At 36.6% G+C, this 68382-nt stretch overlaps 1 protein-coding gene and 1 non-coding gene across 2 annotated transcripts; one reads left to right on the top strand and one right to left on the bottom strand.

Annotated features, from left to right (window-relative positions):
* Positions 1-26145: 26145 nt before the first annotated feature.
* Positions 26146-27427, top strand: LOC130951647 (MLP-like protein 34). The gene is made up of 2 exons (XM_057880343.1): positions 26146-26456; positions 26966-27427. Exons 1-2 carry the CDS (start codon positions 26264-26266, stop codon positions 27241-27243), a joined length of 471 nt encoding a protein of 156 aa, XP_057736326.1. The 5' UTR covers positions 26146-26263; the 3' UTR covers positions 27244-27427.
* A 17752-nt stretch (positions 27428-45179) lies between these two features.
* LOC130952880 (small nucleolar RNA R71) lies at positions 45180-45287 on the bottom strand. The gene has a single exon (XR_009075055.1). It is a non-coding gene; the product is annotated as a small nucleolar RNA R71 (small nucleolar RNA).
* Positions 45288-68382: the final 23095 nt, after the last annotated feature.

Consider the following 68382-nt stretch of genomic DNA (forward strand, 5'->3'; position numbering starts at 1 on the left):
TGAAGTTGAACTTCAACTTGGAAAGAAAATTAAAGCTGCCAAATCTGATCATGGTGGTGAATACTACGGAAGATATGACGGTTCAGGTGAGCAACGTCCCGAGCTTTTTGCTCTTTTTCTAGAGGAGTGTGGTATTGTTCCATAATACACCATGCCAGACAAACCTAGTATGAATGGCGAAGGAACCGAACTCTTAAGGACATAGTGAGAAGTATGATTATTCATTCTTCCTTGCCTGAATCACTCTGGAGAGAAGCCTTAAGGACCGTAGTATACATCTTTAATAAGGTGCCAAGCAAAGCAGTTAACAAAATTCCATATAAAATTTGGACTGAAAAAAAGTCCAGTATAAAGCATCTGCATATTTGGGGATGTCCAGCTGAGGCACGACCTTATAGGCCGCATGAAAGAAAATTGGACTCAAGAACAATTAGTTGCTACTTTGCTGGTTACGCTGAGCACTCACGGGGGTACAAGTTTTACAATCCTACATTAAGGTCTATTTTGAAACAGGAAATGCGATATTTCTTGAGGATGTTGAGTTTAGGGGGAAGAAAATATTAGGAATGTAGCTTTTGATGAGGATTCTATAACTGACAATGATCAGGTCTTTGTGCCTATTATTGTTCAAGATACAGTTATAGTACAAGAACACAATGAGAATCCTACTATAGTTCCAGTTGCAATACAAGAGAACAATGAGAATATTGTTATTTCTCAAGATGCTGCTACAGTACAGAAAAATAATGAGAATCCTCCTCAATCCTAACCTATACAGCAAGCTCAACAACCTCAAGAAGTGTCATTAGGGAGATCCAACAGAGAAAGGAGAAAATCCATCTATGGTCTCAAATAAGCTTCCCGTCAATGGTATCACAAGTTTAATCAAGTCATTATCTCATATGGTTTTGAGGTAAATATTATAGATGACTGTGTATACCGCAAGTTCAGTGGGAGTAAATACCTTTTGGTCTTATATGTTGATTCTACTTGCCAGTAACGATATAGGCTTGTCACATGAAACTAAGAAAATTCTATTGAACAAATTCGAAATGAAAGATCTTGGTGATGCCTCTTTTGTATTAGGAATCGAGATACTAAGAGATTGCTCTCAAGGTATTCTTGGATTATCACAAAAGAACTATATCAAAAAGATTTTAAGTAGATATGTCATGAAAAGTTGTAGATCAATGGACACACCCGTAATTAAAGGAGACAAGTTCAGTCTCAAGCGATGCCCTAAAAATGATCTTGAGAAGACAGCAATGCATGATAAACCTTATGTATCAGCACTAGAAAATTTAATGTATGCTCAAGTCTGCACACATTCTAATATATCATTTATAGTGGGAGTGTTGGGTAGATACTTGAGCAATCCGGGCATAGATCATTGGATAGCTGTTAAACGCATAATGCGTTATCTAAAGAGAACAAAGGATTACATGCTTACTTATCAGAGATCAGAAAATTTGGAGATCATTGGGTACCCTTATTCTGATTTCATAGCATATGGTTGCGAAACTTTGTCACTGAGCTTCGTATAGTAGATGACATTGAAAGGTCATTAAAGATATTTTGTGACAATAAATCAACAGTACTATACTCCAATAACAATAAGAGCTTGACAAAATCGAAGCATACAGACATTAAGTTCTTAGTTGTCAAGGAGAAAGTTTAAGAAAAACAGATTTTCATAGGACATATAGGAACAGAGTATATGCTAGCAGACCCATTAACCAAGGGATTGATCCCTAAAGTCTTTTCTGAGCACACTGCTCGGATGGGTGTCAATATTTGTGATGCCTTGATTTAGTGGGAGTTTATTTTATGCTATATGTTTTATGATAGATATTGAATTATTTTTCTGTAGAATTAAGTTGATGGTTTATTTTATATTATGTGAAATGTTCATTTTACAATATTTGTTGTGTTTGATCTCAATAAAGTTTTAAAGTTGGACCAACTGAAAATAGACATGCATGAGATCACTTGGCATGTAATTTTCATATTACTCATTCAAATTTGATCTATGTTGTTAAGTATATTAGGATGGTGATTGTTGTGATTTAGTCACGACATTAATGTGATAAAAGCTGCGATAGTTTCATATCTAATGTATGAGTTAGACCAGATTGTTAAAGTAATGAGAGAAATAGCATTCAGATGTGCACATAAAGTTTATAAAATGTGATTATGTCAAGAAAGAATATATGTATAGCCCAAGTGGGAGATTGTTAGGAAATTATTTTAATTTCCTAATTTATTTGTGGGCAATACATATACACTACAAGGAAAATTAATTTTAGCGACAATTTTTTAGTGGCCATAATATAATAGCCACTATTTCTTTTGTTTAAACTATGTTATTGTGGCAATTATATAATTGCCGTTATTACTATATATTATACTGGCCATTATTACTATTGCCACTAATTTTTTATTATATTTTTTTGTCTCATCTTCTTAATTCAGTGACTCAGAAACTCTGTTCCTTAGCCCAAGTAACCTAAAGAAAGAAACTCCTCAAGATCTTCCCTCTATTGCCGATCATCGCCGAAGGCCGTTCATCATTCTTCAATCATTCACTCATTCAAATTGATCATTCTTCATCTTTTCATCTTCCTCCCTCAGATCTGCATCGCTATTTTTGTTCGTTTGTGTCTCAGATCTCCATTGCTAGGTTTGGTTCCTATCGCCAATGTCGTTTGCCAAGAAAGAAACAAAAATATAGCGGAACCTGCAGCACTTTCATCTTCAAAATGATCGTTAATGGTGGCAGGGAAGTACGGCACGGAGGTTGAGGAGGTTCTTGATCAGATTCTCACTTCCACCACATGCACTGTCGCTAATCTCACGCGCACTATACTCTTCAAATCTTAATCTCAATTCAATTTCTCAAACACACTGCAATATCTCAATCACCACTCTCACTTGATTTTCTTCATCGTCAATTATAACCGACGCACCTCCGCTGCTTGCACCATCGTAGGTCTTGCGTGCGCATACAATCTTTAGATCTAGATTTCGGTCTCGATGTCTCTTTACCCGCTCTTGATTGTTCTTGATTTAGGTTTTCATCTTCAATTTCTCCGATCATGAGATTTTTGAATACTTTGTGATTTTTGTGTGTGCCATGCGTGTGCAACAGCTATAATTTCTGTGGTTTAGAAACCACAAGTTTCTGGTGACTCTACCTCTATATAATGCAACTGCTATGGAGTAATGGAGGTAACTAAATTAATTCTCCTTCTTTTCCATGCTAGATTTTTCACTAAAATTTGGAATATTGTCATTGTTAGTTCAAGAAGTGGTGGTTTATCAGACAAAATCATCGAGTAGAGCTAATAGGTAGAACGAAGCTACCTATGGTTTATTATGTGATGACATTGTAGGGAGTAGATAAGTTTGTTTATACAGCATCTATTTTTTTTATGATCCATGGTAAGACATTATTGTTTCTAATAATTGGCTAAGATATTGGAGTAGGATAATCCAAAATCTATATAGTAGGCCAATTTTAGCAAAAGTTTGTCTTAACCAGTAACTAATAGAGTCGTTGAAAATTTCTAAGATATCTACCAATTTATCATCCAAGGTATTGTATTTCAAATTCTAAATTTAGGGTCTAATTAATCTATAACTTATTATCTTAATAGCATGCCATGCCACTTATTACAGAACCTTGTGATTGGCATGCCGGGTAGAAGGCACAAGAGTCTCATTTATGGACTGAATTTTACTGATATTATTATAATAAAGTACATGCTAGCTAGTTTTCTAATGCTGTAAGTGTTCCAGTGATATATTGCAGGTGGTGGAATTGATACATTGAACTTAGTGGAGATTCTCATCTCGAATTTAACCTTCTTAGGTTCTCCATTTTGAAATATCCGTCCTATATATTGCAGGTTTCTCTTCTATGGAAGGATTGAGTTTAGGTTATTTATTCCTTGTTGATGGTTTCAGTGACTAAGAGAAGGGGGGGTTGAATCTTAGCCCCCTTTTTCGCTTGCTAACACTTGCTGGACTTAGAGGAAACTTTTCTGTTTTTAGCTCGTCCCTAGCCACGAGACATTTTTATTTTGTCTCGTCACTTGACACGAGACATTTTTTATTTTTCATCTGAACAATAAAAACAAAATTGAAGTAGGAAGAGAGAGAGAAGATTACACCCAGATATATCCTGGTTCAGCTGCTAAGTGAAGTGCAGCCTACATCCAGTCTCCATCATAACAATGATGGAATTTCACTATAATCATCCAGATTACAAATTGTAAAGTGCTAACCCAACTTACAAGGAGATTCCCACAGAATCATGAAATACAACATAGATGTACAAAGGAACTCTAAGACATCTATGGCTTTTTCTTTTAATTTTGCACTCTCTGCCTTTTTCCGCTCTATGGCTTTTTCATACAAACTCACTGTTTGCCTTTTTTCCATGAGACTCAAGACATGACAAAATTAAACAGAAAAATACTAAACAGAATACATTGAAGGAGAAGAAGAACTGTTAGCTTAGGTAGCTCTGAGACTTCTGTGCCTTGCACTCTCAAATCTTACTCCTTGATTCAAACCATGACTGTTCACCCCTTTTATAGAGAAGTGAAGCCTTCACAGTTTTAAAACACACACCCAAGCTTAGCTTCCTTTCCTTCAAAACAAAACCGGTTCGGCCACATAGAGAGAAGAGGTAACTCATGCAAAATCCAACATGCAAATACCTCTAGTCCTTCCTTGGTCATCACTCTTCATCAATCCGAGCGCTCCATCCTTGGCTTCCTCTCCAAGATGGATTTCTGGCCCTTGATACCTCATGATGATGATGGCTTCATCTGCTCTAATCTCCGCCTCTTCCATCACTTTGCCACTCTAGCTACTTTCTGTGGTGGTTGAGCAGAATCAGAGACAAGTCATGCCTCCAAGAATCTCACCTTGCTGGCCGAATCTTCATCTTTCTTTTTAAGTATGAAGGATCCGAGATTACCTCACCAAATCTTACCACATTTGGTGATTATCTCAGCCACAACGTACTTTTGGTTTTCTTTTTCTTGCCATCATTAACTTGATGGTATTGATGCATGCAGCTTCTTCTTTTTCCTTTTGGTAGCTTAATGTAGCTTCCATGGTTGCTGTGATATGACCGAAGGAAGAAGAAAGAAAGATTAGAGAGAGAAGAAAGAAGATATTCAATGGATTTGATCAAAATAATTAATGTAGCAAAGAGAAGGAATAAAAGTGCACTCAAGTTTCCTACTTCCCTTTACTGAGAGGCGTGTAGAATCATTAAAGCCATCAAATCAATTTCTCTCTCTTACTTATGTTTTCAATGCTTAAATTAATTTTGAAATCCATCCCAAAGTGAGAGATGGAATCCGTTGGAAGCTTGTAACATGTTTAAAGGAATGGGTTTTAGTTAAAGAAGTGTATTATGCCCATTTCCTTATGATTTCGGACCAAGCATGCAAGAAGAATTGGGCTTATGCTAGTTTGAATTTCTGGCCCAATAACAGGAACAATAATTCAGCCATAACAAACAAAATATTTTTGCATCAATGCTGAATGTATTCATGAAACACTTGGGCTTGCAATTTTCCTTTTATTTTCGGCCCATATTAAAACCTGCAACACAAAATTATTAATCAAAATATGTTTAATGAAAATCAAATTAATAATTTTGTATTTAACCATTTCAATAATGTTTGTTCATCATTAAAATAAATTTGAATTTTCCAAACTCATCAATCTCCCCCTTGATGACAAACATTATTAAAATTGAAATGGAAAGAAATTAAAGATTAGAGTAAAGAATACTCCCTTTGAATTTGAATTTCTCCCCCTTTCTAATTGTCACATGACTCCCCCTTAATATATGCTATTTTACCAAGGGAGGTATAAACCTGTAACATTTTAATCAAGCCTCAAAATAACAATGTTATTTAGCATATTTATTCATGATGCTAAATGCTTGATTTATGAGCATATTTTGAATGATAAACAAAACTCGTTTGTTATCAGTAATCTGATTTTCTGCTCAATACATTACACACATCAACTAAGCACAAACAATGTTATTCAGAAAATTCAATTATTTTTCAGTCAAAGTATCAGAGCCATATCGTTCAAGTAAGGAAAATATTTTTGAATCACACATGAACAAAACATGGCAGCTGTTAGACATCACAGTTTTAAAGGAACTGCCAAAAATAAGTTTTCAAACCAACATGTTTACCAAGATGAGTAAGAATGTTCCTATTTCAATAAGAGCATGTTCATCAAGATAGATTAACATCCAGGCATTTATATAATCAGAATAATATATTTGTCAAACAACATCATAAACTACTAAATGCCAAATGCTTTTTCAGCAACAGTAACCATAGTGAAACAAATGCACTATCAACATGCATTCTTTAAATAAGGGTGATCATAAATTTTCAATTGAAAATTTCATCCCCTGTTTCAGCAGATCCTTTCCTGTTTTATTAGTTTCAATTTCAATTTTTTTGGAAACTAATTTTCCTCCCCCTTTTGTCATCAAGGGGCACCTACACAAAGTATGAAAAACACAACAAAATATCCATAATAAAGTAACAAGAGTGTATCAAAGTATCATAGAGCAGTGAGTATCAAGTCATGCTCATACAAAAAAACAGATTGAGCCGAATGGAGCCAATATCAACTAAAAGTAAAGAAACAGTCATTAATCATCAGACAAATTGAGATCAGAGTCTCCAACATCTTCTTCACTGCCAACTCCCAGATCCTTCTCCAAATTTTCCAGCATCATACCCACTCTCTCTTTGCATCTCCCCCAAGCTCGTTCATTTTCATAGGCTAGCTTTCGAGCAGCCCTATGAAATTAAACTATGAGTGTAGACATATTGGAGAATTCGGTGAGGATTTCTCTTATTGACTCGGTTGCTTTGGAGGATTCAAACTGACTTTCAAGGTCGCTGTCCATTGGCATTGATTTCTTACTCTTTGTTCCTTTTACAGTACCACCTCCTTTGATCATAGAAAATTTGTTCTCCACAGCCTCATTTGTTAAATCTACTGTATAGTACTCAAAAATACATGTGAGAAACATTCCATAAGGTAAATTAGCCTTTTTGGTACTTCTTACAGACTCCCACATATGTCTAATCATGAGATAAACAAATGAAATAGGAGAAGAAGTAACAAGGGCAAAAATTATTAAAGAATCAGATACGATTACCCTATTGTGAGAACCACTTTGTGGGGTTAAAATGTGGGTAGTGATGCGATGCAGCAATGAGTTGGTTGGTCCAAGAGCTTTGTGAGTAGGAACAGTGCCATCTAATCCAGACATATTTTCACAGATATGAGAGAGAACTTGCTTGTAAGTAAGCCCAACATGTTCATCCCATTTGTCACTCATGTATACCCTCGGTCCTTCATCCGTGTAGCCAAGGGCAGCACTGATGGTTTCAGTATTTAGAGTGATATGCACACGTTTCACATAGGAGTGAAGACTACCATCAATCAGTCTGAGATTTGCATAAAATTGCCTAACCAATTTTGGATAAACCATTTTGTGAGTGTGGAGCAATGGGGACCATTTGATGTTGTCAAACAGAGGTTGCAAGATAATTCCTTTGGCTGCCAGTTGCTCAAGATTCACTAAATATGAGGGACATATATGCCTCTTTTCCAAAACCTCTTGATGGAATTCATAAAATGCACATGTCAAGAATCTAGATGGATCATAGTGAGAATGTGGCTTGTGAAATTTATTCTTGAATTCCAGTGACTCAAAGTTTGTCGGTTCCCTGGTTTCATGTAACACGAAACCTTTGGGCTTCTGAGAGCTTCTGTCTGAAGTGTGTGGTGTAGCCTTCTTTGGTGAACGTGGCGGTGGGGAAGGAACAGGTGAGGTGTGAGACGATTCTTCTTCAACACTGGGCTCCTTGTTTTTGCCACGGCCAGAACTCTTGTGAGCAATCTTCTTTCTCATTGTGGGTGTTTGTTTGGTAGATTGAGAGGGAGAGGAAGAAGATGTAGAGTGAATGTGAATATGTGTGTGTGATTGTGGAGTGAACTATTTTTGAGAGAGACGGATTCTTCCACTTTTTCTTGATGCAGTTTTCTTTCTCATTATGTGAAGAGAGATAATGAGGGTGGGAGAAGAAGGGTTGGCCGAAGGTGGAGAGTGGAGGGAGGTTAAGGAAGCAATAAATGTTGATTGGAGAGAGATAATGGGGGTGGTTAAAAGTCATCATGCGCGGTTATTAACCAGAGCGGTTTCCCAAGGATTTGAAAAGGTGGTTCCTTGAATCAAGGGATTAGTTGAAAAAGAAGGATTTGATTTGACATTATCCCTCTTTCAACTAGATATGATAGGACAACTTTGAGATTTGATTTTCAAAAAAAATAAGTAACTAACAAAACGGTCAGAGATAGGTCAAAGGGATTTTGTGGGGCCCATTGGTATTTATTTCTGCGCAGTCTCCCCCTTAAGCATAGCTCTCCCATCATGCATTTATTTTTATCTCGTCCATTCCTGCGAGATAAAATTGAACAGAATCAGAAATTCACAAATTTTTAACATGATTTAAATCAAACATTCCCAAGCTTTTCCTTAACAAACAGAATCTATCTTCACAGAGGGGTTTTGTAAAAATATCAGCAAGTTGTTCTTCAGATTTTACAAATTGAATATCAATAGTACCTTTTTGCACATGTTCTCTAATAAAATGATATTTGATTTCAATGTGCTTTGTTCTTGAGTGCAGAACAGGATTTTTGGAAATATTTATTGCACTCATGTTATCACAAAATAAGGGTATGCTATTGATCTTTAATTTGTAATCTTTCAATTGAGTTTTCAACCAAATTAATTGTGAACAACAAGCAGATGCAGATATATATTCAGCTTCAGCTGTGGATAGAGCCATTGTGGCTTGTTTCTTGCTTGACCACATATTGAGTGAGCTTCCAAGGAAGCAACACATGCCGGAGGTGCTCCTTCTATCCACTCTATCTCCCGCATAATCTGCATCACAAAATCCTACTGCACAAAAATCATCAGATTTTGGATACCATAAACCATAATCACATGTTCCCTTAATATATCTAATGATGCATTTAACGGCCGATAAATGGGATTCTTTTGGGTGAGATTGAAATCTTGAACATACACCCACACTTTGAACAATATCCGGTCTAGAGGATGTAAGATACATTAGTGAACCAATCATTCCCCTATACCGTGTCTCATCCACATCTAGGCCATCATCATCCTTTTCAAGTTTAGTGTTAGGATGCATTGGTGTTCCCATTGGTTTGGAATTCTCTAAGCCAAATTTCTTTATCAATTCTTTTGCATACTTGCCTTGGTGAATAAAAGTACCACTAGGAGTTTGTTTAATTTGGAGGCCAAGAAAGAAAGTTAGCTCTCCCATTAAACTCATTTCAAACTCCCTAGTCATGAGTTTTCCAAACTCTTCACACAAGGACTCATTGGCTGATCCAAACACAATATCATCCACATAAACTTGAACAAGAAGGATGTCATCATTAGAAACTTTAATGAACAAAGTAGTGTCGGTGGTTCTCCTTTGAAAATGATTTTCTAATAGGAAGGCACTAAGCCTTTCATACCAAGCTCTTAGAGCTTGTCTAAGGCCATAAAGAGCCTTTGAAAGTTTAAACACATGATTAGAAAAATCTTTATGTTCAAAACCGGGGGGTTGAGCCACATACACTTCTCTATCAATAAAGCCATTAAAGAAAGCACATTTAACATCCATTTGAAACATTTTGAAACCTTTATGGGCAGCATAGGCAAGAAGCAACCTAATTGCTTCCATTCTAGCTACCGGAGCAAAAGACTCATCAAAATCTATTCCCCTCTTCTTGATCGTAACCTTGGGCCACTAATCTAGCCTTGTTACGAACAACTTGTCCATCCTCACCAAGTTTATTTTTGAATACCCACTTAGTACCCGTTACCTTCTTACCATCCAGATGAGGTACTAATGTCCAAACCTCATTCTTGTCAAATTGAGCAAGCTCCTCTTGCATGGCCTTGACCCATGATGGATCTTCAAGAGCTTGTTTGACATTGTTGGGCTCCATTTGTGACAAGAGAGCAAGGTTGCTAGGTTCGGTTTGCCTTTTGGTGGAGGATCTTGTCGTTACACCTTGAGAGGGATCACCAATGATGAAGTCATGAGGATAACCCCTCATAGACTTCCATTCTCTAGGCTTTCGGACAGGTGTAGAGCTTTGATGAGCTTCTGGTGGTCTCACTGTTTTAGTTGCTCGTGCCTGCTCAGGAGACAAAATGGAAATGTCTCCTCCAATCTGACGAGATAAAACCGGGCTGACAGATTCTTCATTTTGCACAGATTTGGGATTTTCTTTACTTGTTCCATCCTCTTCATAATCTGAGTCATTATCCTTTACAATACTGGGAATTAAGTTAGAATCACAAAAACTAACATGTATGGATTCCTCTATGGTTCTATTCTTTGAGATAAACTCTATAGGCCTTGCTTGTGGTGGAATATCCAACAAACATTCCTTCATATGATTTTGGATCAAATTTTCCAAGGTTTTCCTTATTGTTAAGAACAAAGCATTTGCATCCAAAAACATGGAAGTACTTAAGATTTGGAGGGGTTCCTTTCCATAGCTCATAAGGAGTTTTCTTTAACCCTTTTCTAATGATTGTTCTATTCAAAATATAACATACTATGTTCACAGCTTCAGCCCATAAAAATTTAGGAATTTCATTCTCACATAGCATGGCCCTAGTCATTTCTTGAAGGCTTCGATTCTTTCTTTCAACCACCCCATTTTGTTGGGGGGTTCTAGGGCATTAAAAATTATGAGAAATCCCTAAGTCATCACAGAATTTTTCAAAATCTTGATTTTCAAATTCTCTTCTGTGATCACTTCTCAAATGGGCAATTTTCAAATCCTTTTTCGTTTTGAATTTTCTTGCAAAGGGTGGAGAAGGCATAAAATGCATCATTCTTATGAGCAAGAAAAAGTATCCAACCAAATCTAGAGTAATCATCTACCACCACAAGACCATAGTGTTTACCTCCTAAACTTTGAGTTCTAGTAGGGCCAAAAAGATCAATATATAACATCTCCAATGGCCTTTTGGTTGAGATTCCATCTTTTAATTTAAAAGAGGATTTTACTTGTTTGCCCAGTTGGCAAGCATCACAAGTAAGATCCTTATCAAACTTGATGTTTGGAATTCCTCTAACCAAATTCTTTTTGACTAGCTTAGAAATTTGGTACGTGCTAGCATGACCCAACTTTCTATGCCAAAGCCATTTTTCAGATTAAAGAGAGGTAAAACATGTTACATTTTGTTCCTTTAAATCCTCATGAGTTAATCCATACACATTGTTGCATCTTTTAGCTTCAAATAGAACATCCCCAGTTTTCTCACAAACAACTAAGCAAACAAACTTCTTAAAGATAACTTCAAAACCCAAATCACATAATTGACTAACACTAAGTAAATTATGCTTCAAGCCATGTACAAGAAGGACATCATTTATACAAGATGAGAGATTTTTACCCACTTTCCCAACAGCCACTATTTTTCCTTTTGCATCATCACCGAAAGTGACAAATCCTCCATCATATTCATCAAGCTTTATGAAGAAGGTCGTCTTTCCGGTCATATGCCTAGAGCATCTGCTATCCATGTACCACATATTTTCTTTCTTCTTGGATGCTAGGCATACCTACAAAATAAGCTCAAGTGACCTTAGGTATCCAAATTTTCTTGGATCCTTTCACGTTAAACCATCTCCTATGTCCCAAATCATTGTAATCAAAAACAACTTTGTAAACTTTATCACCAATCATTCTTTCACCAAAGAAACATTGAACTGGAAAATGACCACTTCGGTTACACAGTCTACAAAATCTTGGGGTTGCTGTTTTGTTAAAGTAGGTGAGATCTTGAAACCTTGTGTCATTGGATGAAGAAGGTTTATCTTTAAAAGAGGGTTTCTTATCAGTCTTATAAAATCCCAATCTAGCTTTATCATAAAGAGGTTTTTGACTAGCCAAAATTTGATTAAGATTTTCAGAACTTTGTGTAAACTTGGCTAAGTCTTCCTTAAGCCTTTTAACCTCTTTAAGAAACTCTTCATTTCTTTTAAAATAGTCTACATATGCAAGGACAGAATAGTCACTTTCACAGCTTCTAATTTGAGCTCTTAACTGCTTATTTTCTTCAACAAGATCACAAGCAGTTTTGGCCTCTCTCGCTTTCTCTTTTAGAAAACTGTTTTCAGCTTTTAGAATGGTAATTTGTTGTTCAAGTTCTTGATTTTCCAACAGAAAACATCTTATTTTTTCAGAAAGATGATCTATCATGAGATGAAGGTCTTCGGTGTCAGGGTTTTGAAAAAATACCTGATCTACATGATCTGCCATGAGACAAGGCTGTGACTGAGTCTCAGATTCTTCATCACTGTCCAAGTCATTTTCTAAGTCTTTCCATGAAGCCATCAGACCTTTCTTCTTTCCTCCTTTTCTCTTCTCCTCTCTTTTTAACTTGGGACAATCAGATTTGTAATGCCCCATTTCCTTGCAGTTGAAACAAGTAACTTTGCTAAGGTCTTTCTTCATTTTTCTTGAGCTGCCGCCTTTGCTTTTGTGCTTCATCATTTTCCTGAATTTTTTGGCAAACAACACAAATTCACTTTCAGATGAGTTATCACTGGATTCATCATCCAGAGGGTTAGTGACAGAAGAAAATGCAATTCCTTTCTTTTTTGATTCTTTTTTTAAATAAGTGTTTTCAAAAGCAAGAAGATTTCCTCTCAAATCATCAAGTGTCATGGAATCAAGATTACTGCTTTCAGAAATAATTAAAGCCTTTGTTTCCCACTCTTTAGTGAGATATCTCAGCACTCTTCTCACAAGCACAGAATCAGAATGTGTAATTCCCAGAGCATCTAAGCCAACAATAATAGTGTTGAACCGTTCGAACAGTTCATCAATAGACTCTCCTTCCTTCATTGCAAACATTTCATATTCTCTGTTCAACATGTCTGTCCGAGTCTTCTTTACAATGGTGGTTCCTTCATGAGTGATTTGTAGCTTATCCCATATTTCTTTTGCCGTTGTGCATCGTGATACCCGTCACTACTCGTCAAAGCTGATAGCACAGTTGAGCAGGTTTACTGCCTTGGCATTTAACTCTACCTTCTTCCTATCTTTCTCGGTCCATCTTGCTTCTGGTTTGAGGGTGACTACTCCTTCAGCACTTGTGGTAGTTGGAAATTGAGGCCCTTTCAGGATAATCTTCCAAAGTCTGTAATCCACAGCTTGTACAAATATCTTCATCCTCTCCTTCCAATAGGTATAATTTTTCCCATTGAAAAGAGGAGGTCTGTTGCTTGATTGTCCTTCAGTCAGATTATAGGACACCACATTTGCGCCACTGTTTTTTGCCATGAGGATCTTTACTCTAAGCTGCAAAGATTGATCTCTTTGAGACCAAGCTCTGATACCAATTGATGGTTTCAGTGGCTAAGAGAAGGGGGGTTGAATCTTAGCCCCCTTTTTCGCTTGCTAACACTTGCTGGACTTAGAGGAAACTTTTCTGTTTTTAGCTCGTCCCTAGCCACGAGACATTTTCATTTTGTCTCGTCACTTGACACGAGACATTTTTGATTTTTCATCTGAACAGTAAAAACAGAATTGAAGTAGGAAGAGAGAGAGAAGATTACACCCAGATATATCCTGGTTCAGCTGCTAAGTGCAGTGCAGCCTACATCCAGTCTCCATCACAACAATGATGGAATTTCACTATAATAATCCAGATTACAAATTGTAAAGTGCTAACCCAACTTACAAGGGGATTCTCACAGAATCATGAAACACAACATAGATGTACAAAGGAACTCTAAGACATCTATGGCTTTTTCTTTTAATTTTGCACTCTCTGCCTTTTTCCGCTCTATGGCTTTTTCATACAAACCTCACTATTTGCCTTTTTTCCATGAGACTCAAGACATGACAAAATTAAACAGAAAAATACTAAACAGAATACATTGAAGGAGAAGAAGAACTGTTAGCTTAGGTAGCTCTGAGACTTCTGTGCCTTGCACTCTCAAATCTTACTCCTTGATTCAAACCATGACTGTTCACCCCTTTTATAGAGAAGTGAAGCCTTCACAGTTTTAAAACACACACCCGAGCTTAGCTTCCTTTCCTTCAAAACAAAACCGGTTCGGCCACAGAGAGAGAAGAGGTAACTCATGCAAAATCCAACATGCAAATACCTCTAGTCCTTCCTTGGTCATCACTCTTCATCAATCCGAGCGCTCCATCCTTGGCTTCCTCTCCAAGATGGATTTCTGGCCCTTGATGCTTCATGATGATGATGGCTTCATCTGCTCTAATTTCTGCCTCTTCCATCACTTCGCCACTCTAGCTACTTCCTGTGGTGGTTGAGCAGAATCAGAGACAAGCCATGCCTCCAAGAATCTCACCTTGCTGGCCGAATCTTCATCTTTCTTTTTAAGTATGAAGGATCCGAGATTACCTCACCAAATCTTACCACATTTGGTGATTATCTCAGCCACAACATACTTTTGGTTTTCTTTTTCTTGCCATCATTAACTTGATGGTATTGATGCATGCAGCTTCTTCTTTTTCCTTTTGGTAGCTTAATGTAGCTTCCATGGTTGCTGTGATATAACTGAAGGAAGAAGAAAGAAAGATTAGAGAGAAAAGAAAGAAGATATTCAATGGATTTGATCAAAATAATTAATGTAGCAAAGAGAAGGAATAAAAGTGCACTCAAGTTTCCTACTTCCCTTTACTGAGACGCGTGTAGAATCATTAAAGCCATCAAATCAATTTCTCTCTCTTATTTATGTTTCCAATGCTTAAATTAATTTTGAAATCCAACCCAAAGTGAGAGATGGAATCCGTTGGAAGCTTGTAACATGTTTAAAGGAATGTGTTTTAGTTAAAGAAGTGTATTATGCCCATTTCCTTATGATTTCGGACCAAGCATGCAAGAAGAATTGGGCTTATGCTAGTTTGAATTTCTGGCCCAATAACAGGAACAATAATTCAGCCATAACAATCAAAATATTTTTGCATCAATGCTGAATGTATTCATGAAACACTTGGGCTTGCAATTTTCCTTTTATTTTCGGCCCATATTAAAACCTGCAACACAAAATTATTAATCAAAATATGTTTAATGAAAATCAAATTAATAATTTTGTATTTAACCATTTCAATAATGTTTGTTCATCATTAAAATAAATTTGAGTTTTCCAAACTCATCACTTGTTTTTTTCTGCACTTCATGTATTTCTTCTTCCATTATCATTCAAAAGTTGTGCAATAGTGAGGTTTTGATGCTTAGGGAGAGATTTGAGATTGTTTTTCTGGATGAACAACTAAATTTTATGCTGCTTTTTGTTATTATTATAGTTATAGTTAAGTATATGTATAGAGGTGTCAATCTCAGCCACACCAAGTAAATTGTCACATGCCTCCATGTAAAAATATCTCTCCATTTATGTCCTTGTTGATCTGTTTATTGGTTTAATGTAACTTGTTTAATGATAAAATCAGTGATGTTTTAGTTAAATTTGTAGTTTTCTATTGGTAGAGAAGACCAGGTTGTGGTTGGCACTCTTGACCTTAATCAGTGCTTGAGCTTTCCAGATGAAATTGCAGGGACAAAGCCAGAGGTATTTATTGCTTCTCCTAGATTTATAAATCAATGTATATGCATGTTTTTCTTTGTGTTAGCTTGACTTGAATGCTGTGTCCATTAATTTATTTTACTGTCAGTTAAATAAATCAGATATCATAAAGACATACCTTAGCAATGTATGTATTGCAGAACAGTTGCACAAAAATGGATTGGAGTATGCACTTCTTGAAAAATCAAAGCTAGTTGTCTATGATTGGGGTAAGATATAACATAAAAATTTTCACCACTTCATGAGCAAAATTAATTTACTATGATTACTAGTTGTGCTTAATCTATTAAAGTGTTAACCGAGTTTTTTCCTATTTATGAATAATAATAATAATAATAATAATAATAATAATAATAATAATAAATTATTATTATTATTATTGTTATTATTATTATTATTATTATTATTATTATTATTATGTAGAGTATCTCACTGCTTTTTTTCTTTCTATATAAAATGAAAGAGAAATGTAGGACTCTTAAGTCTTACCTTATCTCTAAGCTATGTCTACAACAATTTGACTTCTTTTTATTATTATTTTAAGTTGAACATCCTAAGAACTTAAAACAATTGTTAGAACATAGCACTTATCTTATTAATCAATTCAGTAGGAAAAGCAAGAAAAAGTTCCTTTTGTAGTAGGTAGAATATATTGTATTGGAATAATATTAAAAGTGAAGAATATCTAAATGTTCTGTGTATATCATTTTGCTACTTGCTAGAGACACTTGGCAATAATTCAATTAGATGCTTTTATGAATGAATAATTTCAGTCATCAAAGCTGATAGAGTTTTCAAGAATGATACTACCGATCGATTATGGAAATTTAAGAAAAGTCCATTGATGAAAAATTGATAATAAAAATTTTTGATGATTATTAAAGAATTGAAAATTGAGTTATGAAAATTAATACTAATCACTTTTTAAAAAATCAAATTATTCAAGTATAGTAAAATTATTGTTACAAATTATAAGAGTTTCTAAAAAAGATCAATTTTGTATTTTTGGTTTGTGTTGATGTAGTTCCAATGGCAACTTTGCGCTTGAGTTGGACTTTGAGTCTTTTAACACATCTTTTTTCCGCTCAACACTCAACAAGTTAATTGGGAATGGCGTTGAGTTTTTTAACAGCCACCTTTCTGCTAAGCTTTTCCATGGCAAGGAGAGCATGCAATCATTGTTGGAGTTCCTAAGGCTTCATAGTTACAATGGAAAGGTATGTTCTGTGCACTTCTGGCGGTAAATTCACATATTTTTTAACAATAAAAGAAGATTGGCACAATTGGTAAAGCAATGAAATGACCTTGTATCTTAAAAGACACGAATTTGATTCCCTTTGTTAAAGTGATGATCACTTAGCTGGAGCATGTTAGGAAATTATTTTGATTTCCTAGCTTATTTGTGGGTAATACATATATTAATTATAATCACAAAGGAAAAACTACCATTTGTACCTATAAATTTTGCGAACGCTGACAAAAGTACCCATCAAACAAGAAAATTAACGTTGTACCATGAAAGATGGGTTCCGTGTGACAATAATACCCAAACCGTGATTTTTCGTTGACTTTTTAATAAAATTTCCAAATTACCCCTTCTATCTTCTTCCCCAAATTCCAAATTTCACAACCCTCATCCTTCGTCTTCTTCTACTACTGCCAGCCACCAAAATTTCAAATTTCACCACCTTGCACAGAATATCTATCATAGTAGTAAATGTGACAACATTAGAGTGCAATTCATGCCAAAGCATTTTAGCATACAACTCGAAAACCCGGATCACATTAGCTACCTTGCCATAACCATCCATGAGAGTCTTATAAGTGTACAAATTAGGCGCCACTCCGGATTCCCTCATCAAACGGAAGACGCCCTCGACATCTCCCATTCGACCGTCGTTGCAAAGAACACAGAGCATAATAGTGTAAATTACAATGGTTGGTTCAATTTTGTGGTGGCGCATTTCATCAAATAGCTTGCGTGCACCAACAGAATCGGCTTGGCTGCAGCAGCACTGCATCAAGATGCCGTAGCTCACAACGGTAGGGGAGAATTCACGCGACACCATGTCTCTATAGACCTCCCACAGTGAATCAAATCTGTGGGTGTTGACGAGGGCATGAAGAAGCGCGTTGTAAGCTTTCAAGAGAGGCAAAGAAGAGACGTTTCTATACACCGAAAGAGCTTCTTGGACATGACCCAATTCGCAGAAGGCGACTATAAGGATGGAAGCAAAGTTGGGTGCCTGGGAGAGTGGGTGAGCGCGTGGAAGGCAAAGGATGAGGGTTGTGAAATTTGGAATTTGGGGTAGAAGATAGAGGGGGTAATTTGGAAATTTTATTAAAAAGTCAACGAAAAATCATGGTTTGGGTACTATTGTCACACGGAACCCATCTTTTATGGGTACAACGTTAGTTTTCTTGTTTGATGGGTACTTTTGTCAGTGTTCGCAAAATTCATGGGTACAAATGGTAGTTTTTCCTAATCACAAATTATGCTATTTTAAATTAAATGACTTATATAATGATGATCTCATTTATTGTTATAAATGCTAATTGAATAAGTCATTATTACTTTTGATTTGGAATTAAATGAGAATAAAACCGGATATTATCTTTTGTTCTTTAGATAATTATCTTTTTGGATTTTAGATATATTATCTTTTGGGCTTTAGATACTATTTTATTTGACCTTTAGGGTTTAATGGGTGCCATGCTCAACTATAAATAGATCTTCAGGATTTCGGTTCTCAATATACCAAAAGCCGCCTTTGTTGTTCTTTCCCCATCAAAAGAGTTGCAGTTTAGCCACCTAGGAATACAGAAAGCTTTGGTTGAGAAAGATCGAAAGAATCACAAGATTCAAATTTTTCCATCAATTTCTGACTCTTATGAATTCAGGTACGCTTCCGCATTATAATATTTTGATGATTCAATATGGATGATCTGGGTTATGGAAATTAATTTATTCCAACAAGTAGTATCAGAGCCATCCATAATTTAGTCATAAAAAATATTTCGTTGTTATTTTAGATCGACATATACGTATATATGCGCTATCTACGTTTAATATTGTTGTGCAGCAGAACTGTAAATTATGAATAGTCTTCTGTGACTCTTTATTATTATCACACATATATGTTTTATTTTGTGTGTACGTCGTATATATAGCTGCTACTGTTGGACGAACAGGAGATTAATTTTTTTTATGCCAATGGCGTGGATTGCAATTCCTTATATGCATATATATGTGTATCATTATGTATGGATATTTGTATATATATTATCATTATTTGGTTATGCCTTAAGGTATACTTATATACATATATATATTTTATACGAGACTGATTTGGCATTTAATTGAATTATAATGATTAATTTTAATGTTAACTAACGGATCAAGAAATTTTGACACATGAATTATAATCATATTTTTTTAAAAGTCTAAAAAGATACCATTAAGATTTAATTCTTTTTAGAATTTAAGTATTTTTTTGTTGTTACATAAAGAAACTGATAACAATTTAGATTAGTATACCTATCTATTTTATAAAAAATTGGTTTTGAAATAAATTAATTGAACATTATGCTGTCAAAGTAGCCTCTTTTGTGAAAATTGATTTATTTAAAACATTAGGAATATGGTGGTATGTAATTCATGCGAATATTGGTCGGCCCAAAGGAAAGTCTATATTTGGCCGAATTACATACACATATTGATGGTAAATATATATTTGGATAACTAATTAAGAATAAAGTAATGTTTATTATTTATGCGAATAATAATCGGCTCAAAGGAAGTTTATTGTTTGACCAAATAATAAGCATTGCACACTTTTGTTTATTTTCTATTAATTATGCGGTCAATAATCGGCCCAAAGGAAGGTTATTGTTTGGCCAATTAATAGAAAATATATGCGGTAATAAATAGGTTGCGAAGTTTAAGTCTCCATGTGCGCATTAAGTCGGTCCAAAGAAAGGCTTCATGTGTGACAGGAATTTTGACAATATTTGATTACTGCAATGAGAGTATCACTTACAGTTAATTTTTCTATCCAAAAATTGAAAATTAATGTTGTTCTAGATATCTCAATATGGATTTTTTTCCATTATTTAACTAATGTTTACTGCATGTTCTTTTTGTTCTAATTCAGAAACTATGGCTTTAACTACCAATGTTTCTACACAAATTAGCAGTATTGCTATGCTGAATGGTTCAAACTTTAGAGTTTGGAAAGATACCGTGGAGATTGTCCTCGGTTGTTTGGATCTAGATACAGCTCTTCGAGAGGAGAAACCCACTTCCACTCCAAAAAATCTCAATGAGGTTAAAATAGAGAAGTGGGAGAGATCCAATCGAATGAGCATTATGATCATGAAACGCTCAATTCTTGAGGCGTTTCGGGGCTCAATTACTGAGGATAAAGATGCCAAACAGTTTCTAAAGGGTGTTGAAAAATTCTTTACTAAGAATGAAAAGGCAGAGGCAAGTAGTCTTTTGAGCAAACTTGTCTCCATGAGGTATAAAGGTAAAGGGAACATTAGGGAATACATTATGGAAATGTCTCATCTTGCTTCAAAATTGAAAGCACTAAAGTTAGAGTTGTCTGAAGATTTACTCGTGCATTTTATTTTGATTTTCCTTCCTACACACTTTGGGCAATTCAAAGTGAGTTATAACACTCTGAAGGACACTTGGTCCTTAAATGAGCTTATATCTCACTGTGTGCAAGAAGAAAAGAGGCTACAGCAAGATAAGATTGAAAGTGCTCACATGGCTTCATCTTCTCAGAATAAAAGAAAGCGTGATACTACTGCGGATATACCTTCTCAGCAGAAAAAGGCTAAAAAACAGGATCAAGTTTTAACATGTTTCTTCTGTAAGAAGGCGGGACACATGAAGAAGGATTGTACCAAATATGCCACTTGGCGTGTAAAGAAGGGTATAATTCTTACTTTTGTTTGTTCTGAGGCTAGTTTAAGTTATGCACCTGTTGATACTTGGTGGGTAGATTCTGCTACTACTACTCATGTAAGTGTTACTATGCAGGGTTGCCTGTGGAGCCGACCGCCAAGTGATGCTGAAAGATACATCTATGTGGCAGACGGCAATATAGTTGCAGTCGAAGCTATAGGAACCTTTAGATTATGTTCCACGAGTGGATTTTACTTGGACTTATTAGAGACATTTTATGTACCGTCATTTAAGACGGAATTTTGGTTTCTGTTTCTCGTTTAGACAAATCAGGTTATTTTTTGTTCGTTCAGAGACAATAAAGTCAGTCTCTTTTATAATTCGAATAATATTTGCTCTGGTCATTTGGTGGATAATCTATATAGGCTTGACTTAAATTCCTATAATAATGAAATACTGCAAACGGGTACAAAACGAAAACTAAATGAGAATTCGGAATCATTATGGCACAAACGCCTAGGTCACATATCTAAACAGAGAATTCAGAGGCTTGTGTTGGATGGAATTCTTGGACCCCTAAATTTGGCAGACTTTGAAGTCTGTATTTAGTGCATAAAGGGGGAAAACAACAAACAAAAGGAAATTAGGTGCCGAGAGAGCTAAAGATGTCTTAGAACTGATACATACCGATATATGTGGCCCATTCCCTACTGTCTCTTGGAATGGAAAACGGTACTTTATTATGTTCATAGATGATTACTCTCATTTTGGGTATCAATATTTAATTCATGAAAAGTCTCAAGTCTTGGATGTTTTCAAGTCTTTCAAAGCTGAAGTTGAACTTCAACTTGGAAAGAAAATTAAAGCTGTCAAATCTGATCGTGGTGGTGAATACTACGGAAGATATGACGGTTCAGGTGAGCAACGTCTTGGGCCTTTTGCTCTTTTCCTAGAGAAGTGTGGTATTGTTCCGCAATACACCATGCCAGGCAAACCTAGCATGCATGGTGTTGTAGAGCGAAGGAACCGAACTCTTAAGGACATGGTGAGAAGTATGATTAGTCATTTTTCCTTGCCTGAATCATTCTGGGAAGAAGCCTTAAAGACCGCAGTGTACATCCTTATTAGGGTGCCAAGCAAAGCAGTTAACAAAACCCCATATGAAATTTGGACTGGGAAAAGACCCAGTATAAAGCATTTGCATATTTGAGGATGTCCAACTGAGGCGCAGCCTTATAGGCCGCATGAAAGAAAATTGGACTCAAGGACAATTAGTTGCTACTTTGTTGGTTACGCTGAGTGTTCACAGGGGTACAAGTTTTACAATCCTGCATTAAGGTCTAATTTTGATACGAAAAATGCGAGATTTCTTGAGGATGTTGAGTTTGGAGGGAAGAAAATGTTAGGAATGTTGCTTTTGATGAGGATTCTGTAACTGACAATGATTAGGTCTTTGTACCTATTATTGTTCAAGACACAGTTATAGTACAAGAGCACAATGAGAATCCTACTGTAGATCCAGTTATAGTACAAGAGAACAATGAGAATATCGTTGTTGCTCAAGATACTGCTACAACACAGAAAAATAATGAGAATCCTCCTCAATCCCAATCCATACAGCAAGCTCAACAACCTCAAGAAGTGTCATTAAGGAGATCCAATAGAGAAAAGAGAAAATCCATCTATGATCTCAAACAAGCTTCCCGTTAATGGTATCACGAGTTTCATCAAGTTATTACCTCATATGGTTTTAAGGTAAATATTATAGATAAATGTGTATACCGTAAGTTCAGTGGGAGTAAATACATCTTTTTGGTCTTACATGTTGATGACGTTCTACTTGCTAGTAATGATATAGGCTTGTTACATGAAACTAAGAAATTTCTATCGAATAAATTTGAAATGAAAGATTTTGGTGATGTCTTTTTTGTATTAGGAATCGAGATACTAAGAGATCGCTCTCAAGGTATTCTTGGATGATCACAAAAGAACTATATCGAAAAGATTTTAAGTAGATATGGCATGGAAAGATGTAGACCAATGGACACACCCGTAACTAAAGGAGACAAGTTCAGTCTCAAGTAATGCCCTAAAAATGATCTTGAGAGGACAGCAATGCATGATAAATCTTATGCATCAGCACTAGGGAGCTTAATGTATGCTCAAGTCTGCACAAGTCCCGATATATCATTTATAGTGGGAGTGTTGGGTAAATACTTGAGCAATCCAGGCATGGATCTTTGGATAGCTATTAAACGCGTAATGCGTTATCTAAAGAGAACAAAGGATTACATGCTTGCTTATCAGAGATCAGAAAATTTTGGAGATCATTAGGTACTCTGATTCCGATTTCATGGCATATGGTTGCGAAACTTTGTCATTGAGCTTCATATAGTAGATGACATTGAAAGGCCATTAAAGATATTTTGTGACAATAAGTCAGCAGTATTATACTCCAACAACAATAAGAGCTTGACCGAAGCATACAGACATCGAGTTCTTAGTTGTCAAGGAGAAAGTTTAAGAAAAACAGATTTCCATAGGACATATAGGAATAGAGTATATGCTAGCAGACTCAATAACCAAGGGATTGACCCCTAAAGTCTTTCATGAGCACACTGCTCGGATGGGTGTCAATATTTGTGTTGCCTTGGTTTAGTGGCAGTTTATTTTACGTTATATGTCCTATGACAGATATTGAATTATTTTTCTACAGAATTAAGTTGATGATTTATTTCATATTATATGAAATGTTCATTTTGCAATATTTATATTGTGTTTGATCTCAATAAAGTTGGACCAGCTGGAAATAGACATGTATGAGATCACTTGGCATGTAATTTCCATATTACTCATCCAAATTTGATCTATGTCGTTAAGTATATTAGGATGGTGATTGGCGTGGTTTAGTCACGGCATTTAATGTGATAAAAGTTGCGGTAGTTCCATATCTAATGTATGAGACGGACCAGATTGTTAAAGTAATGAGAGAAATAGCATTCAGATGCGTGCATAAAGTTTATAAGATGTGATTATGTCAAGAAAGAATATATGTATAGCCCAAGTGGGAGATTGTTAGGAAATTATTTTGATTTCCTAACTTATTTGTGGGCAATACATATATTAATTATAATCACAAATTATGCTATTTCAAATTAAATGACTTATATAATGATGATCTCATTTATTGTTATAAATGCTAATTGAATAAGTCATTATTACTTTTGATTTGGAATTAAATGAGAATAAAACCGGATATTATCTTTTGTTCTTTAGATAATTATCTTTTTGGATTTTAGATATATTATCTTTTGAGCTTTAGATACTATTTTATTTGAGCTTTAGGGTTTAATGGGTGCCATGCTCAAATATAAATAGACCTTCAGGGTTTCGGTCTCCAATATACTAAAAGCCGCCTTTGTTTCTCTTTCCCCATCAAAAGAGTTGCAGTTTAGCCACCTAGGAATACAGAAGGCTTTGGTTGAGGAAGATCGAAAGAACCACAAGATCCAAATTCTTCCATCAATTTCTGACTCTTATGAATTCAGGTACGCTTCCGCATTATAATATTTTGGTGGTTCAATATGGATAATCTGGGTTATGGAAATTAATTTATTCCAACAGAGCAATGATCTATAACTACCTCTGAAGACATTCTTTGGAAGGATTCCTATGGTCTTCACTGTGGTGATCCTTTCTCCCCATAGTTACTTTGCTCAAGACAATGTCTTGGGATACCTTAATACTGGTGGCCAGGTTAGTTGAGAACTCTAAATCACAGGATAAAATTTGTAATTCTATTTTCGTGTTAACATTTTATTCCTCAATAGTTAATTGGCATAAATTGTTTTTGATTCTATAATCAGGTTGTTTACATCTTGGATTAAGTTTGTGCATTGGAGAATGAGATGCTCAACCGCATCAAGAAACAAGGCTTGGACATCACCCCTCACATTCTCATTGTATCTCCCTATTCCAGATGTAAATATTTAGCTGACTTGTATATAGTGAATCGGTTTTCACTAACTTGAGCCTGTGATTGCTTTTAAAATCGATTTTCACCCCCTGTGATTTTCACTAATATTTAACCTGTCATTGGGATTGGTTTATAGCCTAACTTAATGTAACATAGTTATAGGCTTGTAGCATTTTTTATTATTTAGATTTGTAATATGATTTATTATTTTTTAAAAGAAATTTGTGTATTAATATTTTGAATTTAATGAAATATCCATTTTATAATAATTAATTTCAGTATATTTATATTATGCATAGTAATAATTATTGTTGGCATAAATAATTGAGATTTTAGAAAAAAAGGTAGTTCGTTATTTCTAAGAAAATGAGTATAATATAATTAAAATAAGTTTTAAGATTTTAGCAGCAATAGTAATGGCAACTAAAAGTAAATAACATTACAATTTTAGAATTACTTTTAGTAGCCATATAAATTGCCGTAAAATAGATTTTGATGGCAATAGTAATGACCGCTAAAAATGAATAACATTGCAATTTTGGAATTACTTTTGGTGGCCATATAAATTGCCAAGAAAATAGCCGCTAATAGTTATATACTTTTTGCGGCCAGTAAAAAGGTCTTTACCAGTAAATGTTATAATTGCCGTTAAAACCTTTTAGCGGCAAAGTATAAGATGGCTAATGTCTAATTGCCAGTAAATGTATTAGCAGTTATTTTTATTGCCGCTAAAAGTAAAATAAATGGCCGCTAAAAGTGATTTTTCTTGTAGTGATATACTAATTATAATCACAAATTATGCTATTTCAAATTAAATGACATATATAATAGTGATCTCATTTATTGTTTTAAATGCTAAATTGAATAAGTCATTATTACTTTTGATTTGGAATTAAATGAGAATAAAATCAGATATTATCTTTTGTTCTTTAGATAATTATCTTTTGGATTTTAAATATATTATCTTTTGGACTTTAGATACTATTTTATTTGGGTTTTAGGGTATAATAGGTGCCATGCTCAAATATAAATAGTGGCTTCAGGGTTTCGGTCTCCAATATACCAAAGCCGCCTTTGTTGCTCTTTCTCCATCAAAAGGGTCACAATTCAGCCGCCTAGGAATACAGAAGACTTTGGTTGAGAAAGATCGAAAGAATCACAAAATTCAAACTCTTCCTATCATGATTCATATTTATAAATTCAGATACGCTTCCGCATCCAATATTTTCTTTCTTAATAATTTAACATAGATAATCTTTAGGTCCAGAAAATTCCAATATATAGGCCAACAAATTAATAAATTACCTTAATTATTTATAGGAACTCATTTGCTTTTAGAAAATATTTTGAGCTACACTACAAATATACATAAATACTGTATAGGTGTAATATTGGCCACAAATTAAAAATCTTATCAATAAGTCCTTAAAATCATAAAATTCTTTTTCCACTATAGACATAATTCTTAAATAGTTATCAATAAGTCCTTAAAATCATAAAATTCTTTTTCCACTATAGACATAATTCTTAAATAGTTTATATGAGAAGTTGGAAAATTGATGTGTGTGTAACTGTGTATATAAATAGGCATGCATGTTACGGTGAGAAGCGTGGAAATAGAGTTAATTGTTTAACATGACAACATCTCAAGTCCAGAAGATAGAAACAGAGTTTTCTATTAAGGCAGATGCTAAGGAATTCTATGATGTTTTCTGCAACAAGACACACCAAGTTGCCAAGGCTTGCCCTCATATTGTACAGAGCGTTGTAATTCATGAAGGTGAATGGGGAACTGAGAGATCCATCATTTCATGGAACTATGTTTATGGTAATGTCAAGTGGACTTTAACTTGTTACAAAGTCAATTCTTCTTGGTTTATATTTTAATTATCTTTTAAACCCCGTCCCCTCACAAAGTAACGGTCAAAATTCACTATGCATACAAATAATTTTTGTTTAGTATTAGATATTGATATAAGATCTGGAAGCCTAAATTTCCATATGAGAAATTTTTGGATCAATAATTTTTAGTATTTTTTGTTATTATTTGATTAGTATAAATATTAAATTATTTTTAATAAATAAATTGTATTAATTTATGTGTATAAATTTTAAAAAATATGAATTTAAACTATATTAATTTATATGTAAAAATTTTAGTAAATATAAATACAAACTATATATTTCTTATGTACAAAATTTCTATAAATATAAGTGCATATTATTATTGGCCAAATAATATTTACTGGTCATTAGAACTTTTCCAATTTTGTGATGACACTTTTTATTTCCTTTGATCCGTAAAATCTAAACGGTTCTTGGTTTTGACAAGATTAGATGGCAAGGCTTGTGTTGCTAAGGAGATTATTGAAGACATTGACAAAGAAAACAATAAGATGAGCTTTAGAGTTTTGGAAGGAGACCTGCTGAACCACTACAAGAGCTTCAAGTTCTTGCTTCATGTTGTTCCCAAGAAAGAGGGAGGAAGCATGGTGCACTGGACCATAGAATATGAGAAGATCAATGACAACACTTCTGATCCTCACACTTTGATGCAGTTGGTAGTTGATGAGAGCAAACAGGTTGAAGCTCACCTTATTTCCCAAGACTGCTGAAAAAGTGATGAATAATTCACATCAAAGTAATGGTGAATTTGAAGCTGGGTAATTGGAGCTATATAATAATATTATTATGATGTGCCCTCATGTATCTTTGCTAAAATAATGGGCAATGGCATAAGCTAGCTACTATATATACTAAGCTTATTGAGCCGAGATGCATGTATCATGTTCTACGTTCAATAATAAATAATAAATTATTAAGTTGTCGTGTGAAAATGAGATATCATTGCCGATAAATACTTGAACATTTTCGGAGAAAAATTTATTCACTTGTTCAAAGACATACATTGAGATAATGAAATTCGAATTAATTAGGAGATTGAGATTTAGTATTATATTTATTAGTAGTTATAAACTGAAACTAAAATTTTGGTGATTATATAAGTAGTTCATGTCTTGATCCTTGTTCTTTTATACCAACGAGCAACGACTCTCTCTTTTTATTTCGTGTGTCTCTATATATTTTATCTCTTTTTTTTTTCTTTTTTTTGATGTTGTGAAAAAGATTTTAGTTTCTTTCAAGTTTATTTGATTAGTTAGATCCGATTTTATAATCTTATTTAGTAATCTAGAATCTTAACTTAACGAACTAAGTTTAAATTTATCGTGTTATGTGTACATGATTGATTGTGCGTGAGTTTATGTCTTATTATACCTAAAAAATTTCAATCTTTACCTCAATAATTTTAATTTTTTTGTCAATGATTTAAATGTTTTATTATGTCTCTATTTTTATTTTCTTTAATTAATAGGAGTATTTTAATAATTTTTTTATTTCAATCTCTATATTTATTGTAAAAAGTTGTGAATTGTGGAAGGTTGGAGAATATAATAAACAGTGAGAAAAAAGAAAAAGATAAAGAAAAGTGAGATAAAAAGACTTATTTGTTAAAATTAGAATGAATGATTACAAAAATGAGTATTACTATAAAAAGACTATTTGTAAAACTAATTAACTATGATTAGTTATAAACTATTTTCTAAATATAATTTCAACAGATTTCTAACCATGATATAACAACTAACTAACTAAGATTAAAGCTGACTATTATAAATAAATTCTATAAACATTCTCCCTCAAACTAGAAATGTGGATGTCTAGCAATCCTAATTTGGAATAGCAGGAAAAGAAGGGCCTGGAGCCTATGTATTGGTAAGCAAATATATTGTTCAGTTAGGGGAAGCAACAAGTAACAATTTGAGAATCCTTGATTGGCCTTATCACATACAATGTGGTAGTCAATTTTTATATGTTTAGTGTGTTTGTGCAAAATCAGATTGATTGCCCTATGAAATACAAATTGACTATCACTATATACAAGATAAAAGGCTTCAAGTGTTTAAGACCAAGAACCTTCAACAGTCGAATGAGCCAAATTCCTTCACAATAAGGCACGATATTCGGCTTCGAATGATGAATGCAACACTGTCTGTTACTTGCTACTCTTTCATGAAATGAGAGTTGTCCCTAAAAAGAAATAATACCCTGAAACTGATCTTTGTGTGTCTGAACAGGTTTTCCAGTCAACATTAACAAACTTGGTGAGAGTGTAGTCATTGTGCAGAGAAAAAAAGAGGCTAATGGTAGGAGCTTTCTTTAAATATTTCAAGATTCTCAAGGCTACTTTGAGATGGTTAGTGATTGGGGACTCTAAATATTGGCTTAAATTTTTCACTGCAAAGGATACTACTTGTAAAATATTACAATTTCCCAATCAATTTCCTATGATTGGTAGAATTAGCAATCGGGTCTTCTGAGGTCTTAGATAAATGGATTAAATAATCCATTGGTGTTGACACCGGCTTTGCATCAATTAGACCAAATTTCTTAATCATGTAAGTAGAATATTTCTTTTCGTATAAGGCTAATGGTTCTGCTTGAACTTGAGAAGGGGGTTGAATCAAGTTAGTTTAAAATTTAAAGTTTCAAATTCTATTTTTACTGAATCCGTAAATGTAGGAGATTTTTTTATTTTGTCTCATATGCAGAAAAGAAACATGGAAGGGAAGAAAAGAAAGAGGTCAGCATATATCCTGGTTCTAATTCCAAGTGCCATGAATTCTACGTCCAGTCTCCATCACAAATCATGGTAAAATTTTCACTATAATCCACTGATTACAATCACCAATACTATTGAATTACAACCTAATTCAATTAATATCTATCCCTAACCTTTCATCACCAAAGCTTAGCACCTAAAGTGCTGTCTCAACTTGGAAGGGGAATTTAAACAGATTCAAACTCACCAAGTGCTAACCCAATTTGGCAAGGGGAACTAGTCCTAGTTCAACAACCCAATAACATAAGAATTCAGTGGCTCTTTTTTCCATCACTCTTGCCTTTTCTCTCTTGGCTTTTACAACTCACATGATTAGCCTTTTTCCCAGTATAGAAAATGACACAAGATAACCATAACAAAGAAAATCAGAAATTAAGCTTGAGTAGAAGAAAAAGATTTCAGCTCAATAGTTGAGATGATGCTTTGAGTTTTTGCTCTCTTTTTCTTTACTTCAAATGTTGGAATGAGATTGGTTATATATCTTCAGCTTGCCTTCAATTTCGCCTCTTCCATTTTCTTGTCCCAGCTGTCTGTTGGAGCTGTCACTGCTAGCATGCGGTCTTTCTTCACATTGCTCAACTATCTCTGTTGGTTGAGGAACCCGTCTACCCTTCTGTTGTCCTTGACTTTGCTTTCTTCCTTTGCATGCATTACCATTTTCTTTTGCTCCATTATCCCTGCTGTCCGAGAAGCTTACCACTACCTCTGCTCCTTAGCAAGTTTGTGTATTGCTCTCTTATAATCTGAAGTTTACTTTACTGATGTCCTTGGAGTGGTGGGAGTGTTCCGCTGTCCTTGGTGTGTTTTTCATTCCTTTTTCTTCTAGCTGTCCTGCTTTGCTCATGATGTAGATAACTGCCCTTTTTCTTTCATCAAATGCATAGCCTTTTATTTTTGCTGAACGGTGCTATGTTATAGTGCTTTGGACTTGTGCATTAACTTGAAGCACCAAGGGAATTGGAATAAACCAACTACATTGTTTCTGTGAAAATGAGTCATGGGCCTGTAACAATAAAACACACATTAAACAAAATTGGACTTTTAACCCAACCAACGTTTGTCATCATTTGTTTGCCCAAAATCAAACTAAGCTCAACAATATCCCTCTTGATGACAAACATGATAAAAGAACATAATTTAATTAAAATTTATTTAAGTGAGTTTAGAGCATTTCCCTTTGACAACAATCTGAACTGTGTGGTGCTCCCCCTTAATGTTAGCATTTTCTCTCCTTTAATCATGACATCCTTTTGGGAATAGACATTACACAAAACGGCCAAGACACCAATGCACTATAACATGGAAATAATGACTACCAGTAATCAACTTAAAAACATCACTAAAACAAGTGTCACAAAAGTCACAGAGTCATCATTATTCTTAACCAGTTATGTCTACGCCAATCCTAACATTCATTTTTTTCTCCCTCTTTTGTCATCAAGGAGGAAAAGAAACACCTGCACAAAATTTGTTAGTGGCTAATGCAGACAGTGTAAGTAGCAGAGTAGTTTAAGGTTTGTACAATCATCCAAAAAAATAAAAAAGAGTTCAAATAGAAAATGAGCCATAGTCACATATGAGATAAAAATATCTAGACATCAGAGTTTGATTCATCAGAGATTCCATCGTCATCCCCCTCATTGTCAGCTGTTGTGAGGCCAGCTTTTATATCCTCCACAAAGTCCCTCAGAATCCGAATCCTCCCCTTTGTTTTCTTGAGTGCATTTTCTTCCATGACCTGATTCCTTTTGCGCTTGGCTCCATGAGTGAGAAGAAGGTATGTGAGATTGATGAACTCCTCAAGCACATTTTTCAGGATGCGTGTCATGACCTTGACTGTTGTGGAGGTTGAAGGGGGGATCAGAGGATCCTCATCATGGGATGAAACATCAGTGCCGTCATCAGTGTTGCAACGTCTGGGTGTTGTTTTCTTTACTGCACCACCCACTTTAATGTATGAATTACAGTCTTTTGAAATCTCACCCCCCAAAATCAACATTATAATATTGAAAAATTTTTGTAAGAAGCATGGCATAAGGTAAAGCATTTTTGTACTGACACAAGCATACATATGCCTCACACACAAGTAAGCAAAAGAAATTGGAATTTTAGAAAGAAGAGAAAACAGAACCTCACAAAAGGAGACGCGTTGAAAAGAGCTGCGCTGAGGCAAAATGATATGGTTTACAATCCTATGCAACTGCGCACGGATTGGACCAAAAGACTTGTGAGTAGGAGTGGTACCTTCTAGGAGAGGAATATTGATGCACACAGTACTCAGGGCTTCAAAATAAGACACATTGAGAGTTTCGTTCCACTTACCCGACGTATAAACATTGACCCGCCTGTCCTGATAATCTAGGGCTTTACTTAGGTGATACTTGTCAAGAATGATAACGTTTCCTTTAACAAATGAGGCGATTCTCCCTTCTTTGTAGGACAAGTTTCTATAGAACTGCTTCACCAGATTAGGATAAATTTTCTCTTTAATGGACAAAATGAGAATCCATCCTTGACATGCAAACAGAGGTGTGAAGTTCAGACATTTTCTATATGGAGTTTGTCTAGATTGACAAGCTTAGAGGGACAGAGAGTGCGCTTATATATGTCTTTGAAGAAAAACAGGTAGTTCATGAGGGATTGAAAAGGATGACAATCAAAGGACTCTTTGGGAAACTCAGCATAAAAAGACTTATAAGCAATGGGATTGGACAATTTAGGTTCAGAAATGGGACGAAGAGGAAAGTCAATGACTATACCGCGGGTATGGCGAGTCTGAGAGGAGAGAATCTCTTCATCTTCTTCATGAAGAGGTCTCTTACCTCAGGAAGAACTTGGTTTGGATGAGCTTGGCTAAGAGACATTTGGAGGAGTGGGAGTAGGGCGAGGAGCCATGCCAGGGTGGCGAGCAGTGGTCTTAGTTCGAGCCATGTCAGGGACAGTGTTAGGAGGAGAGGGAGGAGGAGAGTGAGTGGAAGATTGTGAAGGAGAAGAGTGTGAATAATCAGAACAGGAGGTATGAGTGCCACTGTGAGAGCCTCTGTAGACAGCTCTTTTTTTGCATACCACATTTATAGAGCCTGGTTATTTTCAGAAGATGAAGAAGTGGAGAGAGTAGAGTGTGAAAGGATGCATGTAGTGGAAAGTTAATATAGACTTAGAGGAGTATAAAGGTTGCGTCTTGAAAAAAGATAAAAATGAGTACTTTGAAAAACTTTGAAAGTTATAGTTGTAACCTTCGTATGTTTTAAAAAGCAAAAAAAAAATTGATTAAAAAAAATGCAATCGAAATGAGGCCCAAAAATAAAACAAAAAATTGAAATGCAAGTGATTAAAAAATTGAGACTGCAAGAATGGAATGGGCCCAATGGTTTCAATAAGGGAGGCTCAAATTTCGTAAAATTGATCCGCACTTAAGATCCATCACTCATAGTGACCTGTTATTAATCCAGTAAGCTTCACAATGGGTCAATGAAGCTCACTCATCATCTGCACAGAAAGGTCTCAGCTCTATCTATGAGACAAAACACAAAAATCTCAACATAAAAAATATTAAGAAAACATAGATGAAGCAAGAATGCCCAGTTCAGTCCGTAATTTGCAGAACCTCTCTTCTATCAATGGTTTGGTGAAAATATCAGCCAACTGATATTCAAATTTAACAAACTAAATATCTAAATTTTCATTTCGCACATGTTCTCTTATAGAATGAAATCTAACTTCAATGTGCTTTGTTCTTGAGTGCAAAACATGGTTTTTGGAAATATTTATAGCACTCATGTTGTCACAAAGCAATAGAATATTAGATGCTTTCAGCTTATAATCAGCTAACTAGGTTTTCAACTATAACAATTGAGAACGACAAGAAGAGGCTGCAATATACTATGCTTCGACAGTAGAGAGTGCTACTGTTGCTTGCTTTTTGCTTGACCAAACAATGAGTGATTTTTCAAAGAAGCAGCACATGCCACTTGTGCTTTTTTTATCAATTCTGTCCCCAACAAAATCTGCATCACAAAAACCCACTAATTGAAAAAAAAATCAGTTTTGGAAAATCATAAACCATAATTAGTGGTACCAAGCACATATCGGATGATCCTTTTGACAGCTGAGAGATGAGATTCCTTAGGTTTGGATTGGAATCGTGAGCACACACCAACACTTTGTATGATGTCTGACCTTGATGAGGTTAAATACATCAAAGAGTTAATCATTCCCCTGTAACGGGCTTCATCAACATCTCTAGCATGTTCATCTTTAACTAGCTTGATATTAGGATGTATGGGGGTTCCCATTGGCTTGGCACATTCCAACCCAAATTTTTTGACAAGTTTTTCAGCATATTTCTCTTGATGAATGAATATGCCCCCTGCAGTTTGCTTGATTTGCAATCCTAGCAAGAAAGTGAGCTCTCCCATCATGCTCATATCAAATTCATTGGTCATAAGCTTAGCAAAATCTGCACACAAAGCCTCATTAGCCGAACCAAAGATAATATCATCAGCATAAACTTGCACAAGAATGAAATGATCATTATAATTCTTAATAAATAGAGCGATGTCAGTGGCTCCTCTTTGAAAATTGTTTTTCAATAAAAATGAGCTAAGCCTCTCATACTGAGCTCTGGGAGATTGTCTTAAACCATATAAGGCTTTAGCTAGTTTGAAAACATGATTAGGAAAGGTTTTGTTTTCAAATCTAGGAGGTTGAGCCACATAGACCTTTCTATCTATTATACCATTTAGGAATGCACACTTTACATCCATTTGGAATAGCTTGAAGCCACAATGAGCAGCATAGGCTAGTAGCAATCTGATAGCTTCCATTTGAGCTACAGGTGCAAATGATTCATCAAAATCAATTCCTTACTCTTGATCATAGCCTTGAGCAACCAATCTTGCTTTGTTTCGGACATTGGTTCCATCTTCACCAAACTTGTTTCTGAAAATCCATTTAGTGCCAGTGACTTTCTTTCCATTTGAGTAAGGCACTAAGGTCCAGACTTTATTCTTCTCAAACTGCTGCAATTCCTCTTCCATGGCTAATACCCAAGATGGATCAGCAAGTGCTTCTTGGATATTTTGAGGTTCAATCTTTGATATAAGAGCTAAGTTGTTGGATTCAACTCTTTTCAAAGATGAACGAGTAGACATGCCTTTGGAGGGATCACATATTATGAACTCCTCAGGATAGTTTTTCAGAAACTTCCATTCTCTTGGCCTTCTAGACTGGGTTGAGGATTCAGGTTCCTCTTGATTTATAATTGCCTCAACATCAGGATTTGCTGCGACAAGAGATAATTCTAAATTGTCTCCTGCAGAATTGGTATTTTTGCTGCTAGCAGGTTCAATTTCTTGAGAACTTGAATTTTGAGGCACTGACTCAATATTCTTGGGCAATTCATCTTCAAAACCTGGACTATCATCAATGAAAACACTAGGAACAGAATTAGACTCATAGAATATGACATGCATAATTTCCTCAACAGTTTTGGAGTTCTTGTTATATACTCTATAAGCTTTGATATAAGTGGAATAACCAAAAAAGATGCCTTCATGTGTTTTAGAATCAAACTTTCCTAAATTTTTTTTGATATTCAATATGAAACACTTGCAATCAAACACATGAAAGTAACTAAGATTGGGTGGATGTCCTTTCCAAAGTTCATATGGAGTTTTCTTCAAAAACTTTCTTATGAGAGTTTGATTTAAAATGTAACAAGCTATATTCACAGCTTCAGCCCATAAGAATTTTGGAATTTCATATTCACAACATCATAGCTCTAGCCATTTCTTGTAAATTTTGATTTCTTCTTTCCACAACACCATTTTGTTGTCGTGTTCTAGGACAAGAGAAGTTGTGTGATATGCCTTGTTCATCAAAAGAAGATTCAAAGTATTGATTTTCAAACTCTTTGCCATGGTCACTTCTAATTGAAACAATTTTTAAACACTTTTCATTTTGAATCTTCTTGCTGAATTTTTCAAAAATAGAAAATGCTTCATGTTTATAAGCTAGAAAGAACACCCAACCAAACCTAGTGTAGTCATCCACAATAACCATGCTATAACTTTTTCCTCCAATACTTTGAGTCCTAGTTGGTCCAAACAGATCAAGATGTAACAACTCCAATGGTTCCTTAGTTGAGACGTCTTCCTTGGGTTTGTGATAAACCCCATTTTTAGGGTCTATCTTATGTTGAATTTAGAGTATTTTGTCAACCTTTTCTCACATTTACTCAATGAAATAGCATAGTTTTGTGATTGTCTCCTTATTTGTGTTTAAGTGTGAAACATGATTTTAGACCCTTAAATTGATAATTTTAATCTCCCTTTGATTCCATTAGATGCTTTGATGTGTTTGTTAGTGATTTCAGGTTGAAAAGAGCTAGGAATGGATCAAAGGAGTGAAGAGAAAGCATGCAAAGTAGATGAATCATGAAAAGCTAAGGATCTGGGACGCGCCCATGGACACGCGTGCACAAGACGCGTATGCGCGAATCGCGCAATGCTCCAGGGACGCGTACGCGTGCTGTACGCGTATGCGCCGATGCCGTGCGCTGACTCCTTTAATGAAATCGCACCTGGCGATTTTAGAGGGGTTTCTGGCCCAGTTTTGAAGCCAATCTTTGGTAGAAAAAGGCTAAAAAGACCAAGGACTGAGGGGGGAAGGCATCAATCAATCAACAGACTTCTCATTATTCACAATTTAGGTTTTATATGTAGTTTTCTAGAGAGAGGAGCCTCTCCTCTCTCTAGGTTTAGGGTCTCTCTTAGTTTTAGGTTTATTTCTTCTCAATTTCAGGTTCAATGTTCCTTTAATTTAGTTTCTCTTCTACTTTTATTTGTTCTAGCATTCTAGTTTATTTATTTTCCTTGTTGATTACTTTATATTGACAATTTGGTTTATGAATAGATTTGATTTCCCTTATTAATGCAATTTGAGGATCTTGATGTTTATTGCTTCTTCCTTTATTTGTTATCATTGATCTTGCAATTATTGGTTTTAGATCTTATAGTCTATTATTACTTTTCTATGCTTTTGTGTTACACCTACCAAGTGTTTGACAAAATGCTTGGAAGGATGTTAGAGTAGGATTTTATGTTCTTGGCTTGGGAAGGTAACTTAGGAACTTTTGAGTTACTAATGTCCAAGTAATTGATGATTGGAGCCATTAACTCTAGTTCTCACTAATCGCATTGGTGGAAAGCTAGGACTTATAGACTTGGATTGATAGCTCATTTAACTTTTCTTTACTAGTTAGAGGATGATTTAATGGGATTGATCCTTGCCAATTCTCATGTTGTGGTTAGTGATAAGGATAGAGATCCTTGACCAACAAACCTTGCCAAGAGATTTTCTAGTTATTAGTTTATTCCTTTTGCAATCTACTTTCCTTGTTTCTTAATCCAAAACCCCAAAAAAAATACAATCTCATACCCAATAATAAGAACACTTCCCTGCAATTCCTTGAGAGACGACCCGAGGTTTGAATAATTCGGTTATTAGTTTTATTAGGGGTTTGTACTTGTGACAAACAAATTTTTGTATGAAAGGATTCTTTGTTGTTTAGAAGCTATGCTTTCAACGAGAATTTATTTGTGAAATTCTAGACCACACAAAAATTCGTTCATTAGTTTGAAAGAGGTTTTTATTTGTTTACCCATTTGACAAGCATCACATGTGATGTCCTTATCTAATTTAATATTAGGAAGACCTCTTACTAAGCATCTTTTAACAAGCTTAGAGATTTAGAACATGCTATCATGTCCCAATCTCTTATGCCACATCTATTTTTCAGATTCCATTGAAGAGAAACAAGTCATATTTTGAATTTTAAGATCATCTAGTGTGAGACCATAAATATTGTCACTTCTTTTGGCAACAAATAAAATAGCCCCTGTTTTCTCATTAATGACCCTACAATCAGATTTTCTAAAGGTTACAGCATATCCAAGGTCACACAATTGACTTATACTCAATAGATTATACTTTAACCCATCAACTAAAAAGACACTATCAATGCAAGTAGAAAAATCTTTGCCAACCTTACCAATGGCAATTATTTTACCTTTACCATTATCTCCAAAAGTGACAATTCCTCCATCATACTTGTTGAGTTTAATGAAGAAAGTATTCTTTTCGGTCATATGCCTTGAATATCCACTATCAAGATACCACATGTCCAATTTCTTCTTGGATGTAAGGCAAACCTGCATGTTCTTCAACTAACCTTAGGTATCCAATCCATTTGGATCATTTGATGTAAAATCTTCTTGGTTGCCCAAGAACATTAAAATCATGAACAAAATTTATATAATTTACTTTCATTACCAAAAGACCATAGAAAGATGAAACATTGAGGAGGATCATGACCTTTTCTATTGCACTTGTAGCAATGGTTCTTGCTCACTGATTTTTGAGGTTTACTGAAGCCTTTTTGTTTGAAAAGCTTCGAAGAGGAGGCTTCAGATTTTTTAACATTTTGTTTGAAAACAACCTTACTATCCTTTTTGAATCCAAGTCCAGATTTTTTAGACCCAAACCTTTGACAAGAAAGTAATTTATTCAGATTTTGGGAACCTTGAACAAATTTTACTAAGTCTTCATTCAGATTTTTAATTTGTTCATTCAGCTTTTTGTTCTCAGAAATCAAATCAGTGGAAGCATTGCCCTTATGCTTAAGTTTGAATTTCTCCAATTCAGCTCGTAAAGCACTATTTTCTTCTTTTAAAAAATTTTCATTACAAGTTTCGGTTACCTTAACCTTTTGCAAAAGAATATCATTTTCTGTCCTCAATGCCTCATTATCTTTCTTGCATTTAGCATACTTATCTAAGAGTTTCTTAGAATTCACAGTAATGTCTTTGATAATATAGTGCAATTCATCAATAAATATGTCAGAGAGATCTACCTCATCTTCATCATCGTGATCAGCCATCAGGCATAGCTGAGCCTCTTGATCTGAGTTCTCAGGACTGGTGTCATTCTCCAGGTCTTCCCATGTTGCCATCCTCAGTTTCTTCTTATCTTTCTTGGATTTTTCACCTTTCTTTAGTTGAGGGCAATCTAACTTGAAGTGACCTAGTTCCTTGCAATGGTGGCATGTGAACTTGGCTTGATCTTTCTTGAAGTCTTTGGATGAAGAACTTCCTTTGTGTTTATTTTTGAATCTTAGTAATCTTCTCATTTTTTCTTACAAAGAGAACCATATCTTCATCTGAGAAACTGTCATCATATTCTTCTTCTTTGGCTGTCATTCTTGATTTCAGTGCTATACTTTTCTTTTTGTCATCTTTGCCTTGAGACATGTGAGTGATTTCGTAGGCCAGTAGCTTGCCTCTTAGCTCATCATAGGTGATTTTGATCAAATCATTCCTTTCAGAGATGGCTATGCTTTTTACTTCCCATTTCTTAGTGAGACTCCTCAGGATCTTTCTCACTAAGGTTTCTTCGGAATAGCTCATTCCCATGGCATCTAGATTGTTGATGATTATTGAGAGCATTTCAAACATTTGATCGATACTCTCATCCTCCTTTATGTTGAACATTTCATACTCTTTCATCAGCATATCAGTTCTAGTCTCCCTCACTTATTTAGTGCCCTTCATGGGTGAGTCTGAGCTTGTCCCATATTTCTTTAGCCGTCTTGCACCTTGACACTTTTCTATATTCTTCAAAACTAATTGCACAGTGCATCAGGTTGATTGCCATGGCATTGAGTTCAACCTTCTTCTTTTCTTCCTCTGTCCAGTCGCTGTCTTCTTTTGCCACGACTTCTCCATCAGCATTTTGCTTAGTGGGAACGTCTGGTCCATTGAGGATAATCTTCCAAATGTTGTATTCGATTGACTACACACAGATTCCCATTCTCTCTTTCCAGTAAGAATAGTTGCTGCCATTGAAGTAGGGAGGTCTATTATTCGACTGCCCTTCCGTGAGAGTGAAGGCCATGATGTTAGGACCCATATTGTTGGCCATGGATCTTTACTCCAAGCTGTGAAGCTTGACTCCTTGAGACCTTTCTCCTGATACCAATTGATGATTCTTCTTGAACTTAAGAAGACGGGGTTGAATCATGTTAGCATAAAACTTAAAGTTTCAGACTCTATTTTTACTGAATCCATAAATGCAGGAGATTTTTTCATTTTGTCTCATGTGCAGAAAAGAAACATTGAAGGGAAAAAGAGAAAGAGTGACGAACGGACTTTGGTGTGATCTAGAGTTTTACAAATAAGTTCTCGTTGAAAGTATAGCTTCTAAACCAACAAAAATCCTTTTGTACAAAAACTTGGTTGTCACAAGTAACAAACCCCTAATAAAATTGATAACCAAAGTATTTAAACCTCGGGTCATCTCTCAAGGAATTGCACGAAGGTGTGCTTATAATTGGTTATGTAAAGGTATCTTTTGGGGTTTTTGAAATAAGAAACAAGAAAAGTAAATTGCAAAAGGAATAGACTAATAATTAGGAAAGCTCTTAGCACGATATGAGAACTAGAAGTCCTATCCTAACTATCCTTATCAATTGTGATGAGAATTGTCCGTTGCTTCCACTTAGTTAACCCTTAACAAATGAAGGAAAGTCAAGTGGACTAATGATGAGCGGATAATTTGTACGCTTTTTGGCATTATTTTTAGTATGTTTTTAGTATGTTTTAGTTAGTTTTTAGTATATTTTTATTAGTTTTTAGTTAAAATTCACTTTTCTGGACTTTACTATGAGTTTGTGTGTTTTTCTTTGATTTCAGGTATTTTCTGGCTGAAATTGAGGGACCTGAGCAAAAATCTGATTCAAAGACTGAAATGGACTGCAGATGCTGTTGGATTCTGACCTTCCTGCACTCGAAGTGGATTTTCTGGAGCTACAGAAGCCCAATTGGCGCGATCTCAACGGCGTTGGAAAGTAGACATCCTGGGCTTTTCAGCAATGTATAATAGTCCATACTTTGCTCGAAATTTGATGGCCCAAACCGGTGTTCTAAATCAGCTCAAAACTGTCCGGCGCTTAACGCCGGAACTGGCACAAGAATGGGAGTTAAACGCCCAAACTGGCACAAAAGCTGACGTTTAACTCCAAGAGAAGTCTCTACACGAAAATGCTTCAATGCTCAGCCCAAGCACACACCAAGTGCCCGGAAGTGGATTTTTATGTCATTTACTCATTTCTGTAAACCCTAGGCTACTAGTTCTCTATAAATAAGACCTTTTGCTTTTGTATTTTTCATCTTGAGATCTTTGAATCTTTTGATCACTGGGGGGCTGGCCTCACGGCCATGCCTAGACCTTGTTCTTATGTATTTTCAACGGTGGAGTTTCTACACACCATAGATTAAGGTGTGGAGCTCTGCTGTACCTCGAGTATTAATGCAATTACTATTGTTCTTCTATTCAATTCAGCTTGTTCTTATTCCAAGATATTCATTCGCACTCAAGAACTTGATGAATGTGATGATTATGTGACGCTCATCATCATTCTCACTTATGAACGCGTGCCTGACAACCACTCCCGTTCTACAAGCAAACAAGGCTTGAATGTTTATCTCTTGGATTCTTTAATCGGAATCTTCGTGGTATAAGCTAGAATTGATGGCGGCATTCAAGAGAATCCAGAAGGTCTAAACCTTGTCTGTGGTATTCTGAGTAGGATTCAATAATTGAATGACTGTGACGAGCTTCAAACACGTGATTGTGGGGCGTTAGTGACAGACGCAAAATAATCACTGGATTCTATTCCGACATGATCGAGAACCGACAGCTGAATAGCCGTGCCGTGACAGGGTGCGTTGAACATTTTCACTGAGAGGATGGGAGGTAGCCACTGACAACGGTGAAACCCTACATACAGCTTGCCATGGAAAGGAGTAAGAAGGATTGGATGAAGACAGTAGGAAAGCAGAGAGACGGAAGGGACAAAGCATCTCCATACGCTTGTCTGAAATTCTCACCAATGAATTGCATAAGTATCTCTATCTTTATCTTTATGTTTTATTCATATATCATCCATAACCATTTGAGTCTGCCTGACTAAGATTTACAAGGTGACCATAGCTTGCTTCATACCAACAATCTCCATGGGATCGACCCTTACTCGCGTAAGGTTTATTACTTGGACGACCCAGTGCACTTGCTGGTTAGTTGTGCGAAGTTGTGTTTATGCCATGGTATTGAGCACCAAGTTTTTGGATTCATTACCGGGGATTATTTGAGTTGTGAAAAGTAGTGATCACAATTTCGTGCACCAAGTTTTTGGCGCCGTTGCCGGGGATTGTTGAGTTTGGACAACTGACGGTTCATCTTGTTGCTTAGATTAGGTATTTATCTTCAGATTTCTTAAGAATGAATTCTAGTGTTTCAAGGTGATGTTCTTATCATCACCAAAGCTGATTGATCCTCATCAATTTAGCTCTTGAATGCAATGTCCAGCTGAAGCTTGGCTAGCCATGTCTAATTTCTTTAGACTAACATTGCATGATTCCTGGAATTCTCATTAAGAATTTTGATACCTTTATTTTCTTTTTCACTTAATTTTCGAAAAAAATCCAAAAAAAAAATTACAAAATCATAAAAACCAAAAATATTTCTTGCTTGAGTCTAGTGTCTCATTTTAAGTTTGGTGTCAATTGCATGTTTCTGTTTTTCTTGCATTCATTCATGTGTATTAAGTGATCTTCAAGATGTTCTTGATGATTTCCTTGCTCTGATCTTTAAATTCTCTTGTCTTGAGTGTTTTGTTGTTTCTCATATGCATTCTCATTTTGTTAGTGTCAGTAGTATACAAACTGCTAAGTTTGGTGTCTTGCATGCATTGTTATTTGATTCTAGTTGCATTTTGATTATTCCTCATTATTAAAAATCCAAAAATATTTTTTAATTTGTGTCTTTTCAAGTCAATAATACAGAGAATTGAAGATTCAGAACATTCAGCAGAGGAATTACATAGAAAAAGCTGGGCGTTCAAAACGCCCAATGAAGAAGGCAAACTGGCGTTTAAACACCAGCCAGGGTGCCTGGCTGGGCGTTTAACGCCCAAAAGGGTAGTTGATGAGCGGATAATTTATACGCTTTTTGGCATTGTTTTTAGGTAGTTTTTAGTAAGTTCAAGCTACTTTTAGGGATGTTTTCATTAGTTTTTATGTTAAATTTACATTTCTGGACTTTACTATGAGTTTGTGTGTTTTTCTGTGATTTCAGGTAATTTCTGGCTGAAATTGAGGGACTTGAGCAAAACTCTGAAAAAGGCTGACAAAAGGATTGCTGATGCTGTTGGAATCTAACCTCCCTGCACTCGAAATGGATTTTCTGGAGCTACAGAACTCCAAATGGCGCGCTCTCAACGGCGTTGGAAAGTAGACATTCAGAGCTTTCCAGAAATATATAATAGTCCATACTTTATTCGGAAATTGATGACGTAACTTGGCGTTGAACGCCAAGTACATATTGCTGTCTGGAGTTAAACGCCAGAAACACGTCATGATCCGGAGTTGAACGCTCAAAACACGTCATAACTTGGAGTTCAACTCCAATAAAAGCCTCAGCTCGTGGATAGATCAAAATTCAGCCCAAACATACACCAAGTGGGCCCCGGAAGTGGATTTATGCATCAATTACTTACTCATGTAAACCCTAGGAGCTAGTTTATTATAAATAGAACTTTTTACTATCATAATCTCATCCTGGATTGTAATTTGAATCCTGTGATCACGTTTTGGGGGCTGGCCATTCGGCCATGCCTGAACCTTTCACTTATGTATTTTCAACAGTGGAGTTTCTGCACACCATAGATTAAGGGTGTGGAGCTCTGCTGTACCTCAAGTTTCAATACAATTACTATTACTTTCTATTCAATTCTCTTTTATTCTTATTCCAAGATATATGTTACACTTAACTTTGATGAATGTGATGATCCGTGACACTTATCATCATTCTCACCTATGAACGCGCGTGATTGACAACCACTTCCGTTCTACTCTAGGCCGGGCGCATATCTCTTAGATTCCCCAACAGAATCTTCGTGGTATAAGCTAGATAGATGGCGGCATTCATGAGGATCCGGAAAGTCTAAACCTTGTCTGTGGTATTCCGAGTAGGATTCTGGGATTGAATGACTGTGATGAGCTTCAAACTCGTGATTGCTGGGCGTGATGACAAACGCAAAAGGATCAATGGATCCTATTCCAACATGATCGAGAACCAACAGCTGATTAGCCGTGCTGTGACAGAGCATAGGAACGTTTTCACTGAGAGGATGGGATGTAGCCACTGACAACGGTGATGCCCTACATACAGCTTGCCATGGAAAGGAATAAGGAGGACTGGAAGAGTGAGTAGTGAAGTAGAGTTTCAAGAGGAGCACAGCATCTCCATACGCCTATCTGAAATTCTCACTATTGATTTACATAAGTATTTCTATCCTATTTTATTTTCTGTTTATTTTTATTAATCATATTTGATTTTCTAAATTCCATAATTTTATCCTCCTGACTGGGATTTAAAAGATGACCATAGCTTGCTTCATACCAACAATCTCTGTGGGATCGACCCTTACTCACGTAAGGTATTACTTGGACGATCCAGTGCACTTGCTGGTTAGTTGAATGGAGTTGTGATCATAAATTCCAATAGAGCCAATATTTAAATTTCATACAAGTACAAAGAGACCAGTAGTGCTTTGGGCGTTAAATGCCAGAATGTGCACCATTCTGGGCGTTTAACGCCAGGATGGCACAAGAGGGAAGATTTTGTTTTCAAATCAAATTTTTCAAGTTTTCAAAATTTTTTCAAAATCAAATCTTTTTCAAAATCAATTTCTTTCTATTTTCAAAGATACTTGCTAACAATTAATGATTTGATTCAACATTTCAAGTGTGTTGCCTTTTCTGTTAAGAGAGGTTTAATGTTTGAATCATATCTTTTCTTGTTAGCCAAGTCATTAATTTTTAAAATCAAATCTTTTTAATTTGTTTTTCAAATCACATCTTTTTAATCACATCTTTTTCAAAGAAGTTTTTAATCATATCTTTTTCAAAATCTTTTTCAAAAATCACTTGATTTCTTTTCCACTCTTGGTTTTCGAAAATCAATTAAAGTTTTTCAAAATGTTTTTAAAATCCTTTTAAATTATTTTCGAAAATTTCTTCCCCTCTTCTCACATCCTTCTATTTATGGACTAACATTATTCCTTAATGCACAATTCGAACTCCATCTTTCTTGATAAGTTCGAATTCTATACTTCTTCCTTCTATTTTTCTTTTCCTCTGACACCTCAAGGAATTTCTATACTGTGACATAGAGGATTCCATATTTTCTTGTTCTCTTCTCTTTCATATGAGCAGGAACAAAGACAAAAGCATTCTTGTTGAGGCTGACCCTGAACCTGAAAGGACCTTGAAACGAAAGCTAAGAGAAGCTAAGGCACAACTCTCTGTAGAGGACCTAACAGAAATCTTCAAAGAAGAAGAACCTATGGCAGCCGAAAACAACAACAATGCCAACAATGCAAGGAAGGTGCTGGGTGACTTTACTGCACCTACTCCCGATTTCTATGGGAAAAGCATCTCTATCCCTGCCATTGGAGCAAACAACTTTGAGCTTAAGCCTCAATTAGTTTCTCTAATGCAACAGAATTGCAAGTTTCATGGACTTCCATTGGAAGATCCTCATCAGTTTTTAGCTGAATTCTTGCAAATCTGTGACACTGTCAAGACTAATGGGGTCAACCCTGAGGTCTACAGACTTATGCTATTCCCTTTTGCTGTAAGAGACAGAGCTAGGATATGGTTGGACTCACAACCTAAAGAAAGCCTGAACTCTTGGAAAAAGCTAGTCAATGCCTTCTTGGCAAAGTTCTTTCCACCTCAAAAATTGAGTAAGCTTAGAGTGGAAGTCCAAACCTTCAGACAGAAGGAAGGAGAATCCCTCTATGAAGCTTGGGAAAGATACAAACAATTAATCAGAAAGTGTCCCTCTGATATGCTTTCTGAATGGAGCATCATAGGTATTTTTTATGATGGTCTGTCTGAACTATCCAAGATGTCTTTGGATAGCTCTGCTGGAGGATCTCTTCATCTGAAGAAGACGCCTACAGAAGCTCAAGAACTAATTGAAATGGTTGCAAACAACCAATTCATGTACACTTCTGAAAGGAATCCTGTGAACAATGGGACAAGTCAGAAGAAAGGAGTTCTTGAGATTGATACTCTGAATACCATACTGGCTCAGAACAAAATATTGACTCAGCAAGTCAATTTGATTTCTCAAAGTCTGTCTGGAATGCAAAATGCACCAGGCAGTACTAAGGATGCTTCATCTGAAGAAGAAGCTTATGATCCTGAGAACCCTTCAATGGAAGAGGTGAATTACATGGGAGAACCCTATGGAAACACCTATAATTCTTCATGGAGAAATCATCCAAATCTCTCATGGAAGGATCAACAGAGACCCCAACAAGGTTTCAACAACAATAATGGTGGAAGAAACAGGTTTAGCAATGGCAAGCCTTCTCCATCATCTTCTCAGCAATAGACAGAGAATTCTAAGCAGAACCACTCTGACTTAGCAACCATGGCCTCTGATCTAATCAAAATCACTCAAAGTTTCATGACTGAAACAAGGTTCTCCATTAGAAACTTGGAGGCACAAGTGGGACAGCTGAGCAAGAAAATTACTGAACTCCCTCCTAGTACTCTTCCAAGCAATACAGAAGAAAATCCAAAAGGAGAGTGCAAGGCCATCAACATGGCCGAATTTGGAGAGGAGGAAGAGGCAGTGAACGCCACTGAGGAAGACCTCAATGGACGTCCACTGGCCTCCAATGAGTTCCCTAATGAGGAACCATGAGAATCTGAGGCTCATATTGAGACCATAGAGATTCCATTGGATTTACTTCTGCCATTCATGAGCTCTGATGAGTATTCTTCCTCTGAAGAGGATGAAGATGTCACTGAAAAGTAAGTTGCTAAATATCTTGGAGCAATCATGAAGCTAAATGACAAGTTATTTGGTAATGAGACATGGGAAAATGAACCTCCTTTGCTCACCAAAGAACTGGATGACTTGTCTAGGCAGAAATTACCTCAAAAGAGACAAGATCCTGGGAAGTTTTCAATACCTTGTACCATAGGCACCATGACCTTTAAGAAGGCTCTGTGTGACTTAGGGTCAAGTGTAAACATCATGCCTCTCTCTGTAATGGAGAAGCTAGGGATCTTTGAGGTACAAGCTGCAAGAATCTCACTAGAGATGGCAGACAATTCAAGAAAACAAGCTTATGGACTTGTAGAGGATGTTCTGGTAAAGATTGAAGACCATTACATCCCTGCTGATTTCATAGTCCTAGAGACTGGGAAGTGCATGGATGAATCCATCATCTTTGGCAGACCCTTTCTAGCCACAGCAAAGGCTGTGATTGATGTGGACAGAGGAGAATTGATCATTCAAGTGAATGAAGAATCCTTTGTGTTTAAGGCTCAAGGATATCCCTCTGTCACCATGGAGAGGAAGCATGAAGAGCTTCTCTCAAAACAGAGTCAAATAGAGCCCTCACAGTCAAACTCTAAGTTTGGTGTTGGGAGGCCACAACCAAATTCTAAGTTTGGTGTTGAACCCCCACATTCAAACTCTAAGTTTGGTGTTGGGAGGTTCCAACATTGCTCTGAGTATCTGTGAGGCTCCATGAGAGCCCACTGTCAAGCTACTGACATTAAAGAAGCGCTTGTTGGGAGGCAACCCAATGTTATATTTAATCTATTTTCCTTTGTTATTTTATGTTTTCTTTAGGTTGATGATCATGGGAAGTCACAAAATCAATTGAAAAAGCAAAAACAGAATGAAAAACAGGAAGAAAAACAGCACACCCTGGAGGAAGATCCTGCTGGCGCTTAAACGCCAGTAAGGGTAGCAGTTGGGCGTTTAACGCCCAGTCTGGCACCATTCTGGGCGTTTAACGCCAGAAAGGGGCACCAGACTGGCGTTAAACGCCAGGAAAGGGCAAGAAGTTGGCATTAAATGCCAGAAATGGGCACCAGCCCGGCGTTTAACGCCAGAATTGGCACAGGGTGCATTTTTGCACGCCACTTGATGCAAGGTTGAATTTTTCTTGACACCTCAGGATCTGTGGACCCCACAAGATCCCCACCTACCCCACCACCCTCTCTCTTCTTCTTCACCCATTCACCAATCACCTCAACCACTCTTCCCCAAAAACCCCTCACCTATCAAATCCCATCTTTCTCTTCACCACTCACATCCATCCTTCATTAAACCCCACCTACCTCACCATTCAAAATTTAAACCACTTTCCCTCCCAAACCCACCCTTACATGACCGAACCCTACCCCTCTCTCCACCCCTATATAAACCCATCTTCACTCCCTCATTTTCACACACCCTAAACACTACTTCTCCCCCTTTGGCCGAAACACAAAGCCACCTCCATCTCCTCTATTTCTTCTTCTTCTACTCTCTTCTTTCTTCTTTTGCTCGAGGACGAGCAAACCTTTTAAGTTTGGTGTGGTAAAAGCATTACTTTTTGTTTTTCCATAACCATTTATGGCATCCAAGGCCAGAGAAACCTCTAGAAAGAGGAAAGGGAAGGCAAAAGCTTTCACCTCCGAGTCATGGAAGATGGAGAGATTCATCTCAAGGGTGCATCAAGACCACTTCTATGATGTTGCGGCCAAGAAGAAGGTGATCCCCAAGGTCCCTTTTCAAACTCAAAAAGGTCAACTTTGATCAAAGGTTGGACCAAGTCCTCATGGACATCTGTGAAGAGGGCGCCCAATGGAAGAGAGATTCAAGAGGGAAGCCGGTTCAACTGAGAAAACATGACCTCAAGCCCGTGGCTAGGGGATGGTTGGAGTTTATCCAATGCTCAATCATTCCCACTAGCAACCAGTCTGAAGTTACTCTAGACCGGGCCATCATGATTCATAGCATCATGATTGGAGAAGAAGTAGAAGTTCATGAGGTTATAGCCCAAGAACTTTATAAGGTGGCGGACAAGTCCTCTACCTTGGCAAGGTTAGCCTTTCCTCATCTCATTTGTCACCTCTGTTATTCAGTTGGAGTTGACATAGAGGGAGACATCCCCATTGATGAGGACAAGCCCATCACTAAGAAAAGGATGGAGCAAACAAGAGATCCCTCTCATCATGAAATCCCTGAGATGCCTCAAGGGATGCACTTTCCTCCACAAAACTATTGAGAGCAAATCAACACCTCCCTAGGAGAATTGAGTTCCAACATGGGACAACTAAGGGTGAGCACCAAGAACATTCCATCCTCCTCCATGAAATTAGAGAAGACCAAAGAATCATGAGAGAGGAGCAACAAAGGCAAGGAAGAGACATTGATGAGCTCAAACACTCCATAAGACCTTCAAGAGGAAGAACAAGCCATCACTAAGGTGGACCCGTTCTTTAATCTCCTTGTTCTTTATTTTCCTGTTTTTCGAAAAATCATGCTTATGTTTATCTATGTTTGTGTCTTATGATCATTAGTGTCTTAGTGTCTATGCCTTGAAGTTATGAATGTCCTATGAATCCATCACCTTTCTTAAACGAAAAATGTTCTAAATTGAAAAAGAGAAGAATTGCATGAATTTTGAATTTTATAACAGATTAATTATTTTGATATGGTGGCAATACTTTTATTTTCTGAATGTATGCTTGAACAGTGCATATGTCTTTTGAATTTGTTGTTCATGATTTGGTTGGCTCTTGAAAGAATGATGAAAAAGGAGACATGTTACTGAGGATCTGAAAAATCATAAAAAAATGATTCTTGAAGCAAGAAAAAGCAGTGAAAAGAAAAAAAAAAGAAAAAAAACGAAAAAAAAAAGAAAAAAAAAGGGAGAAAGAGAAAAAGAAAGAAATAAAGTTGTGATCCAAGGCAAAAAGAGTGTGCTTAAGAACCCTAGACACCTCTAATTGGGGACTCTAGCAAAGCTGAGTCACAATCTGAAAAGGTTCACCCAATTATGTGTCTATGGCATGTATGTATCCGGTGGTAATACTGGAAGACAGAGTGCTTTGGGCCACGGCCAAGACTCATAAAGTAGCTGTGTTCAAGAATCATCATACTTAACTAGGAGAATCAATAACACTATCTGGATTCTGAGTTCCTAAAGAAGCCAATCATTCTGAATTTCAAAGGATAGAGTGAGATGCCAAAACTATTCAGAGGCAAAAAGCTAAAAGCCCCGCTCATCTAATTAATACTGATCTTCATAGATGTTTTTGGAATTCATTGCATATCCTCTTCTTTTTATCTTATTTGATTTTCAGTTGCTTGGGGACAAGCAACAATTTAAGTTTGGTGTTGTGATGAGCGGATAATTTGTACGCTTTTTGGCATTGTTTTTAGTATGTTTTTAGTATGTTTTAGTTAGTTTTTAGTATATTTTTATTAGTTTTTAGTTAAAATTCACTTTTCTGGACTTTACTATGAGTTTGTGTGTTTTTCTGTGATTTCAAGTATTTTCTGGCTGAAATTGAGGGACCTGATCAAAAATCTGATTCAGAGACTGAAATGGACTGCAGATGCTGTTGGATTCTGACCTCCCTGCACTCGAAGTGGATTTTCTGGAGCTACAGAAGCCCAATTGGCGCGCTCTCAACGGCGTTGGAAAGTAGACATCCTGGGCTTTCCAGAAATGTATAATAGTCCATACTTTGCCCGAGATTTGATGGCCCAAACTGGCGTTCCAAATCAGCTCAAAACTGCCCGGCGTTTAACGCCGGAACTGGCACAAGAATGGGAGTTAAACGCCCAAACTGGCACAAAAGCTGGCGTTTAACTCCAAGAGAAGTCTCTACACAAAAATGCTTCAATGCTCAGCCCAAGCACACACCAAGTGGGCCCGGAAGTGGATTTTTATGTCATTTACTCATTTCTGTAAACCCTAGGCTACTAGTTCTCTATAAATAAGACCTTTTGCTATTGTATTTTTCATCTTGAGATCTTTGAATCTTTTGATCACTGGGGGGCTGGCCTCACGGTCATGCCTAGACCTTGTTCTTATGTATTTTCAACGGTGGAGTTTCTACACACCATAGATTAAGGTGTGGAGCTCTGTTGTACCTCGAGTATTAATGCAATTACTATTGTTCTTCTATTCAATTCAGCTTGTTCTTATTCCAAGATATTCATTCGCACTCAAGATTGATGAATGTGATGATTATGTGACGCTCATCATCTTCTCACTTATGAACGCGTGCCTGACAACCACTCCCGTTCTACAAGCAAACAAGGCTTGAATGTTTATCTCTTGGATTCTTTAATCGGAATCTTCGTGGTATAAGCTAGAATTGATGGCGGCATTCAAGAGAATCCGGAAGGTCTAAACCTTGTCTGTGGTATTCTGAGTAGGATTCAATAATTGAATGACTGTGACGAGCTTCAAACTCGCGATTGTGGGGCGTTAGTGACAGACGCAAAAGAATCACTGGATTCTATTCCGACATGATCGAGAACCGACAGCTGAATAGCCGTGCCGTGACAGGGTGCGTTGAACATTTTCACTGAGAGGATGGGAGGTAGCCACTGACAACGGTGAAACCCTACATACAGCTTGCCATGGAAAGGAGTAAGAAGGATTGGATGAAGACAGTAGGAAAGCAGAGAGACGGAAGGGACAAAGCATCTCCATACGCTTGTCTGAAATTCTCACCAATGAATTGCATAAGTATCTCTATCTTTATCTTTATGTTTTATTTCATATATCATCCATAACCATTTGAGTCTGGCTGACTAAGATTTACAAGGTGACCATAGCTTGCTTCATACCAACAATCTCCATGGGATCGACCCTTACTCGCCGTAAAGTTTATTACTTGGACGACCCAGTGCACTTGCTGGTTAGTTGTGCGAAGTTGTGTTTATGCCATGGTATTGAGCACCAAGTTTTTGGATTCATTACCGGGGATTATTTGAGTTGTAAAAAGTAGTTATCACAATTTCGTGCACCAACTAATCAATTTGATCCTTTAAGTCCTAGTCAACTCCTAAGGAAAGACTAATTTTAGTGGAATCTAAATCAATTAGCAACTTTCAATTATCAATCAACAAAGGAGTTTGATAACTCAAGTGTCACCAATTACTCAACCAAAGCTAAAAGGAGAAAATCTAACTTAAAACATCAATTAATAACAAATAATAGAAGAAGTAATAAATATGAAATACCTCAATTTGCATTAATAAGAGAAATCAATTATAATATAGAGAATTCATAGCCAAAATAAATAAGAAGAGAATCAACAAGAGGAATAGATAAACTAAAGTAATGGAATAAATAAAAAAAGTAGAAAAAAATAAATTAAAGGAATATTGAACCTGGAATTGGGAAGAAACAAACCTAAAATTAAGAGAAATCCTAAATCCTAAAACCTAGAGAGAGGAGAGAGCCTCTCTCTCTAGAAAACTACATCTAATAACCTAAAATTATGAGTAATGAGAAGTGAATGATGAATGAATCTGATTCCCCCACTCTGTAGCTTCTATTATGTGTTTTCTAGGCCGAATACTGGGTCAAAAACAGTCCAGAAATCGTTGGGGGCAATTTCTGATACGTACAGGTCGCGGCTCTGTCACGCATACGCGTCGCCCACGCGTACGCGTCGATTGTCTGACGCCCCATCCACGCATTGCCTAAAAGCATAGCAACTATGACAAATTATATATCGTTGCGAAGCCCTTGATGTTAGCTTTTTAACGTAACTGAAACTGTCTTATTTGGACCTCTGTAGCTCAAGTTATGATCGATTGAGTGTGAAGAGGTCAGGGCTAACAGCTTTATAGTTCCTTCAGCTTCTTGTATTCCTTCCACTTTTGCATGCTTCCTTTCCATCCTCTAAGCCATTCCTGCCCTGTAATCTCTGAAAAAACTTAACACACATATCATGGCATCGAATGGTAGAGAGAGAGGTTTAAACATAGCAAAAGTAAGACCAAAGGAACATGTTTTCAATCATAGCACAAAATCAGGAAAGAAAATGTAAAACATGCAATTTACATTAATAAGTGTGAGAATAGTGGATAAAATCTACTCAATTAAGCACAAGATGTGCCACGAAATAGTGGTGCATCAAATCTCCCCACACTTAAATATTAGCATGTCCTTATGCTAAGCTCAAGAGAAGCTATAAGAGTGAAGGCAAAATGGTAGAATGTATGAAATGCAACCTATCTATATGAATGAAACTATATGCTAAAATGTTTCTACCAACTTGGTGAAAAGTAAATAAACCTTTCAAGAACAAATATGAACTGGATTTCACTAATTCAAATCATAAAATGAAGTACAAAATAGACTTACAAGAAGAAAATAGCTCATGAAAGTCGGGAACAAAGAATCAAGCATCGAACCCTCACTGGAAGTGTATGCACTCTAATCGCTCAGGTATTTAAGGTTCGATCTCTCAATTCTCTACTAAGCTTGCTTTCTAAGACTTGCTCTTCTTCTACCAATCAACAAAATTTTAATGCATAAATACACATATCAAGAGGTCTTTTAAGGGTTGTAATAGGGTTAGGGTCAAGGTAGGATTATATTTGGTTAAGTGGACTAAAACATGAATCCTTGATTAACCTAAACTTTCCACCTAACTCAAGACAATCCATGTAATCATAATGCAAAATCTAACTGTCCATTAACTATATTTACCACATATTCATGCATCCAGAAATTTAAGTACAACTCATATGCATTGATGCCAACATTTACTTTGGGGCATTTTGTCCCCTTTTTATTGCTTTCTCTTCTTTTTTTTTCTTTTCTCTTTCTCATAATTTTTCTTTCTTTTGCTTTTCTCAAGGCATATGATTAAGGTATTGAATGCATGAACATATTCTCAACATTCTTTCACATTTTCAGAAAATTCTAACATACTCAATTCTCAAACCAAATATTTCCAAACCCAACTTCCCCACACTTAAATTATGAACACTCTCACTAGTCTAAACTAACCAAGGATTCAAATTAAGGACATTATTATTTTCCGCTTAGAGTTAATGATGTGCTAAAATAAAGAACAAATGGGGTAAAATAGGCTCAAAGTGGTTTGCAAAGGATAATGAAAGAGTAAGGCCATATGGGTATGTAAGCTTAGTGAACAAAGGCCTCAATCATATAAGTATATACATACATTAAACCATAGACATATAGGATCAAGCAAGATATAGATCACAATTTTAGAGAGAACAACACACACCAAAACAAAATATTGGTTGATAAAATGTAACCAATCAAATAGGCTCAAAATCTTACTGGTTTTCTGTGTTCGAGCTCTAAACCATGTTCCAAAATAAAATTTCTTCAAACAAGTTTAGCAAAAATTTTAATTCAATTTAGTTAAATGCTCTAAAATAGTTTCTTGAAAAAGAAATCATTACTTTCACAAAATAGTGCTTAAATGCAAACAATCAACTACACATGCAATCTATTATGCAATGCAATAATGAACTAACAAAGAAAACTAAACATTGGTGTCGGAAGAAAAGTAACTAACCCACGGAAGTTGATATCGACCTCCCCACACTTAAAGATTGCACCGTCCTCAGTGCATGCAGAGATGTACAAGTGGACGGGTTGTTACAACTGATACTTTTTCTCCAAAGAATGTACGCTAGGCACTTGTTTGTCGCCCCATGTAGACTCTTCCTGTACCCCTCTTTGGTGGCCAGCCTAAAAGGAGAGAAAAAAGAGAGAAAATTAAGCCTATAACAATGATATCAAAGCAAATAGAATATAGACGGGGGCTAATACCAAATAAGGTTCTCAATTAGATGGTAGTTACAACGTGTAAGTGAGAAAACAATAGAAGCAAATGGCACGTCAACTAAATAGCAAACAAGTCAAGAAGCACCCAAAATAATGCAGGAAATATGCAACAGTTGAGTAAGAAAAAATTAACACCAATGTGAAAACAACAAATATAGAAAAGAAAGGGAGAAGAAACAATGAAGTTAAAATGCCATGAATGCGAGTATGCAAATGTAACAAATAGAAGAAAAGAAATGGAATAAGGATGAGAGATGAGGAGAAGAGAGTGGGAAAGGAGGAAAGAAGGAGAAAAAAATAAAGAGAGAAGAAGAAAAAGAATGGAGAATAAAGAAGAAAGAAAAAGAAAGAAGGAGGAAGAAGAAAGAAATTAGGATTGGGAGAGAAAAGATAAGAAACTGGGCGGCGCAGGGATCTGGTGGTGTTGCGCGAGAGACGTGCACGCGTACTGCATGCGTACGCGTGGGTCGCGCATATGGGGAGGCGACTGATAAACCACTATTTTATGGTTTATATTGTGCTCAATTGAGTGGTTTTTATCAATTCTTTACCCACTTATTCATATGATTTGCATGTTTTACATTCTCTTTCCTGATTTTGTGCTATGAGTGAAAACATGCTTCTTTGGTCTTAATTTAGCTAATATTAATAGTCTCTTATTACTATTTGATGCCTTGATATATGTGTTAAGTGATTTCAGAGATTACAGGGCAGGAATGGCTTAGAGGATGGAAAGGAAGCACGCAAAAGTGGAAAGAATACAAGAAGTTGAAGAAATTGCAAAACTGTCAGCCTGACCCTCTCGCACTAAAACGACCATATCTTGAGCTACAGAGGTCTAAATGATGTGGTTCTAGTTACGTTGGAAAGTTAACGTTCAGGGCTTCGTAACAATATATAATTTGTCATAGCTGTCCCGAAGTTAGGCAACGCGGACGCGTGAATGACGCGCCCACGTCGCATCTGCGAATCTCAACCCACGACGCTTTCGCGTCACTTTCCCGCGACCTGTACATACCAGATTTCAAAATTAGTGATTTCTGGGTTGTTTCTGACCCAGTTTTCGGCCCATAAAGCACAAATTAGAGGCTATAAAGTGGGGGAATGCATCCATTCATATTCATGCTTTCATAAGGCACTTTTCATAGTTTAGATGTAGTTTTTAGTGAGAGAGGTTCTCTCCTCTCTCTTAGGTTTTAGGATTAGGATTTCTTTAGTTATTAGGATTACTTCATCGTATCAGGTTTAATAATTTATGTTTCTCTTCTACTTTTATTTACTCCGATACTTTTATTTGTGTTTGATTTATGTCACCCAATTGGCTTATGAATATTGTCCATGTTAGAATTGACATCTTTATTTAATATAAATTGAGGTATTTCAGACTTATATGTTATTGATGCTTGGGCTCTATCCAAATTATTTTCATTCAAGTAGATTTTATTCCCTTTTGGCTTTGGTTGATTAATTGGTAACTCTTGAGTTGTCAAACTCAGCAGTGGTTGAAATTGGTGGATCCTAATTGATCTAGATCGCTCTAAAGCTAGTCTTCCCACAGGGATTGACTAGGACTTGAGGATCAAACTAATTAGTCCACTTGACTTTCCTTTGCTTTAGTAAAGGATAACTAAGTGGGATTAAAATCCAATTCTCATCACACCTGATAAGGATAACTAGGATAGGACTTCCAATTTCTCATATCTTGCCAAGAGTTTATTTTACAGTTATTTATTTATTTTACTTGTCATTCAACATACTCCTTCCTCACTTTCAAAACCCCCAATTTACAAGACTCATAACCAATAACAAGAGCATACCTCCCTACAATTCCTTGAGAAGACGACTTGAGGTTTAAATACTCGGTTATCAATTTGAAAGGGATTTGTTATTTGTGACAACCAAAACGTTTGTACGAAGGGATTTTCTGTTGGTTTAGAATCTATACTCACAACGCGACTATATATTTATAAAATTCTTTACTAGCGAAAATCCTAACGTCAAAATGGTGCCGTTTCCGAGAAATTGCAAACGTGTGCCTTATTATCGGTTATTGTAAATATTTTTCTTTTACTTGTTTATTTGTTTTTTTTTTTGTTTTCCTTTCTTATTTCTGATAGCTACTATGAATTCTCACCCCTCTCGCTTTGAGTTTGGTTCTAATTTTGTTGAAAGGAATGGAAGCTATAACAGGACTATGCATCACGGTCTAAGCAATCAAAGATGGATGGAGCTAAGAGGATCTGATCACCCCTTTAGGCAACAACACCCTCCTAGATATCATGGACAGAGACCATTCTACAATGCATACCAAGCTGATAGATATGGTGGACCGCCTTGTAGCTACCAACAAGCCCCACCCTATGCTCAGAGACCATCCTTTCAACACAACCTCAACCCACCATACTCAAGCTCTTTCACCATTCGCCACCATATGATCCTTATCCGCCCCAACGCCAATCCAATTACTCCCAAGAACCACCACTCTCCTACACACCATGTCTATATCCATCAAGCCAAGAATCACAGGTTCGCTTCGAAGAATCAGTAAACCAATTCAATGCAACCCTTCATCAACTGGAGCAAGCAATAAATCAATTATCTTTCAGACCTTCGGACACTCAACAGACTCCCATGGCTTCATGTGGAGAATCTAATGAAGAATATATTGTGAAGAAGACACGAGAAGCTCCAGTGGACAGCATAGAGCATAACTTCGTACTGGAACAAGTAAAGGACGCTGTCATTGTAGAAGAAGAAGAGTTGGTTGAAAATTTAGGAGATGCCGAACCGCCACCTGAATCTAGAGTTGTGGAGAATTTCGTCAAGAACGCTACAATTAATGCTAAGGAGGATAGTGCACAACCCCCAAAGCAGGTATCTTATGGAGAGCTAGACAGAATTACCCAAGACACATGTTTTCTTGATGATGATGATCACAAGTCAAGTCCTCTTAGTAATGAACTTGCATCCGCAAGTGAATTCTTTGAGATAGAAGAATCTTCCCCAAGTGAATATAAAGATGATGCTGAGGTCGACTTCTCTCAACCTCCTATTTATGACTCAAGTGATGAGGAAGATATTAATGACTTTGATCAAGACATGGTTGAAGTTGAAGAAATTTGCAAAGAAGCGGAGGAATTCACTGAAGACCACAAGGGAGTAGAGCTTGCAGAACCATTGAAAACACTGATCCCAAGGCCACTACCACCCAACACAAACTTCAAGTGGGTAAAATCTTTGACTTTCATCTTTACTTTTTCACTTGAATATGGTTTACTTGAGACAGATGGCCAGCTTAGAGCTTTTTGCGGCTTTAAAAGCAAACGGGAAATGACTCGCACTCAGAGCTGGTGTACAAGATTCACTGAGGTTTCACACTTCAATTTGAGGTGCAAGGATTGATGTCAAGCTCAATTGAAAGGATCTCGGAAGCTATTTGGTCACTGCAGTGAGAATTCAGACTACTCACCACCCGGCTGGAAAGATGTAGATCAAGACAAAGACGGGTGTAGAAGAAAAGTTTGGGATCCTGGAGTCTATTCTGACATTCAACACTCCGGGAGCCTGCAAGCCTGTTTGAACTCACCTAAGGGCTTTACGTACCTTGTTTGGGACCCCGGAGGATGCTGGCATTCCAAACACTGGTGGAGATTTATGGACGAATTCAAGCACAAGCCACCATAGCAGGAAGCTCATCAAATGTCCAACTTAAGGACTTTAACTAAAAGTGCTAGGTGGGAGACAACCCACCATGGTATGGTCGTTCCCTTTCCATTTTGCTTTGTTTTTGAATTTTGTTTAAACCTGAAATTTTTGCATGACATTCATTGCATTTTGCATTCTGCATACGGCATAAAAAAAATTGCACGCGACGCGACAGCGTCGCTGAGCTGGAACGTGGCTGGACTCGTGCTAGAAGCACAAGCCCTACCACGCAAACGCGTGCCCCACGCGTTCGCATCATTTTTCAAAATAGGCCATCCACGCGATCGCATCCCCCACGCGACTGCGTCACCCAGATTTTTGGCAACATGCATTTAAACAGAGAGTTGTGCAAACGCGAGCCTGCACTCGCGCCACCAGCACAAATCGAGTCACGCATTCGCGTCACTTCATCGAAGCGCTATCCACGCGACCGCGTGCCCCACGCGCTCGCGTCGCCTGCGCCGCACAGCTTATCCAAAACAACCAAATATCTTATCTTTTCTTCCCCAAATCTAAATCTTTTCTTTTCCTTCTTATTTCTTTCTTCCCCCTTCCTCCTTCTTCCTTCTTTCTTCTTCCTTCTTTCTCCTTTCTTTTTTATTTTCATGCATTTTTATGTTGGTGTTGGAGCTTTATTTGGATTTTACTTTATTATAACTGAGCTTGTGGATATTATAAGGATTGGTTTGACAATTGACATTTTAAATTTGGATCTTATATATATTTGGATTTATTACTTTTCATTCATCTTTTAACTCACAATACTTGTAATCCACCTATATTTGAGATTATCATTCACAATTGTCATCATACAAGTGCTCTTTAATCTAGCTTATTTTAAATTGATGCTTGACCTATGCTTCTCATGCCTTTGCCTGCATGCTTTTACACATCTTGCATCTAATTGATTTAATATGCCTTGCTATATTTCCATTGATGTCCTAATTGCATGTAGTTGCGACCATGTTTTTAAGACATTATCCCTTACCTTGGCATTGATTATCACTTGAACCTTCCTCCTCTCGGTTCTAGCTATTTGAATTACATGTCCCTTTCCTTTCTCCCTTTTTCAGGATGGCTACCAAAAAGGGTAAAGAGAAAGCCTCTAACAAGCCACCGGCGAAGAGTGGAACGACGGGAGCACCAGCTGAGGAACCACAACACCCGCCCACCTGCACAGCTTTGCATGCACCGAAGACGGTGCAATCTTTAAGTGTGGGGAGGTCGATACCGATCTCCATGGGTTAGCTTTTTCTATCTCAACACCAATGTTTAATTTTCTTTGTTTGTTCATTGTTGCATTTGCATATTTGATTGCATGTTTGTTTGATTTTATGCATTTAGTCACTACTTGGTTGAAGTAGTATTTTCTTTTTCAAGAAACTTTTTTTTATAGTATTTCACTAATTTGAATTAAAATTTTTTATTGAACTTGTTTGAAGAAATCTTATTTTGGAACATGGTTTAAAGCTCGAACACACAAAACCAGTGAGATTTTGAGCCTATTTGATTGGTTGCATTTTATCAACCAATATATTTTATTTTTGTGTGTTATTCTTTCTAAAATTGTAATCTTTATCTTGCTTAATTCTATATTTCCATTGTTTGATGTATGCATGCACTTATATGATTGAGGCCTTGTTTTACTAAGCTTACATACCCATATGGCCTTACCCTTCCATTATCCTTTGCAAACCAATTTGAGCCTATTTTACCCATTTGTTCTTTACTTTAGCTCATTACTAACTCTAAGCGAAAAGCAATAATGTCCTTAATTTGAATCCTTAGTTAGCTTAGACTAGTAAAAGTGCTCATGATTTAAGTGTGGGAAAGTTGGATTTGAAAATATTTGGTTTGAGTAATTGGGTGTTGTATATCTTAGTGAAAATGTGCAAAATAATAGTTGAGCACATATTATTGCATTCAATACTTTAATCATATGCATTGAAAAAAATAAAAGAAAAATAATTAAAAAAATAAGAGAAAAATAAAAAGAAAAAAAAGTGAAAAAGAAAAGAAAAAAAGCAAATAATAAAAGGGGACAAAATGCCCCAAAAGTAAGTGTTGGTATCAATGCATATGTACTGAACTCAAATTTAGGATGCATGAATATGTGAAAAACATAGTTAATGGGAAGTTAGATTTTGTATTTTAATTAAATGGATTGTCTTAAGTTAAGTGGAAAGTTTATGTTAATTAAGAATTTAGATTTTAGTCCACTTGGCCAAATACAATCCTACCTTGACCCTAACCCCATTACAACCCTTAAAAGACCTCTTGATTTGTGTATTGGTGCATTAAATTTTTGTTGATTGTTAGATGAAGAGCAAGCTATAGAAAGCAAGATTAGTAGAGAATTGAGAGAATTGACCCTAGACACTTGAGAGTTAGAATGATATACACTACCAGTAAGGGTTCAGTGCTTAATTCTATGTTCCCTGCTTTCATGAGCTATCTTCTTCTTGCAAGTTATTTGTATTGTATTTTGTGATTTGAATTAGTGAAATCCAGTTCATTTTTATTCTTGAAAGATTTATTTACTTTTTCACCAAGTAGGTAGAATCATTTTTGCATGTAGTTGCATTCATATAGGTAGGTTGCATTTCATACATTCTATCATTCCTCTTCACTCCTTTATAGCTTCTCTTGAGCTTAACATGAGGACATGCTAATGTTTAAGTGTGGGGAGGTTGATAAACCACTATTTTATGGTTTATCTTGTGCTCAATTGAGTAGTTTTTATCAACTCTTTACCCACTTATTCATATGATTTGCATGTTTTACATTCTCTTTCCTGATTTTGTGCTATGAGTGAAAACATGCTTCTTTGGTCTTAATTTAGCTAATATTAATCCTCTCTTATTACCATTTGATGCCTTGATATATGTGTTAAGTGATTTCAGAGATTACAGGGCAGGAACGGCTTAGAGAATGGAAAGGAAGCATGCAAAAGTCGAAAGAATACAAGAAGTTGAAGAAATTGCAAAGCTGTCAGCCTGATCCTCTCGCATTAAAACGACCATAACTTGAGCTACAAAGATCTAAATGATGCAGTTTCAGTTGCGTTGAAAAGCTAACGTCCGGGGCTTTGCAACAATATATAATTTGCCATAGCTGCCCCGAATTTAGGCAACGCGGACGCGTGAATGATGCGACCGTGTCGCATCTGCGAATCTCAACCCACGCAAACGCGTGGACGACGCTTCCGCGTCACTTTCCCGCGACCTATACGTACCATATTTCAAAATTAGCAATTTCTGAGTTGTTTCTGACCCAGTTTTTGGCCCAGAAAGTACAGATTAGAGGCTATAAAGTGGGAGAATGCATCCATTCATATTCATGCTTTCATAAGGCACTTTTCATAGTTTAGATATAGTTTTTAGTGAGAGAGGTTCTCTCCTCTCTCTTAGGTTTTAGGATTAGGATTTCTTTAGTTATTAGGATTACTTCATCGTATCAAGTTCAATAATTTATGTTTCTCTTCTACTTTTATTTACTCCGATACTTTTATTTGTGTTTGATTTATGTCGCCCAATTGGCTTATGAATATTGTCCATGTTAGAATTGACATCTTTATTTAATATAAATTGAGGTATTTCAGACTTATATGTTATTGATGCTTGGGCTCTATCCAAATTATTTTCTCATTCAAGTAGATTTTATTCCCTTTTGGCTTTGGTTGATTAATTGGTAACTCTTGAGTTGTCAAACTCAACAGTGGTTGAAATTGGCAGATCCTAATTGATCTAGATCGCTCTAAAGCTAGTCTTCCCACAGGGATTGACTAGGACTTGAGGATCAAACTAATTAGTCCACTTGACTTTCCTTTGCTTTAGTAAAGGATAACTAAGTGGGATTAAAACCCAATTCTCATCACACCTGATAAGGATAACTAGGATAGGACTTCCAATTTCTCATATCTTGCCAAGAGTTTATTTTACAGTTATTTATTTATTTTACTTGTCATTCAACATACTCCTTCCTCACTTTCAAAACCCCCAATTTACAAGACTCATAACCAATAACAAGAGCATACCTCCCTGTAATTCCTTGAGAAGACGACCCAAGGTTTAAATACTCGGTTATCAATTTTAAAGTGGTTGTTACTTGTGACAACCAAAACATTTGTACGAAGGGATTTTCTGTTAGTTTAGAATCTATACTCACAACGCGACTATATTTTTACAAAATTCTTTACTAGCAAAAATCCTAATGTCAGCGACGCGTAAGCGTCAATCACGTGTACGCATGACCGTGTTTGTGCTACTCGCGCGAAGGCAGCCTCACGCACACACAACTTTCTGTTTACTCTAAGTTGTGACCCAATGTTGCATACGACGCGTGCGCGTCAAGCACGCGCACGCGTGATCACTCAAAAATTGAAAACGATGCGCACACGTCAGGGACGCGTACGCGTGGGTGGTTTTGTGCTTCTAGCACAGTGCCAGCATGACTTTCGGCCAATACACCTTTTACGTCGATTTTTCAGAGTCACGTGTGCGCGTCATTGACACGTACGCGTGAAGTGCCAAAATCCCAAGTAACGCATACTCGTGGAGTACGCGTACGCGTGATGATGCTTGTGCGATTGGCACACTTTCTGCACTGCTCCCACGCAACTTTCTACCATTTTTTTTAGTATGCAGATGCAAATGCAAACTATATGCAGTAATAACGAGAAGTGTCACTAAATAAATCTAAGAAAAAAGAAAGGAACGATCATACCATGGTGGGTTGTCTCCCACTTAGCACTTTTAGTTATTGTCCTTAAGTTGAACATTTTGTGAGCTCCTTGTCAGGGCGGCTTATGCTTGACTCTTCCAGGAATCCCCACCAATGCTTGCAATTCCAATAGCCTCCGGGATCCCAAACTAGGCGCATAAAGCCTTCAAGCAAGTTAAAGCAAGTGACAAGGCCCCAAGAGTGTTGATTGCTAGAATGAATCTCGGGGTCTCAAACCTTGCTTTTACACCCGTCTTCATGTTGATCACCATTGTTCCAACGGGTGGCAAGCAATCTAAATTCTCACTGAAACGCCCAAACAACTTCCTATACCCATTCAATTGAGCTCTACACCAACCTTTGCATGTAGACCTTGAGCTACCAACCATAATGAACCTAGGCTTGTGTTGCCAACCACTAACCATCTCTCTTTTATTCTTAAAGCCACAAAGAGCTCTAAGTTGACCATCTGTCTCAAGTAAACCATATTCAAGTGGAATGAGAAAGCTAAGGGATATGAATTTTACCCACTTGAATGTTGTGAAGGATGATGGCGATTTAGGGGGAGAGGTCTCCAACAACTTTGGCAAGGTGATTTCAGGCTTCACTCTCGTGTGCTCTTTCTTGACAACTTCCACCTCTTTGCAAACTTCTTTAATATCAACTTCTTTCGCTTGGTAGCTTTCTTCCTTTTCAATTTCTTCTGCATTGCTCACCAAGGGCATGGGAGGTTGTGTTTTTTCTTCTTTAGTCTCCATGTCAAGTCCAATGGGAGAGGATTCAATTGTAGATAAGGATTCATCAATGATTGAATCCATCTCTTGATCAACCTCTTCAAAGTCTTCAACCATGATATGCTTTGGAGGTTGTACACCCTCTTCAGCATTAATTTCAAACGTCTTGGAAGGAGGCTCTAGGACTTGATTCTCCCATGGAGGTTCAGCATCTCTTAAGTCTTCAAACACTTCTTCCTTTTCAATAATTACGGTTTTCTCCAGTTGTTCTAGTACAAAATCAAACTCCTCCTTGATGTCTTCCACTTTATGACAACTTTTTTCAAGGGTCTCTACCTCCACTCTTTGGGTCTCTTCTTGCTTCTCTTGAAATATGGCTGCGTGAAGCCGATCCATTGCATCCTTAAGACGATCCCTTCTCTCTTATTCTATGTCAATAGCATAATTGGTATCGTCTTGCTCTTGAATTGGTGGATATGGATGTTCTTCCATAGAGGGTGGTGGTGTACCAGAGCTTAAGGGTTGAGTACTCGAGGTAAGGGATTGGTCCATGCGAGATATAAGAGCTTGAAGCATAGAGGTGAGACTAGTGATAGAGGTAAGTGTAATTTGAAGCTTTAGTTGCCCTTGGTGAATAACATTAAGGGTGTTGTTATCCAGTGGAGGTTCATAATAGGAAGGTGGTTCATCTTGATAAGGATATGGAGATGGTTCATTTTAATAGGGATATGGAGGTGGTGTATATTGAGGTGGTGGTTCTTGGGAGTAATTGGGTTGGAATTGGGGTGGTTCTATGTATGGTTTATTTGGCTCATAAGGTGGTTGGTATGGTGGATATGGGTTAGGATCACATGGGGGTGCTTGGTGGAAAGGGGCTTGCGAGTGTGGTGGTTCAAAGTTATGTTGAGGAAGAGGCTCATAGATGTCTTGCGGTGGGTATTGATTGTCACGAAAGGGTCCACCATAACCATTGTCTTGGTATGCATCATGGAATGGTTGTTGCTTGTAGAACATTGGAGGGGGTTGTTGCCAAGAGGGTTGATCAAATCCTTGTGGCTCCTCTCATCTTTGATTGCTCCAACCATGATGCATGTTGTCATTATAGTCTCCTCTTCCTGTAACATAATTATAACCATGCTCGTAGCCAAAGCGGTGAGAAGTTATAGTAGAAAAGAAAAACAAAAACTAACAAAAAGAAGCAACTCAGTCCTAAGACAAACAAAAACTATTAAACAAGCAAAAAGGCAAATATTTACAATAACCAATAATAAGGCACACGTTTGTGATTCCCCAGCAACGGTGCCATTTTGACGAGCGGGGATTCCTTATGCGGTCTAGAAATTCACAAATTAGTTCCCGTTGGAAGTATAGCGTCTAAACCAACAAGGAATCCCTTTCGTGCAAAAATTTGGTTGTCACAAGTAACAAACCCCTAATAAAATTGATAACCGAAGTATTTAAACCTCGGGTTGTCTCTCAAGGAATTGTAGGGAGGTGTGCTTATAATTGGTTATATAAAGGTATCTTTTGGGGTTTTTGAAATACGAAATGAGAAAAGTAAATTGCAAAGGAATAGACTAATAACTAGAAAAGCTTTTGGCAAGGTATGAGAACTGGAAGTTCTATCCTAGCTATCCTTATCAATTGTGATGAGAATTTTTCGTTGCTCCCACTTAGTTAACCCTCAACGAATGAAGGAAAGCCAAGTGGACTAATCAATTTGATCCCTCAAGTCCTAGTCAACTCCTAAGGAAAGACTAGCTTTAGTGGAATCCAAATCAATCAGCAACTTTCAATTATCAATCAACAAAGGAGTTTGATAACTCAAGTGTCACCAATTACTCAACCAAAGCCAAGAGGAGAAAATTTAACTTAAAACATCAATTAATAATAAATAATAGAAGAAGTAATAAATATGAAATACCTCAATTTGCATTAATAAGAAAAATCAATTCTAATATGGAGAATTCGTAGCCAAAATGAATAAGAAGAGAATCCACAAGAGGAATAGATAAACTAAAGTAATGGAATAAATAAAAAAAGTAGAAGAAAAATAAATTAAAGGAACATTGAATCTGGAATTGGAAAGAAACAAACTTAAAACTAAGAGAAATCCTAAATCCTAAAACCTAGAGAGAGGAGAGAGCCTCTCTCTCTAGAAAACTACATCTAATAACCTAAAATTGTGAGTAATGAGAAGTGAATGATGAATGAATCTGATTCCCCCACTCTGCAGCTTCTACTCTGTGTTTTCTGGGCCAAAAACAGGGTCAAAAACAGCCCAGAAATTATTGGGGGCAATTTCTGATACGTACAGGTCGCGACTTTGTCACGCGTACGCGTCGCCCACGCGTACGTGTCGATTGTCTGATGCCCCATCCTCGCATACGCGTCAAGCATGCGTACGCGTCACCTAACAGCAAGACAACTATGGTAAGTTATATATCGTTGCGAAGCTCCGGATGTTAGCTTTCCAACACAACTAAAATCGCTTCATTTGGACCTTTTTAGCTCAAGTTACGATTGATTGAGTGCAAAGAGGTCAGGGTTAACAGCTTTACAGTTCCTTCAACTTCTTGTATTCCTTCCACTTTTGCATGCTTCCTTTCCATCCTCTAAGCCATTCCTGCCCTGTAATCTCTGAAAACACTTAACACACATATCAAGGCATCGAATGGTAGTGAGAGAGGTTTAAACATAGCAAAATTAAGACCAAAGGAACATGTTTTCAATCATAGCACAAAATCAGGAAAGAAAATGTAAAACATGCAATTTACATGAATAAGTGTGAGAATAGTGGATAAATTCCACTCAATTAAGCACAAGATGTGCCACGAAATAGTGGTGCATCAAAGAGGTTAGCATATATCCTGGTTCAGATTCCAAGTTTCATGAATCCTACGTCCAGTCTCCATCACAAATCATAGTGGAATTTTCACTAGAATCCACTTATTACAATCACCAATACTATTGAATTACAACCTAATTCAACTAGTATCTATCCCTAAGCTTTCATCACCAAAGCTTAGCACTCAAATTGTTGTTCCAACTTGGAAGGGGAATCTAAACAGATTCAAACTCACCAAGTGCTAACCCAACTTGGCAAGGGGAACTAGTCCTAGTTCAACAACCCAATAACACAAGAATTCAATGGCTCTTTTTTCCATCACTCTTGCATTTTCTCTCTTGGCTTTTACAACTCACATGATTAGCCTTTCTCTCAATATAGAAAATGACACAAGATAGCCATAACAAAGAAAATCAGAAATTAAGCTTGAGTAGAAGAAACAGATTTCAGCTCAATAGTTAAGATGATGCTCTGAGTTTTTGCTCTCTTTTTCTTTACTTCAAATGTTGGAATGAGGTTGGTTATATATCTTCAGCTTGCCTTCAATTTTACCTCTTCATTTTCTTGTCCCAGCTGCCCGTTGGAGCTGTCACTGTTGGCATGTGGTCCTTCTTCACATTGCTCTACTATCTCTGCTGGTTGAGGAACCCGTCCACCACCTCTGCTGTCCTTGGCTTTGCTTTCTTCCTTTGCATGCATTACCTTTTTCTTTTGCTCCATTATCCCTGCTGTCCGAGAAGCTCACCACTACTTCTGCTCCTTAGCAAGTTTGTGTGTTGCACTCCCATAATCTGAAGTTTGCTTTACCGATGTCCTTGGACTGGTGGGAGTGTCCCAGCTGTCCTTGGTGTGTTGTTTATTCCTTTTTCTTCCAGCTGTTCTGCTTTGCTCATGATGTAGACAGCTACCCTTTTTCTTTTATCAAATGCATAGCCTTTTATTTTTGCTGAACGGTGCTATGTTAGAGTGCTTTGGACTTGTGCATTAACTTGAAGCACCAAGGGAATTGGAATAAACCAGCTACATTGTTTGGCTATGAAAATGAGTAATGGGCCTGTAACAATAAAACACACAATAAACAAAATTGGACTTTTAACCCAACCAATGTTTGTCATCATTTGTTTGTCCAAAATCAAACTAAGCTCAACAAAGGCTAACCCTTTCATGCTGTAACTCTGTAAGCCACCTTCATACCCAAGAAATATTTAAGTTTGCCAAATCCTTGATGTTGAATCTATCATCTAATATCTTCTTAATGCGGTACATCATTTCCTACCAAGAAAAGGAATAATCCGATTTAGACTGCACATAACTAGATTTAGATAGGACAAAGACAAGTTTGATGTTTTGTTGTCGACTCGCTTGCTTGAGTCCATAAAGAGACTTGTTGAGCTTGCAAATTGAACCAGCAGGAGCTTGCACTCCTTGAGGCACCTTCATGTAAACCTTTTCAAGCAAGTTACTATGCAATATTGACATCTAATTATTGTTCCAATAATCATCTCTAAGGCATAGCAACTAAGAGAAGAACTCTTAAGGTGGTCATGCAAACCACAGGGTTAAACGTGTCAAAATAGTCAAAGCCGATAGTTTGATTGTACCACTTTTACCATTAATCTGGTCTTGTTCTTTTCCACAGAACCATCCGCATGGAATTTGACATTGACCACCCATTTCGAACCAATGGCACTCTTTCCTGGAGGCATATTGGTAATAGTCCAAGTTTTATTATTTTCAAGAATCAATAGTATTGACCTTAGCATTAATGGCATCCTTCCAACAAGCTTACTAGACAACATCATCATATGTTTTTAGTTCTGAGATGGCAACCAATGCAAAAGAGAAGGCTTGAAATTTGTTGAGAGATTGTTGTATGTGACATACTTTAAAATCAGATATCTGCTGATGATGGAATGAGTTGATGTGAAGGAGACACGACACATTAGTAGTCTTTGAGCTAAGTTGGAGGTTTTCTTAACCTTTGTGATTTTTTAGGTGTTATCTAATAAAGTTTGCTGTGAGAATGCATGTTGTGCATGAGAGTTTGATGCATCATCATGAGTATGATGGTGTGGTTTTTGTTTTGGTTGGTGAAGAGAATTTTTGCAAACTTGGCAGATTCTCGTCAACCGTGTCATGAATGTGTTGTGGTGTTTGATGACTGATGTTTGAATGTAATAACAAGTCATGCTCATGAATGCAAAATGGATTGAGATTAAAAAAAGGCCATTCATATTCTTAGGTGCATTTACCTGTGTTTAAGAATCAGATGCATTTTATTGTGAT

The sequence above is a fragment of the Arachis stenosperma genome, chromosome 9 (assembly GCF_014773155.1).
Source record: "Arachis stenosperma cultivar V10309 chromosome 9, arast.V10309.gnm1.PFL2, whole genome shotgun sequence".
Classification (NCBI taxonomy): domain Eukaryota; kingdom Viridiplantae; phylum Streptophyta; class Magnoliopsida; order Fabales; family Fabaceae; genus Arachis; species Arachis stenosperma.

Coding starts and splice junctions, on each gene's coding strand:
- LOC130951647 (XM_057880343.1), top strand. CDS start 26,264: ATGACAACATCTCAAGTCCAGAAGATAGAAACAGAGTTTTCTATTAAG. Junction 26,457..26,965: donor TTCATGGAACTATGTTTATG/GTAATGTCAAGT, acceptor TGACAAGATTAG/ATGGCAAGGCTTGTGTTGCT.